The sequence below is a fragment of the Tasmannia lanceolata genome, unplaced genomic scaffold (assembly GCF_043159265.1).
Source record: "Tasmannia lanceolata isolate RefF3 unplaced genomic scaffold, GAP_Taslan_0.1 ptg000002l, whole genome shotgun sequence".
Lineage (NCBI taxonomy): Eukaryota > Viridiplantae > Streptophyta > Magnoliopsida > Canellales > Winteraceae > Tasmannia > Tasmannia lanceolata.
The window spans coordinates 56,755,521-56,814,371 of NW_027518679.1; the positions used below are offsets into that span (position 1 = coordinate 56,755,521).

The 58,851-nt window shown below is 39.2% G+C and overlaps 1 protein-coding gene and 1 long non-coding RNA gene across 4 annotated transcripts; both read left to right on the forward strand.

The window, feature by feature from the left end:
- The first annotated feature begins 272 nt into the window (after positions 1 to 272).
- LOC143880402 (agamous-like MADS-box protein MADS3) lies at positions 273 to 32,074 on the forward strand. 3 transcript variants are annotated; one of them, XM_077383390.1, is made up of 9 exons: positions 273 to 491; positions 610 to 815; positions 15,377 to 15,455; positions 16,718 to 16,779; positions 16,933 to 17,032; positions 26,909 to 26,950; positions 30,033 to 30,074; positions 30,195 to 30,331; positions 31,737 to 32,074. In XM_077383390.1, the coding sequence occupies exons 2-9, from the start codon at positions 634 to 636 to the stop codon at positions 31,819 to 31,821; spliced, it is 729 nt and encodes a 242-aa protein (XP_077239505.1). In that variant the 5' UTR covers positions 273 to 491; positions 610 to 633; the 3' UTR covers positions 31,822 to 32,074. The 3 variants fall into 3 exon arrangements, with proteins under 3 accessions (XP_077239505.1, XP_077239495.1, XP_077239486.1); XM_077383380.1 differs by having other exon boundaries at positions 273 to 487; positions 605 to 815; XM_077383371.1 differs by having other exon boundaries at positions 274 to 491; positions 605 to 815.
- Positions 32,075 to 42,699: 10,625 nt separating this feature from the next.
- Positions 42,700 to 43,688, forward strand: LOC143887399 (uncharacterized). The gene is made up of 3 exons (XR_013254157.1): positions 42,700 to 43,028; positions 43,138 to 43,206; positions 43,324 to 43,688. It is a non-coding gene; the product is annotated as an uncharacterized LOC143887399 (long non-coding RNA).
- The last annotated feature ends 15,163 nt before the right edge of the window (positions 43,689 to 58,851 follow it).

Here is a 58,851-nt window from a genome sequence, read left to right on the forward strand (position 1 = left end):
TATGGCCCATTAACACCATACACGTGGAATAAGTATACGGTGGAAATTGTTCTCGTTATGCAGTCATGTGCATGAGCATGCTGATTATTTAATTAAAAGCTATGGGCAGTATTGTAATTGTGATCTCAGTTACCACTTAGCACTAGACAAGAGATGGGAAGTTAGAGAGGGAGATAGAGGGATGGATCATTTAACAAGGAGATAGTGCGTACAACGTTCGACACGTACCCTACTCTAACCACACTACATTTATTATGAACAGTGCTCCCAGTGGGGCTCGAAAAGACAGAAAAAAAAGAGGGAGTAAAAAAAGAGAGGAAGAGAATGAAAAATGAAAACACATCTCTTTCGTGCTCTCTTTCCCTCTCTTAATGGGATGAGAAGAGAATAATTTAGAAAAAGAGAGATGGGTAATCTGTTATATTTGTGCTAAGTGGGGATAAGGAATTTCTCAGCTACATCCTATTATAGCCATCTTCCTTTTTCAGTAGGTAGAATTTTCAGAAATCCAAAAAAAAAAGAGTATGATTTTATGTTAACCAAAGAGATCTATCTTTGGAGCTCACTTTCTCACCTTTATTCTCTTCTTTTACTTCTCAAACAGAACAGATTCTCCTCATTTTGTTGGGAGAGATGGGAAGAGGTAGAGTTGAACTGAAGAGGATTGAGAACAAAATCAACCGTCAAGTTACCTTCTCTAAGCGAAGGAATGGTTTGCTTAAGAAGGCTTATGAGCTCTCCGTTTTATGCGATGCAGAGGTGGCTCTCATCATCTTCTCCACCCGTGGCAAGCTCTTTGAATTTGGAAGTTCTGGGTACAATCTCTCTCTCTCTCTCTCTCGCTCTCTCTCTCTCTCTCAACTCTTCTTCTTTCTGTTTTACTTTCTGTTAGGGTTCCACGCAAAAGCAATAGTCCCACATCGGACATGTGAAATGAATGTTGATGGGTTATAAGGGAATGAGCACCCTCTCTCTAACAGCTAGCTTTTAGGGGTGAGTTCTACCCGGTTTGAATCATAGACAAATGGTATCACAGCCCAGGGTGTGGTAACCCCGGTTTGCCTCTGAGGGCAGGAATGTCCCTTCTTGTTTTAGGATAAATGCTCTCACCTGAAACTTTTATCCTGCATAGCAAAATAGTCTTTTTACATTGACATAATTTTAATTCATTTTCATTTCTTTTATTTTTTGGGGTTTTCAAAGCCTCTATTCTACATTCTATATAAAATTATAAATGAACTTCTCTTATTAAATTTTACACACACACACATACACACACATATATATATATATATATATATATATATATATATATATATATATATATTCGAGTAATTAAACGTTTCACAATTAGTGAACTGAATTTATTGTCATAATCGAAAATTTCCATGGGTTTGTAAAGAATCAATCTATTTAAACCATGATCATGAGCAAGTGCATAGATATACTCCTGTAAGAGAAGCGGATATAGGAAACATTGTTGTCGAGATCTGTCTATTTCTAAATATCCTTGTAATTCCTCCATTTGAAATGATACTTCAATCAAAAGCATAGAGATTTCTTGGGTTATCACCGTCGACAAAAGGATCACCCTAAGATGATCATCTCATGGCTATTGAGAACGAATCAAATCAGATGGTTCTATTTCTCAATCTTTCTGACTTGCTCTTACGGAACCAAGGTCGAAAAGATTGAAAAAGTCAGTCATTCACAACCACTGATGAAGGATTCCTAGAAAAGTTAAGGATTAGTAATCCTTTTTCGAAATCGAATGGATTCGATCTTATAAGCATTTCAGTATTTAAATGAATGAATTTTTTTTGTTATTTTCTCTTTTCATCATTTAGGGACCATTTCTATTTACATGCTCTCATGATGAATCATTCATGATTGGCCAGGTCATTGATACGGATAATATCCAAATACCAAATCCGTTCGCTATGTGACCACAACGACGCAATTATCAGGGGCGCGCTCTACCACTGAGCTAATAGCCCTGCGGGCCTCCCACGGGAAGGCCCACTATGCCAAAAGTGAGAGAAAGCCCATCCCTCTCTTTCCTTTTTGCGCCCCGGTATATGATAGCACCCAATTTTTTCGATTCTGTAGTTCGACCTATGATTTATCATTCATGGACATTGATAAGACCCTTCCATTTAGCAGCACCTTAGGATGGCATAGCATTAACGTGAATGGCGAGGTTCAAACGAGGAAAGGCTTAAGAAATTTTTCCATCTGACGTACTCCCCCCTTGATCCGGGAATAGCGACATGAAGTAAATGTCCTGTCCAAGCTAGGGAACTTACTCCGAAGAGTCCTGACAAATGATGATTGAGACGAGATTCGGCATTTTTGAACCACGAAACGCTTGGTTTCCATTTGGGTTGTAGGTGTAACCAACCCGCTATTAAGGAAACTTATTACTCTTGCAGAATATATAGCTCTACAATTAAATAATAGAGTTTCGTTTCGAAAGGCAATGAAAAAAGCTATTGAATTATGAGAAAAGTGTTGGTGCGCTCAAGTCGTTATGATGCCTCCCATTGGTTCCTGTATGTGGGACCCAAACATTTAAACCAATGGGAGGCGTTATAACGACTTGAGTGCACCATTTTTTTGGTGTGCTCAAGCGTACCAACACTTTTCTGTATATATATATATATGAGGAAATGGTTTGTGTGCAACTGCACAGATAAGCTATCTGTGCATGGCTACACAAACCATTGGGGGGGGGGGGGGGGGCACATTTTTGGGGGATCCAAAGCATTCATTTGGAAGGCCCTTCCATGGATAAGGTGTATACCAAAAATCAGCCCTATAGGATCATCCTAACCCAATCAAAGTTGGAGGGGAAAAAATGGACAGAAACAGTGTCTGTCCATTTTCCCCTCCAACTTTGATGGGGTTAGGATGATCCTATAGGGCTGATTTTTTGGTAGGTAATTGTAGCCTACTGCAAGTTTGAATAGTAGTAGTCCTTACTTTCTGTTGGGACAGAAAGCTGGTCTTGTTCCTACTTCTCTCAGAAAGGTGGTCTTGTCTTTGCTATTAATATGTAAGTAATTTGCTATTAATATGTAAGTAATGCAACAAAAGTTTGGATTACAACTACAATGGCCACGAGTGATAGTCCAAGTGCTAAACATTAGAAAAACATTTGGCTCCAATACAATAGATCGAAATGAAAAATGTGCAATTTTGTAATACATAAAACTATACAAAGGAGCTACAGAGATAGACGACCAAGGGGCCCATGTGGAGCTCCAGAAAACACAAGAAGAGTCACTAAAATATAGACTTATATATCAGATGACATACAATTATTCCTCTCTTCTTCTTACGGCTTACGATTCAAATCAAATCTTACGGATTACTATTTGAATCCCATGATTGAATCTTAATTTGTATCAATCTTGCGATTTTTTATTGAATCTTGTGATTCGATCGTAAATAATACGATTCGTATGATTCACACAATTTATCCTGATTAAGTTTTATATAAAAAAATATGATTTCCTTCAATAGTAGAAGCCCTTAAACATCTTACCATTGCCTGATCAAGTACTGAAAATGAATACAAAGATGACCTTGCAAATATTGAGGCTGAAGTTACGGGGTTACATGATCTTCGTTGGGAAGTTGGTTGTTATCTTAATCGGCTACCCGTTCTCCATTGTGACAACATTGGTGTCATCTATCTCATGGCCATCTTATTTTTCATGCCCATAAAAAGTATGCGGCAGTTGATTATCACTTTGTTCAGGTCAAAGCTGCTCGTCTCGAGCTCAACGTTTGCTTCATTCCAAGTTTTGATAAACTAGCAGATAGACTTACGAGGCTGTTTGTCATAGTCGCAGAAATTCTTAGCAGGTCGATAGACAAAGGAAGAGCTAGTGGGCTGCTTTAAGGCTTCAAAATTAGTCACTCTGAAAGAGGGATTTCTCATTTACAGTTCGCAGATGACACTCTTCTCTTCAGCTCCCTTGAATTTATGAAGGTAGTGAACCTCAAAGCAATTCTAAGGTGCTACAAGGTGGTGACTGGGCAAAGGACGAATTTCCGTAAGACTAAAATATTCGCTATACACATGGATTTGGAAGAGACGGTAGGGCTTGTTGGAATTGGGTTGTCAAGTGGATGTTTTTCCTTCAATGTATTTAGGGATACCCTTGGGGGGGGGGGGGCAGACCAAAGAAACCAAAATGGGATCCCATAGTGGAAAGAGAGGAAGAGGCTCGACACTTAGAAGATAAATCTAGTGTCAAGGGGGGAAGAATAACTCTTACAAAGGAGGTATTAGTAAATATTCCAATTTATCAGCTGTCTCTAATCAAATGCCCCATAAGCATAATTAATAGATAGAGGAAGATTCAAAGAAGATTTTTTTTTGCGGGCGGGGGGAGGGGGTCTGAGGAGGAACAATGAATCTCTTGGTTAGCTAGAGGGAGGTATGCAAACCCCTAAAGGCAGGAGGATTAGGAATAAGAAAGATTATGGAAGTGAACCAATTGCTTCTGGGCAAGTGGCTCTAGAGATTTGGTGAAGAGAAATTGCAGCATTGGGTCAAAGTAATATAAAGTAAATACGGGTCTGTTGTGGGGCACTAAGAAGCAGTGGATCGCTTTAAACAAACTGGAGTTACAATGTGGAAAGATATCATGCGGTTCAGGCATCTATTTCTAGCGGAAATGAGATTCAAAGTCCATTATGAAAATCGAGTAAGATCTAGTATGATAGTGGTGCTCCAATCTTCCTTCGAAGGATTTATTCCCTTATTTGTTTATTGTGGCTACATCTAAGGAAGCCCTAATAAAGGACTGCTTTGAGAGAAAGGGAGGACAAGATAGTGAGGATACCTGTTTTTAGAAGGAATTTTTTTTTACAGAGAACTTCAATCCGTGGCTAGGCTTTTTGAATTTCTTGATAGACGTTACATAAAGAGAGATGGATCAAATAAAAGGGTATGGGTCTGGAATACTTAGGGGGAGTTCTTCGTTAAATCATTATATCATCACATTGTGTCATGTCCCACTTCCTCCATATTAGCTAGAGTCTAGTCCTTCTAAGCTTCACCTCATATATGCGTATTCGGTTGGGAAGCTCTTCTGGAGCGGATTCAAACGATAGGTTTCTTGCGAGGGCTGAATATGTTAATTGTAGATCATTGTGCTTTATGCATAGAGGCCGAGGAATCAATAGATCTATTCATTCATTGCAAGCTTGCTCGGAAAATATGGAGTGGTATCCTGGGCAGATTTAGCATATCTTGGGTGTTTATGAGAGAAACTCAGATCTATCGGACTATTGGCAGTCGGTACCATGGAGAAAGAAAGAACAAATTTTGTGGAACATATTTTTCATAGCATTAATTTGGGTTCTTTAGAAAAAGAGGAATGCTAGGGTATTTAAGGGGCATGCTAAGAGCTTCTCTTTCCTATTCTTCAAGATGGTTGTATTAGGGGCAAAGACTATTCCATGCTTTAAATTTGTGTTAGCCTTTGATCCATGGAATGGTTGGAGGGAGATTTGCTATAGCTCGGAGTCGAGGCCCATGATTGTGCAGGAATGGGAGCCTCCTGCTCCAGGCTTTTTAAAGCTTAATTTTGATGGGTCTAGTTTTAGAAATCCAGAACCGACAAGGATTGGGGCAGTTTTAAGTAATGAGGGGGGATCTGTGAGATGGACATTTGCAGGCCCCATAGGGGGTGGCCGCTCCTGGTGACGCGGAGGTTCATGCAGCCCACCAAGGTATTTAGTGGCCGGGGAAAATATGGACAAAGTGGCGATAGAAGGAGATTATCTCAATGTGATCTTATGGTTGAGAGGTTCCCAAGCATTCCCTTGGAGATTCATCCAGTTCTTTGACGATAATCAAGATATAGTGGGCAGGTCGATAATAATATTTCGCCATTTTAGAAGATCCACTAATGGGGGTAGCCAATCGGCTAGCCAGGGATGGGATCCGATTGGAGGTTTTGGAGCACTTTGATTTCCTCCCTCCTTGATATTATTCTTCTCTTTTCTGCTTCGCCTGACATTGTATCCATTTGATGCGCTTTTTGTTTGTGATCTCTTTTTTTTACTTTCATCATATATGTAAGTGACCATCTCAGTCTTTCTTATTAATGGAATCTTTCACCATTAAAAAAAAAAAAGAAACTTACAAGACTGTTGAGCTCCTCGGATTTCGTCTGTTAGGGGACAAGCTTACAGTTGGCTCTTGCCCATTACACTTGGGGAGAGTATGCAAGCAACGAAGTATATATAGTTATTCACAACGTTAGGCAGTGGGGGTGAAACTTGGGCTGGGCTCACTCGACACCTGATGGGTTCAACCCGATTTCGGCTTGGGTTGGTTTGGCATTTCCTCGGCTTGGGTTGGGTTAGGGTTTGGAAAAGGCAACCCAATTTAATTTCTGGGTGGGTGAATCACATGGTCTGTCTCCATCCTAAACGAACGTTCCATGAGAAATGTCTAAGAACTAAAATAAAGGAACAACTTGGGGCTCTTGGCAAAACCCTAAGATGGATTATAAGCCTAGGATCATGAGATCATCGGATCATGGTGATCTCAATGCCATTTGGCCGGTCTTATGGTTTTTCTGGTCAATGGATTGGATAACACATACGAGACATAAGTAGGACCCAATGTGTTGTTTTGGAAGGAGTCTAAAAGTCACTTTCTTAACTTCATTAAAACACGTGGTCTCCATGATCGGATGATCATAAGCCCTTGATCCTTTAGATTCGATCTCACCGTCCTTTGTCAGGTTATCTTACACATAGGATGTCTATTCTAGAGTACAATTGTTGGATCAGAACATTTGATTCTTACTCAGCTCCAAACAAGCTAAAACCTTCTGGATTTTAAAATATTGAAAATGTACAATCCAGATTTTAGCTTATAAAATCCAAGTTTTAGCTTGTAAAAGGTTCATTATTGTACAGAACAACTGAAAAGCTTATCACCCACCAAAGTCAGGGCCTCTTATGAATGCACATAAATATTTGCCAAAAGTACAAGTGGAGGCCTGTTGCTCCATGGTCCAAACCATTTATGTGCTGAGATTTTCTTGTGGTAGACCGCGGTGCAGCCCAAGAAATTACACTGACCCCTCATTTTTTTGGGTGATCCAAACCATTCATTGGTTGGGCCCTGATGTAGATAGGGCGTGCCCCGAGAATCTTCTCTATAGGATGATCCTAAACCTCGGATCTGTGGAGATTTCTATATAGTGCCATCATTTTTAAAACTCCACAAATCGAAGGGTTAGGATCATCCTATGAAGAATATTTTCGGGGCACACACAAGTACTCTATGCCAGGGCCCAACAGATGAATTGTCTGATCAATGATCACCCAAACGGCGTGGGGCCCACTGTATTTTTGGGCTGCACGTGCATGCACGGCCATCCACCATATAATTTCTCTCATTTCCTAGGCTTTGATAGATGAGTTTTTATATGGAGCAAAACCCACACATTGGACGATTCTATCCCTCAGAATTTGTACAGATTTTCTTGACCTTCAATATGCAGACTTTCTTGATGAATACGAACACTTGGTTTTTTATTTTCTAGAGAGGGGAACTATCATTCACTATTGAACCTCACTAACAGGGGGCACATCATTTACCATCTCTCTTTCACATTTGCCTATTTCTTCATTGTGCCCAAATCGTTACAAAGGATTCATGGGTTGGGTGTGTGTAAGTGTGTAACCCAGAAAAGAGGAAAAACAGGGCAATGGACCCATGCAATGTCTATGGATCAAAACAAATGAATGCATTGTTGGGTCTGTTCCAAAGCCAAAAAATGATCTATAGATCAAATGGGTTGCAGTCAATTGGGGAAAATAAAGAACTGAGGAAGATTTAATACTCAGGGTCTTGGATCGTTGTGGGCTTTTCAGAAGGAGATTGAGGATAGAAGGCTTGTGGAGGGAATGCAAAAGTGGGAGTCTTCAAGTTGGTAGAGATGAGGTTCAGCTACTAAATCCAAGTAAGTCTAGCCTTATACTAATAAAAGCCATTTTCTACCTGGCTCATTGGATGTTTAGGATTGTCTGATTTGTGTGTTTTTGTCAAGCCTATGGTAAGTGTTTCAGTGGCCACAAGAAAGCTGGAGATGTTACATTAGATAGAAAATAGCCTCTTTTTTAGAATATGTTGCCTTCTTGATCCAGTAGTAGATTTGGTGCAAACCCATGTGATTACACAGAACCTTATGAGCTCAATGGGTTAGCCTTGTAGTCCAAACCATACCAAAAATCAGATTAGAACATTCAGAAATAGTCAAGCGCCAAACCAGCCTAGAATGCTTACGTTAAAGTTGATTGACAAGATGGTTCAACAATGAGTTTAAACCGTTCTCAAGTATGCATTGGCAATATCGATTCTCACCAAATATAGACCATGTATCTATATATATGTATGTGCATGGCTGTATTGAATATAGGTCTAAAGACAATAAACGTCGAATAAAATGTATCACTAGGGCCCAACAAATCATCTAGCAAATGGTGAAAATGTATCGGTAGCCAGGCTAGTGTAGGTAACTCAAGATAGGGGGTAAAAAGGTTGAAAAGAAAAAATACTATTAAATTTTTTTTAAAAAAAATAATAGAGATGATTTCATATGGTAAAAGTCAGCACCTCAGTCTGAGTCACGAGTGTAGGAGGTCCAAGAGGATGGCGGAAAAGCCCAAAAGCCCGATCAGTCCAAGAGGATGGCGGAAGATAATCCACATCAATGTGTTTGGTTCGCTCATGGAAGACCTGGATGGTAGTGATATGAATGGCAGATTTGTTGTAACAATACAACCGTGCTGACCCTGAAGACGGAAAACCAATTTTGATAGAAAAAACCTCCACCAAATCATTTCTCCACTCGTATATGACATAGCCCTGTATTTTGCTTCATCACGTGATTTAGACACAATGTCTTGCTTCTTACTTCTCCAAGACACCATATTACCTCCAACAAGGGGAATATGGAAATACGAGAAAGAGAGAAGGGAAAACTCACAATGGGACCGAAGGGATGAGCAGTTGTGATGAGTAGGGGGAGAAAATCATTTGAAAGATAACGGAAGTGAGATAAAGAAAGAGAAGAGAAGAAAGAAGAAAGAAGAAAGAAGAAAGAAGAAAGGGGATAGGAGAGAAAAGATGGGAAGAAGAGAAAGGAAAAAGGGAGAAGAGAGAAAGGTAGAGGGGAAGGAAGAGAGAGGAAAGAGGGGGAGAAGCACCTTTGCATCAAGGGTTTCTCCTCTTGCAACATTGGGGAAAAATCCACCCTATGGCTGGACGTGAGAAGAGGGGTTGTTGCACCTTTTTCTTTTCTCCAAATGATTTGGGGCTTTTTTTTCTCGTCTTGACCTCATTTATATGACGTAGTCAAGAATGGAATGGGCTCTCCCTAACAACCAATGAGACATAAAGGCATTTAAGTCATTAATGAATGACTTAAATGCCCCTACTTAAGGATAAAAGAGAGACTACTCTAAGGGGTATTATGGTCAAGTATGTGATAGGACATGATAAGATAATGTGGAACTCAGGTGATGTAGACAACCCCCACATCTAGGCTTATAAAAATCTAACAACGCAAAATAAAAATGTTAACACAAAAAATAGAAACTTAATAAATGAAATGTGGACCGGACGACATGTCATTGATGCTGAATCACATCTGTACTCACCCGTGGGAATAACTCGACTTTGTAGAGCAAACATCCTTAATGGGCCAGAATAAGCCGTCTCGGGATTGGCACAACTCAACCTCGTTAATCCCGGTGCAATATGTCAACGAATGGTCTCGCCAACGAACAAGATGCCGTCGATATGATCCGCTGCGACTGTCCATCATCCTTTCGTGTATAATATCCTTGATCTGGTCCTAGGTAGATGAGCACGCTTGGAATGGTAATGTGGCCATATTAGTGGGCTCTGGTGGGTCTCTATGGTATAGGTATAGATTGGCAAAGTTGAAGACGGAAGAATTCGAGACATCCTCGGGGAGGTTAAATAGGTAAGCGTTAGGACCCAACTGCTTTAGGATCTGATAAGGGCCGAACTTCTTCCTCTTCAAGTTGTCATAGGCTCCAACTGAAAATCACTCACGTCTTAAGCCATTACAAGTCTCCCACACTGAATGTCTACTCTCTCCAGTGCTGATCTGTAGCTGCCTTTACTTTTTGTTGCATGCACACAACTTCTCCAACACCTCTTGTTGTACCTCTTTCATATGATGAAGGAGATCTTTGTCCTCGCCGGCCAATCAACAAAGATCTGAAGAATGACCAACACTTCTTCGATCGGGGTAAGTTATAGCGATAGAGTCTATCAAATGGGGTTTGAGAAATTCATAAATGGTTTCAAAGGGTGACTTTCCAATGGACCTATTGATGGAATTGTTATAGGCAAATTCTGCTCGAGGAAGAATCAAGTCCCATTGGTGAGGTCTTTCGCCAACTAAACATCTCGATAAATTTCCCAATCTACGATTGACCACCCGCCCATCTGTCTAGGGATGGTAAGCCCTACTAAATTGAAGTATAGTCTCCATTTGCTTCATACAATTCTCCAAAAAATGGCCCGGAACTTAGAGTCTCTATCAAAAGTGAGCGACCTAGGAACTCTAGGTAGACGGATGACCTCTTTAAATAATAATTCTACTATGTGTGACGGATCATACGCTTTTGAGATGGAATAAAGTGAGATATTTTGGAGAATCTATCCACTACCACAAAGACATAATCGAATTTCTTAGCAGTCCGGGGTAAATCTATAACAAAGTCTAACGATGTCCTCACAAAGTCTTCTAAGAATCAACAACGGAGAATACAAACCTGTGCAAACCTGTGTTTTAGGCCGGTCCTTGAAAGATTGACATGTCTTCCATTGGCGCACATAACAGATCATGTCACGGTTTAACCGTGGCCAAAAGTACCTCTGCTGGACCAAAGCAAGCGTCTTTGGTTGCCCAAAATGGCCCTCCAAGCCTCCACCATGGAGCTCCTGAATAAGGTTCTCGCGTAATGACCCTGTAGGAATGCACAAGCAAGTACTGTGAAATACAAAATTTTTCTGGATAATAAAAGTCGAGTTGCGATCAATACCTATTGAATGACATGACTCCAAAATAGGACTGTAAAGTGGATCAATCGGATACTGGTCCCTAGGGGAGTCAAATGAGACAACCACTGGTCTTAAGGTATCGTGCAGATATGTCCTCCTGCTTAACACATCAGCTGCCCAATTTTGAACCCATGCTTTGTGCCTAAGGTTGAATGTGGACTCCTGCAGGAAGGTGACTCATTTAGCAAGACGCTTGTTTGAAGTACGTTGCAAGTTTATATAGCCATGCTTCATGGTCAGAGTGTAGCACGAAGTCTCCTTAAATCAAGTAGTACCCTCCAATGCTTGAGAGCTTGAATGACAGCTTAAAATTCGACGTCGTACGTCGAGTACCTCAACCAAGTGTCATTCAACTTCTCGCTGATGAAGGCTAATGGGTGTGCCTCCTGACTAAGGGCAGCCCTGACTAAGGACAGCTCCAATGCCTACTTGATAGGCACAGTCAACCTTAAAGACCTTATTAAATCCGAAAGCGCTAAAATGGGAGAGCTCCTCATCTTGGCCTTGACGAGCTTAAAACTCATGTTAGCATCTGGAGTCAAGTGGAATACACCACAGTTTAGGTACTCAGTGAGCGGTGCGATCACGAAGCTAATGTTATGACCATGGTTTTAAATTTCGGTTTCGGTTAAAATTTCGGACTTATCCGAAACTGAAATTTCGGCCGAAATTACCAAAATTTCGGCAATTCCGTACAAAATTCTGTAAACGGAATAAAAAATTAATATTTTATTGCAAATTTCACTGAAATTCCTGAAATTTTCGAAATTTCGCCGGTTTTGGAACGTTTCGGCGTCGGCCCTCACCGACATTTCGGATTTCGGTCGAAATTTAAAACCATGGTTATGACGAAATCGTCGATAAAATGATGCAAGCCCATGGCCTAAAATCATTATGGCCTGAACTTTAATAGGGTCATCTATCATGCTTCAATAGGGTCATCTATCATGCCCTCTACTAACGCAATACACCCTATGATTTGTGGACATGGACACGGGTGTCGTGTGTCGACACAGACCCGGAGTGTCGGACATGGTAACCCCCAAAAATTTAGAAACGGGGACACAGCTAAAATAGAAAGTATATATATATATATATATATATATATATATATATATATATATATATATATATATATATAGAGGAAAGTGAAGCTACACCACCGGTGTAGCTAACTTAGCTACACCGCCGGCTTAAAGTACAATGGGCCCACATTGTTTTGGTGATCCAAAGAACTCATTTGATTGGCCCTCACATAGATAGGGTGTCCACCAAAAATCAGCTCCATAGGATCATCCCAACCCTACGATTTGTGGAGGCAAAAATGAACGTGTAAAAACCTTCACAAATTTGTCCATTTTTGCCTCCACAGTTTGAAGGGTTGGGATGATCCTATGGAGCTGATTTTTGGTGGACACCCTATCTATGTGAGGGCCAATCAAATGAATGTTTTGGATCACCAAAACAATGTGGGCCCATTGTATTTTAAGCCGGCGGTGTAGCTAAGTTAGCTACACCGGTGGTGTAGCTTCACTTTCCTCATATATATATATATATATATATATATATATATATATATATAGAGGAAACTGTCCAAACTTATGGTGAGCTAGCTTGCCCAATCACATGGGGGCCCACTTTGTTAGGATGATCCAAACCATTCATTTGAAAGTCCCTTACATAGATGGGGGGTGTACCAAAAATCAGCTCCATAGGATCATCCTAACCCCTCCATTTGTGGATGACAAAAATGGACAGACTTGTACACACCCTATCTATGATAAGGCCTTGCAAATGAATGGTCTGGATCACTCCCCAAAATGTGGGACCCATGTGATTGGGCAAGCTAGCTCACCATAAGTTTGGTGAGCTTAAGCTCACCAACAGTTTCCTCATATATATATATATATATATATATATATATATATATATATATATATATATATATATATATATATAACAACAAATATTAGTTAAAGAAGAGCTAAAAAGAGTTTATAATAAAAGAAGAGTTACTAATAACAGAGGTAAACACGATAGGCAATAATAAAACAGAATGCCACACTTGACACGGCACAAAAACGTATCCACACCCCCACATTAAGCCTAACAGTAACACTAATAGCAGTACATTTGAAAGTGTCCAAAGGAGTGTCGATACGGCTGGACTCGCGTGTCGTGTCGGACACAGCGGGACACGTATGTCAGCAATAACTTCAAAGTGTCGGCTAAATCATAGAATATACCCCAAGAAGGTTAGCATATCTTTCATGAATACACACTTCTTGAGATTAACAAACAATTTATTCTCCTTTAAGACTTTCAAACTTACACATGTGGAGAATATGCTCGCTGGGGTCCTTACGATATATGGGGATATCATTGAATTATACGATGACGAATTTCCCTATGAATGGTGGAGCACCGGTTCATCACACGCATAAACTTACTGGGTGAGGTAGATAAACCAAAGGGCATGACCAACCACTCGTATCCTATGTGACAAATATCTCTCTCGGGAATTTCTTGGCAAGGGAAAATATCCGGATATATTATTCTTTTTTATATTTTTTGGGTTTATATCGGAAAAAATGATAAAGTAAACTTATTTAAAAATATATAAATTAAGAAAAAGTATAAAATAAAAAAATTCTATGAAAATATCGTAAAACTTTTGTGATATTATCTCATTAAATGAAAATATCGCTATATTTTTTGACTTGGGATTATTTCTGGATTTTGTCATTTTATGAAAATATATCAATAAAATTGCTATATTTTGAAAATATCAGAGATGTCATAGCTCATATCGACCTCCATGTGTCATGTTAGATGCGTTGTATCTAAAACTTAGTAACTTTCATACTAGAATGAACTCTAGTTTTGTCTGCAAACAAATGCTTTAATTCTAAGGTCCTCAGATCAATTTGCCGCATGTAAGGACTGTTGACCCCATATTGTGTCTACAGTTCAACTCTATAAAAAACAAAAAAGTATAAAATTTCTAAGTAAAAGAAAAGCATGTAAATAAGCAACTATTGTTAATTCGCAACTTCTTATCCTTTTTTTTTTCTAAACAACAGTTTATTTTTTGAATATCCCTGTTGACTGCAAGTACAACTCTAGTTGTGATGAATCACTATCCTAAACATCTTTCTCCAATCATCCCAAACTCTCATACTTTATGCAGGTATGAAAATTAGGTGATGACAATATCTCCATGGTCCTTGATGCAAAGCGCATGCTTGAGTTAAGCAAGAAACCTACTGCATTTACAGGTGGCTTTAGTTGACTATTCTACTCCTAAGGATATCCCCAATCAGATTGTATTCTCCTTCAATGTTATTACAATTGTTTGATCCCTCATCTTCTATTGAGTATTGACCAATTTCCTTTTAGATGTGCCCCATGGCAGGTTTCTCACTGTTGTCAACCAGTCTTAAGTATGTTCACAAGAGGCTGGAGTCTGGTTTTTTGTCTGCATTTCACCAAAATTCTCTCACCAATAATGATTTTTGCTGCCATTGCCTGCTGTGCTTTCTTTGCATATGGACTTTTGATTCACTCCTTTGAAAGAAGCAATGACTTCATAGTGTTCTGATGCTTGAGTAAGCTCTTAACTATCAAGAGGATGGTTGCAAACTTGTCAACACTGACCTACACCCAATTTATATCTTCAGATTGGTTCATTGTTATATTAAGGAGGAGCATATGCTTGTGCGTGACAAGTTTCATATTTCTCCCTTGATCATCACAGATTCTGTGTAGCTTGACTAACCAATCTATTCAACCATCAATTCCATGCAAAACACTATGCATGACTTCCAAAATAAAAGCCTCTTGTTCTCCATGAGGGGTCTGACTGCTATATATATGATGGTTGATTGTCTGGTACAACTACTCTGTTCTAATTGAATAGTAGGTATACGATACTCTTCATGACTGGGTTATATTGTAAAGCATGATGTCCTTGTTGCAGGTTGATATTTCTCATTCATATTTTAGACCAATATACCACATTCTAGTATTGTCACCTTATCCTTTCTATGGGCTTTCTAGATGCATAATTTTAATTAATTGTAAGGGGTGTCTTATTAATTTTAATCTAGCCCTCCCCAGACCCCGCAATGGCGGGAGCCTCGTGCACTGGGCCGCCCTTATTAAGTGGGTGTCTCAGCATCAAACTGCCACATGTTATCAGTAGTTTAACAGTTCAATAATGATTTTTTTTGTTATCAGCATGAACAAAACCCTTGAGCGATACCAACAATGCTGTTACAATCCTCACGAGACTAATATCTGTGATCGTAATACACAGGTTTGTTCTTAATATATATATATCCGTTCTTATATTTATGTTCCATTTATGGTTTACAAGAAGAATTAACCCTTCCAAATTATGTAGTGTTCACTTTTCCATATGCTGTATTACAATGGTACATTATCCTGTTCTGTTTCATGTTTTGTTCTTTAAATGAATCAACTTTCCAATTCACTTAAAGTAGAACACAACAAAAGTTTTGTTAAGTACCTTATCATGGTTAAATAACTTGGAGCTTTTAAAAAGATGAGAACTTCATTAAATTTGTAACTAGAACACCACTGATTAGTATAACTGATAGATCATATTCATTGAATCCAGATGAACCTGACCATTAAATTTATCAAATACACAAGTGTACAATTGAATAAGGTTTAGCACTTTAGCTTTTCAACATGGAACATCAAAGTTGCTATTGGAAAATGAACCCAATTGAATGACCTAGGACGAAATGGTCACACTGTAACTATGTTATGTTTAGTGTCTTATGCGGAGAATCTGTAGTGCTTTTCATGACTGTATTCTGTAACTCCCATCTGTCATGTTATGCTAGACCATTTTCAGCGACTGTAGAGGGACATAAATTCAAGCATTATCATTTAAAAACTCTAGCTCTTGTTCAAATTGAAAAGATAGTTATTGAATCGAGAGAAAATGGGTAATTTTAATGGTGTCAGTAAATATTCCAAATATGCTGTACATAACAACATGAATGGTCAGTGGAATCTGCGCTCAATTCTTTCCCACAACATTATACCTGCTATATACGTGCATTATGTGCATAGTTTTCCATGAAGGAACCAATGAACACCTGATTGGATACAATGATTACATTAATGACCTAATTACATATGACTTGCGGGTAGAACTCACTCTTGCTGTTGATTTTTAACTTGAGGGTAGAACTCAATCTTGCTTTTGATTATTTTTTTAAATAATGAAGAACGAATTGGAAAACGAAAAACATTATTTGAAGCTAATGTTTCATGTATTGGCTTCAATTAAGCTATGAAAACTTTCTAGGAACTGTAATAGCCTTTGACTGCTTAATGTAAAACAAGGTGAGTTCATCCCATTATCAAGACATGGCTGTGCCGATATCAGTTCCCTATAAATAATATGTATATATAATTCTTGTCTTGATTACTATATCATCAGTTTACTCATTAATGGCGGTGCTAGAGACCTGAACATAAATACTGCGGTGAAACATGCTGATCAGCCTTTTCATTTGATTTCTATTTGATTTTGAAATGCAGGGCTGGTGCCATGAGGTATCCAAGTTAAAGGCAAAATATGATTCTCTACAACGCTCACAAAGGTTTTACTTCAAAATTCCATGACAATCTAACACGTGTGTTATTTGTACTCTTGTGTTGCAATTAGCGCTATTTACTAACATTACTATAATCAAAATAGTATACAACCACTACCATTCTTATTTGAAAAATACTAATCGGTAATTCATGTCAAGGCATCTGCTTGGAGAAGATTTAGGACCTTTAAGTGTGAAAGAACTGCAGCAACTTGAAAAACAACTTGATGTAGCTCTCTCTCAAGCAAGGCAAAGAAAGGTATTTTAATTATTTTCTTTACTTCAGATGTATTGATAAATGGCGAGAGTGTATAGAAATCAGCTCAGCTAATTTCCCTTTTTTCGTGTTGACTTCGATTAAATTCCATAAGTTTATTTTTCTCTCAGTTAACAATATATTGTTTCTAATATTCTCACACAGATGAACATTCTTATATTTTCCTATATTTGATGATCGAAAGAAAATAGAAGGCACTTCGGATATATTGTTTCATCTTCAGTTCAATACTTTCTGGCGGTATTGCAATAAAGTAGAATGCTTTAATCTCACCCAAAACCTCTCTTACATTATTTTTTTCACCTATCTTCCACCCAAAACTCCTGAAATATTCACAAAAAGTTATCCAACCTTAGAATCACAATTCAAACCCACCCATGCCTTGAGCTCCTCTCATTTCGTCCAAAAACTAATTTTACCCCTTTCCGGCATCCTCCGACAACTTCTTGGCATGTGTTTGCACCTCTCTAAACCTATCAAAAACCTTGTAGGAATATTTCCCCAACCTAATCACCTATTTTAGGACCCAAGCCCTTAATTTTCAGACATCTGTTTCACTCACATTCCCCACCACTATAGTCTACACCATCCCGACATCCTTTGATAACTTCCCTGCTTGTGTCTGTATACCTCTAAACCTATCCAAAAGTCCTCTTTGAGGTCAAGAATCTTCCTCATAGGCATTGGTCCTACATCAGATTTGGTATTAGAGCAAAATATTAGTTCTTTTGTTCGTTCTGCATCAGATTTGGTATAAGAGCCAAGTATTAGTTCAACCTTCGATCGTCTTGCATCATATTTGGTATCAGAGCTCAGGGTGGAAACATGTCATTTAGATGCAGTCATGATTGAATAGTTGAGTTATTAGAAGGCTTAAACTCAAATTTGACAGGTTGTTGTTCCACTCGGATCACACAGATCGTACTTAGCAAAACTTCCGTGCCCTTCATCTAGCCTTGGAGACTCCACATGCTGCCAAGTGTCAAGAGTTTGTGCTGACAAAATCATTGTTTTTACCGTCTATGGAGAGCTTGTAAATAAAACAATGGACCAGAGCCACTATCGTCATCGAAAACCGGTTTCAACGATACATAGCTCATATGCATTACACAAGGATATGTATGGAGATGATCTTTATTTAACAAGCCTAGAAAAGAAGACTACCTCGACAGTCTACAAGAGCTTCAACTAGTGCCAAAGCAAACACGTGATGGTGAAAGCAAACACGCCGCCATTTGTTCCACCAATGGTTGTAAAGTTTAAAGACTATATTGAAATTGTGATACAACTATTTGACATGCTTACTACGATGGAAATATTTAGTTCGTTGGCAAGGACAACCATATCCGACACGTGTGAAGATCAAAGCTGACAAACTCCCAATAATGAAACTGCCAATTATACTTGACAGCGTCGAGTTCTCAAAAGTGGGGGAGTATATGGGGGACCATCCAAGATGACATGAAGAATCAAGGAGTTAAGAAGATGGGTCCCATCATTAGTGCTAAAAGAGTTTTGTTTGGGTTTTAGAGTGTTATTTTATTCTTTTTAAGTCATAAGAAGTATTAGTGTCCTTTTACATCAAAATAGCTTAAGTTCTTTGTGTTATGTGTATTTTAAATAGGCCCCATAGATGTCTTACATGATATTTAAGTAGGAAGCAAGTCTTTAAGTCATTAGAGGGATTTTTGTCTGAAGGTGTTAGATTTTTTTAGGCTTTTAAAACTTTCTAGTTTTCTTCTTTCTCTTATATGCTGTAAGCCCCATGACACTCTTCTATTATTCTATGTTATGCTACTGATGAGGGGATGAAAAACAATTTTCTCATGCTTTCTTGAAAAGAAAATCATGGATGTGAAATTTGCTTTCCCTATAGTGTTATGCCTAGGAACCCCTTGGTGCGATGCCTTGGGTTTTGGTTGGTGAGATTCCAACCTTCCTATCTATCTCTTTCATGTTTTTTCCCCCCACAAACCACCTTCCTGGGAGCCCTAAACCCCATTAATCTCACCCAAAACCTCTTTTACATTATTTTTTCACTTATCTTCTATCCAAAACTCCTAAAATACCCATAAAAAAAATTTCTCCAACCTTAGAATCACAATTCAAACCCATTCATGCCTTGTGCTCCTCTCATTTTGTCCAAAAAGTAATTTTATCCCTTCCCAGCATCCTTCGACAATTTCCTGACATATGTCTGCACCCTTCCAAACCTCTATCATAAACCTCGTAGGAATATTTCCTCAACCTAATTACCTATTTTAGGACCCAATCCCTCAATTTTCATACATCATTTTCACTCACATTCCCTACCACATAGTTCACACCATCCCGATATCCTTCGACAGCTTCCTGGTTTGGGTCTGCATACCTCTAAACCTATCCAAAAGTCCTCTTTGAGGTCAAGAATCTTCCTCATAGGCATTGGTCTTACATTAGATTTGGTATCGGAGCAAAATATTAATTCTTCATTTGATTGTCCTGAATCAAATTGGTATCAAAGCTTAGTATTAGTTCAACCTTCGATTGTCTTGCATCAGATTTATGATGGGGACCATTCTAAGGTCTAAAATTTCATTTTAGGTGTCTTTTAAGTCCTTTAAATTATAGTAGGGGTGCCATAGTCTTTTCCTATCAAAATCACTCAAATGTTTTGAGTCATGAGTGTTTTAAATAGGCTCCACACATGCATTACGGGATTTTTAAGTAGGAAGCCGGTCTTTAAGCATTAGAGGGTATTTTGGTCCAAAGGTGTTTGGTTTTTTTAGCGTTTCAAAACTCTCTTCTTTCTTCTTATATATTGTAAGCCTTATGACACTTTTCTATGATTCTATTTTATGCTATGGATGAACGAATGAAAAAACAGTTTTCTCTTGCTTTCTTACAAATCATGGATGTGAAGTCTTTCTTCTGTAAGATGTGATGCCTAGGAACCTCTTGATGCGATACCTTGAATTTTAGTTGGTGAGATTCCAGCCTTGCTATCTATCTCTTTTACGTATCTTTTTTTCATAAACTAGCCTCTTGGGAACCCCAAACCTCCTTTAATCTCACCCAAAACCTTTCTTGCCTTACTTTTCCACCCATCTTTTTCAACCCAACATCCCTTTCAAAGAATCTTCTTGCATCAGATTTTGTAATAGAGCGAAATATTACCTCAACCTCGATCATCCAACAACTCTTGCTATTGGCATCACAACAAAGTTTGAGCATTAAAAAGATATTCATTCAATCATATGAAAACTTGCCATAGGCCTTACATCACATAGGGAGAAAACCCCACGAAAATGAGGGAGTAACCCTTGTCTCTATGCAATTGCTAAATCAAAACTTAATAAAACCTAATAAACAGTCTTGAGCTTTGTGGTTTTTGAGAGAGAATATTCTTGGGTTTTGAGGAAATTCATCACCTGGTAATTTAAATTTTATGAAAACAGCCTTACAAACAGCGGCAACCTCATTTTTATGCAGTTTATTCCATGTAAGAATGTTCTTCTGATCCAATCAACCGCATTATGACGTAAAGGTGTTGCTAATCCTGTTTTGTATGCACAAATTTGATGGGTGCTGCATCACTGATTATTGTTTGTCAGATCCTCGAGGTTCTATGCGAATGCCTCACTGACTTTGACATGGTAGAATCTGACATATTAGGAGAATTTCAAATATTGATTACATGCTTCTCTTCCTTCTAATATTATGTATTTCCATCATATGCTTACAAATTTTTATATAATACATATTATGTCATCTGTGGACATGTCTTAGAGTGCAATTGGTTATTTTAATGAATAATGTCATATTGCATGTATGAGTAGCGTCAAAAGAAATTGAATGACGGCTAGGCATTCAACAAAGTTTCTGTATCTGCGTAATAACACCGGTGAAGTAAAGTTAAGGTGCAAAAGCCAGTAATTATAACCAGAAAGGAAGATGAATAATTTAGATGACAATGCGTGTTTTTTTGAACTCTTCTATCATGCCAATTGATTGTTCATTACCCTTGTGCTTAACATAGTTACTTTACCAGTTGCTTGGCCTTTCCCCTACTCATATAAGTTGGAGAAACACATTTCCTAAATGCTTAATTGGTTAGATTTTAAATTCAGTTGAATATATATATATTTTTTTTTTTTTTTTTTTTTTTTTTGAAAAAAATTTAGTTGAATATATAAGTGTAGTATATGTCTCTCTCTCTCTATATATATATATATATATATTGAATATCTAAGTGTAATATTTGTATATGGGATTTGCTAGGGACCATCGCAGAAGGCATTTCGTAGTCCGGCTGTTGCATGAGAGATATGTATATATGTATGTGCACATATGTAATTGTAGACACCTTCATTTTGCTACACTTCAACCAACAATAACCTAATATATTGATCCATCAAATTTCACTGGTAAAATATGCATCCTCACATTCCCTGAAAACGAAAATGATAAAGAGATGTACCTGGTAAGACGAGTAGATCCGAAAAATTGGAAAAAATGTCCTGATTGGTGACTTAGAATGTTAAATCCATGTAAGAGTCCCTCTATCATGGATTTATATGTTTTAAGGCATTAATATCTCGATCTGACTTTATGGATCATCAATCGGGAAAAAAATAAGCTAGGGTCACTTCACAACTTGGACCCTGATTCCATTATGAGACCCGATTTCCGTAAATCGTTAGATCAAGGGCTGATTTTTTACCTGGGTATCTTTCTTTACTAAGAATTTGTGATCATATCAATCAAGGTCGATCTCAAATTTGGATTAAACATTGGGCCACTTTAATTAAGCAAAAATCAAGTGAAAAGTTACGTATCAAGGCAGGATAAGCGAGATCCGTTGAAATCGTCCCATTAAATCATCGATATCAAAACTTTCTAATGACTCAACTATTGTCAATATCATGGTTTAATAGTTTTAATCGTTGGCCCGAAGTTGATCGAATTAGTTGGTTCGTTCGGACCACCGATTTGCTCGATCTTTGGAAAAACAATCTACCGACGGAGATCGGAGGCTCGCATTGGTCGAAAATTCTGAAAATAGTATTTCTACGGCAATATTTGGCTTAAATGAAAGAGAAAAAATCAACGATTCCAACGGCGAAAGAATTATCGAAATCGGACTTCAAAATCTCCTGAAAACCGCGTTTTTCGATTTTCACATTCAAAATATTTGAAAAATCTTTTACAGAGATTCTAGGAGATTTGGAGGCATCATCTCGTCCATTCTTTCGATCGAAATTGATCTCAACCACCCAATCTTATTCCATATCTTTGCAAAGATTTCAGGATATTTGAAGACCTGATCTCGCCCGTTCTTTCGATCACATGGAGATTGCAGTTAATCGCAACCATCCAAATTGTTGCCATTCTCTACAAAAGCAACCAAATTGGACATTTCCCTTGTCTTGAAATTTGCTTCCAAATCTACAAAGATTCCAAGGACAAGTGGCATCATCTTAGACCTTGAATTGTTCCTAAATCTTTAGTGCTTGATCCTGGCCGCATAAGTGCCTGCCATTTTGAACATGGCCATGACTAAAATGGAAGATGCCAAAGAAGAGGGAGAATATTGTAGAAAAAATTGATCTCGATCATTCATTCCCCTTCCTTTTTCCATCACTCAATCTCCACCCTACACCTCTAGAACCTAAAGATGGCAACTCAGCTCCTCCCTCACCTATAAATACCCATGCTCTCTTCTCCTCTAGACAACTCAATATTCCAAGAGAGCCGACACGAAAAAAAAAACCTCAACTCTCTCTCCCTTTAGAATTCGCCCCACCCTTTCCTCTCTCTCTCTCTCTCTATCTCTCCCCACCTTGGCCAATACTCCATTCCCACCGCCAATTTTGGCCAAATTTCATCCAAGGATCAAGGCGCGGCGAATTTCGTCAAAAGCAAGGACTTGGCAGCAAGCATCGAAAAGAGGTTGGCCTTTTATTACTTTCGAATTAGAAAATATGTTAGGATTAAATTGCATGTTAGATTAGAGTGCATACTATGAGTAGAATTCATATTGATGTCTAATTCATTTAATTTTGCGTGCATGTCTCTCATCTCCCTTTTCTTTTTTCTTTTTTATTCTTTTTAATCTTCAAACCCAATTAGCAAAACCCGCACCCCGAACCCAAAACCAGTGGCCTACTTGGCCTTGACTCCAACCCACACCCTAAGCTGCACCTCACCCCAACCCCACTCAGCTCACCCAACGCAACCCTCCTAGCCGAACCCAATATCCTACTTCCCTTAGCTATTTTGCTATGCCACCACACCCACATCACCAAAATTAATCCCAATCGCCCATAGCTATATCCCGTGGCCCAAAACTAACCGAACCATGTACTTCCATCTCCATAGCCCTCCTCCCCATACCATCATAAGCCAGATCTCACATCACACATCACCCATTCCCATTACATTCTTCCCCAGCAGCCAATAACCCATCACATCCCCATAATTTCAAATACATATACCATGTCCCCACAAGGCCATAAATCATGTCCATACCCATCCCATCTAAATTCCATCTACCTCAACCGAACTCACATCTAAATGGCTTGGTCGAACCTCCTAATCCGATTTACATGGTCGAGCCATCCTACCCTACCCACTTGGCTAACCCACCTTTCCCACTCCACCTAAACCGAGTCGAACCCAACCGGATTCAATCCAGCTCCACACGAGTTGGACCCACACAAGACCCGTAATCCGAACCGCGCTCCAGCCCGATTCCTATCCTGAATTAGTAACCCGAACCAACCCGGGTTCAGCCCCAACCCAACCCGGTACAACCCATTCCAACCCGGTTCAGCCACAACCCAACTTGGTTCAACCTGTCCCGACCCGGTTCAGCCTCGACCCAACCCGATTCACACTGTCCCGACCCGATTCAACCTCGTCCGAACCCGGTTCAGCGCCAACCCAACCCGGTTCAGCCCCGTCCCAACCCGGTTCAGCCCCGACCCAACCCGGTTCACCTTGTCCCAACCCGGTTCAGCCCCGTCCCAACCTGGTTCAGCCCCAACCCAACTTGGTTGAACCTGTCCCAACCCGTTGCAACCCATTCCAACCAGCGATCAGCCCCACAACTCGCCCGCAACCCGACGCTGTATCAGCCCCGCAACTCACCCTAACCTGCACCCTAAGCCGCACCCCAATGCCGCACTCCTTAAGCCGCCCCTTACGCCGGACCCTAAGCCGCACCCCTAACCCGGACCCCAAGCCGCACCCGTAACCTCTGCCCGAGCCGCAAACCCGCAACCCGCAAGTCCAATTCAACCGAACACAATCTTCCCAATAGTTCCATGCATTGCATATGCTAGGTCTGTGAAGGAGTAAGAATTCATGCATTGTGTACACACTGTACATTTGTGTATGCACTTGAATAATTAAGCCGTGGACTATGTATGCACTGTAATCGGATTCATACACTGTGCATGTGAAGGATATACTTGAACTCATCATATCCAATCACTGTGTATTTAATTGTATCACCCAAGTCATGTATGACCATACCCAACCGAAAACTCCCATTAGTATAGCCATATCATCCAATTGGCCATGGACCATATCCTCATATATTCGGTTAGAAAATTAAACCCATATGGTCATGTACCTTGTTGAAAGCCATTATATCCTTTGAGGGCCATGAGTCATATCCCCATGCATTTCGTCAGAATCTAGAGTGGGGACCGAAATATCCAACTGTGGCAAAATCACATGGCCGAGAACCATCTACCCGAAGCTCAATCCAAACCACACCATCCTAACTTGACTCAACCAACCCGGTCCAACATGGACCCAACGCGAGTCTGGACCGAACCGGATTCAACCCGAGTCACCCCGAGTCAGCCCAAGCCAACCCGAACCTAGCGTGACCCCACTTGAGTCATGCATTTATACCCAACCCAAGTTACACCCTCTTGTTCCAAACCGAATCTCACCCCTAGACCGAACCGAATTGCATTACCCAATCCTTAACCAAGTGATGCTCCCGTCAAGTTGCACCTCACCTCACCACAGCCCAAACCCCATTCACTTGGCCGAATTTCCTAAGCTCATCCGTCGAACCCTCAAATCTAATTCCTCGAATATAGGAGATTCCTTGTCCAATTCTTTGGAGCCCAATTCCAAGTTCCAATCCCAAATCCAAGCTTATGATCCAAAGTACCAGTTTAAGTACCGATCCCAACCCCCAATTCCATCTTCAAGATCCAACCCCATTCCAATGGAACTACGTGTGGCTTGATCCCCATCACGGGGTACGTAGGCAACTTAGCACTCTCAAGTTCAGTCGCACCTTTCTCCATCCTTCTCGTTCCCCTACACCCTTCTTCATCCCTTCCATTCCCCTATTCACCCTTTTCTTTTCCTTAAACTCTTTTTGCATGTTAGATGTTTTCTTTTGCTTAGTTGCATGATTAGTTGCATGTTTAGATCTCTTTAATTGTTCTTATCGTAAGCTTAGAATCACATGCTAGTTGTTTTGCGTTTTAGTGTGCTAGTTGCTTTCTTTGCATGATTAGTTGTGTTTGTTAAATTTGGAACTCAAAAAAATTCAAAAATCTTAAAGAATCTAAGAACTCATAATCATCTAAGATGAAAAATCTCAATCTCCAAAACATAAAGTTCTAGGCTCTAAACTTAGAGATCACACTCTAGGTTTTCAAAATAGAATTCTTAGAATCCAAAGTTCACAAATATACTAAAAATGTAACTTAGGTCCATTGCATTAAATCTAGGTTCATATAGCATAGGTCACTTCACCTCAAATCAATTAATCAAATTCAACTCAAATCAAATCTCATCAATCTCAAAACAATCACATAGGCACATAGGCATGTAGTTGCATGTAGGATGCACTCCTGGCTCGTATGAGTCTAAACTGTGAACGGCTAAAAAAATTAGAATGCATCTAGGTTAATAAAGTTCACATTCACCCCATTTGTTAAACCTAAATAATTAAAGCTTTCAAAAGTTAGGCAAGGTCGGTGCTGTACACTTCGTGCGGTACACCTTCCGACTTCGTAACCAGGTAACTTACCCAGAACTCAAAGCGTAGACCAAATTAACAGAGTTAATCATGGGTCCTAGATCCCTAATCTAGGTGGCGACTCTGGTCAGTTGCTTCTTTCGTGAAGTTAGGATTTTTATCTTAAATTTATGGAAAAAGCAGTCATATTCAAATCCAATGGACAAAAGCGCTATCATCATAAAAAAACACACCCTTGTGGGACCCCCCTCGGGACGGGATCCACAGTAATATATATATTTCTATGTGTATATGTGTGCGCTTGTGTGTATGCATTAACACATGATCTTTAAATATGTATTGATAGTTTCTTTTTGCTTTGATTGTCCGATATTGTTACTCCTTGCTTCCGCAAAGCTTTTAACCTCTATGGATTGTTTTTGATGAAATATTTGCATAATCTAACACAGATCAATTTTCATCTGTGGATAAATGGATGAAAGCATGCTACAAATTTGAACATTATATGTTAGTTTTGTATCTGAATTGCAAGTTAGCTCTACCATGGTGATCTTCTTCAGTTAGACTTAGTAAACCTATCTTCAACTTGTTTGCCAATAGAGGAGCCCTAATTACACAAGCATGCTGGTTTTGCATATGGCGATCACCATATGCCTGAAGCTGCTGTCTGAAAGGAGCTTTCTGCATTTGTAATTTGCATTCCTTATGTTTGAAATTATTTATAGTTTTGGGTTTTTCGTAAGCTTTTTACCGGCAATGTTAAGAACAATACAATTTCTATGAAGAATCATTCATAAAAGATTTCTCAAATACTTAAAAAATGTGGGCAAGATGATAATATGTTTATATTGTTCTATGTGCAGACACAAATAATGATAGAGAAGATGGAAGAGCTCCGTATAAAGGTATATATTTTATGTTTGAAACTGAATCTGCAGATTTTGGCTTTCCATTAAAAATCTTTAACATGCAAGTTCAAACCATTTATGCCAGTTATGTTGTGATCCATCAATTCCACTCTATTTTTACATAATTTGTAATTAGGATTCTTATTCGAATATTTATAACTATTCCTTGTGGATTCTTAAATGCCTATGAGATGATTATAAATAATGTATGTGGGATTTACATGTTCGCATGATGTTTTCATGCAGATGAATTGACTGTTCCGTATTCAATTGAACTAATATAAAAATTCGCAAGAGCGTGCCAACATCCCAGCTTACCCATAAAAAAAAAAAGACTCCTTAGAGCCTTAGAGAATTGAGACTCCACTTTTCACTGAAAATGACAAAAAAAAAAAAAAAAAAAAAAAAGGTTGGATCCACTAGTCCAATGATCAATCGTTGCTCGAGGATGAAAAAAAATTAAATAAATCCAAGTTATATTTGACAATTTTACATATAAATTCAAACAATATGAAAATCTCATGAATAAATCCGGATAATATTGTGTTGTTATAAAGAATATTGATCTTGTTCTTAAAAATATTAGTATATAATATTTGTTTTTAGAATAGTGCAAAATCATAAAGATTTCTAAAATGGATGTGATATTTGCACTCCTTTGTTTTGATAATAGAACTTGTCGCTTTATTACATAGTTTTCTTATTGGCCGTTGATAGCTTCTGGATTGTAACATAAAACAAAGAGGTTGTGCCATTATTAATCAGTAGGAATGTGGATATTATTTTCCTTTTTAAAAATCCTTGAGATATTTTCACTAAGGTTGAAAATGAAAAGAACTGCGGTCTTTGGAAAATTCTTTTCTAAACAGCCATCTAGGGAAACTAGAAAAGAACTGTTTAGGTGTTCATGGGGAAAACGGTTGAGTGTTCGAGATTATTAGGGACATCATAACTGAAGTTTCTAAGATGCCTTTTCAATAAGTTTATCATTATGGAACTTCTGTGGAACAGTTATCTAAAGAATCGATTGCTCTATGTAGGGTGTCCTTGATACCTTTGAGACGACGTGACACAGGGTTGCCTTAACAAATAGTGGTTTCATGCTTAACATTGATGGTATGTATCCATCCCAGAGGGTTTGGTGTAGAGCTAGATATGGCAGTAGTTTGGCAAGTGATGAAGGCAGTCTTACTACCATATGCAAGCCCAGCGAGCTGTGTTCATGCTATTGACACCTAATTAGCCTAGAAACAAAGAGGTGTCCCTTGTTTCGATAATGACACTTGTTGCTTTGTTACATACTTCTCTGTTTGGCTGGTGATACCTTTAGGATTTATATCATCCTCCTATAGCTAATTAGAAAAGCGTATAACAAAGAAGGTGTGCCATTATTAAAAAGTCTTAGAGTGTGGATATTATTTACTTTTTGAAAATCTCATAGATATTTTTCATGAAGGTTGGAAATGAAAAGATAAGTTGCCTTTAGAAAAATTCTTTCTTATCAGCCATCTTTAGAAACTAGCAAGGCAAATGTTAAGATGTTCACAAGGCGAATAATTGGGCATCAGAGATTATTAGGGGCATCATAAATTCATAATTGAAGTGTCTATGATGCATTTTCTACAAGTTTATCATAACAAATCTTTGGTGGAGCATTTATATCAAGACTTGATTGCTCTATGTACGGTGTTTTCTATTCCTTTTGATACCAATTGACACCCCGACTGCCTCCCCAAATAGAGGTTTCAAGCTTAAAACTGACAATTGCAACAAATAAGTCCATCACAGATGATTTGTGTATGACTAAATATGGAAGTACTTTGGCAAGTAATGAAGATGCATCTATCCTATCTTGTGCAAGCCTAGCAGCCTCAACTCATGCTATTGAGCCATAGTTAGCCCTACAAAATTGATGTAAACTTCTGACGCAACAATTCAGGATCAGAGAGAAAATGAAAATCTATTCTCAGATCAGGAATTTTATGGTCAGACCAGGAATTTTCTTGAAAATCTGTAGAATTTCAGGAAAATATGCTAGAATTCAAGAAAGCTCAGCTCTGATACCAAATTTGATGTAAACTTTTGCTGCAAAACAATTCAGGATTAGAGAGAAAATGGAAATTCCTTCTCAGAACTGTAATTTTATGGTCAGACATTGAATTTTCTTGGAAATGTGCAAAAATTCAGGAAAATATGCTGGAATTAGGTGGATCTACATAGGAATTACAAAATTTCAACGAGCAATAATCAAGAACAGTTTAGAACAGTAATGGAATGACAAATTTGCTCAAAAACAGTCCCAAAATAACAAATAACAGTCAAGAAACGTGGTACGAACAGTAAAATGCTGAGAATGGATGAAAACAGCAAGAAAGATGGTCAAGAACAAAAACAAATGGATATAAACTTAATTTTATTGAACCTGTTAAAGTATAAAAGATAAATAACGCCTTTCTCCCACATCTTAAGCTTTTGGAGAAGTTGGTAAGTTAACATGGTATCAAAGCCAAAGGTCTCGACTTCAAACCTCCCGGACCAAAGTGGGACCACATGTGCCACGTGTTTGCCAAGTGGGCCACACATGCGGGGGAGTGTTAAAGTATAAAAGATAAATAGCGCCTTTCTCCAATATCTTAAGCTTTTGGAGAAGTTGGTAAGTTAACAGAACCTTTGATAGAAAACAGCAAGGTCTTCCCGTTTTGTGTTTCCTGTACATGCTTGCAGAAGAATGCATAAGGTTTTGAAGATGCAAAAATTTCTCAGTTCTGAATAATATTGGCCCATCTTAAACATAGGAAATGGATATCTCACATAGCTGACTTGGAAAATATAAAATGCTCGGTTATTTCTTGTGTGTTTTCAGCTTTACTACATATTTGACTAGGATAGATTGGATATATTAAAACGTCCTAGTTGTATGGTATGCATTGATTGCAATGGTCTGTGTTTTTAACAATATATTTATTTCATATGTTTCTTCTTCTCTTTCTTCCTTATTTTTTCTCTGATTCTGTAATGTCTTCCTGTTTTGTTTCTTGTTCCTAATGAAATTTATACGTTCTTTTGGGTTTACTTGCAGGAGCGTGAGCTTGGAGATATAAACAAGCTGCTCAAAAATAAGGTTCTACTTGATTCGTTTGCAAGTATACATAAAACATATAACTTGTCTTACTAATAATGATGACATTCCCGCTACCTAAAAAATAATGATATTCCCACTTAACTCCTGTTTGTAATTCAGATCGAAGCAGAAGGTCAAGGCACATTTAGAGGCATCCAAGGCTCATGGGACTCTCGATCAATAGTTGAAAACAACACATTTTCTCTGCATGCTTCTCAATCCAACGCCATGGAGTGTGAACCCACCTTACAAATTGGGTAAAGTTCTTTGTTTCTCTTCTCATATTGTTTTTCATGGTTCAGAATTAGGTAAAGGCAGACCAGACAATGATGCAAGATGAGACCAACGAGTGTGAGTGTTCAACCAAGTTTGATGGCATATCATAGCTCAATAATAAACGACTACGTCATGGAAATGATCTGTATTCTATTTATATATACAAGAAACAGAAACATGCATGGACACTTTTTTAACCCATAATTTATCTAGGAATCCGTAGCATGAGTAAATGCTAAGTTAGAGTTATAGAGAATTACTTTGGAATCCCAAGGTTTTAGACTGAGTAGAACTAAGACTGAGTATATAGAGTGCAACTTTAGTAATGTAAGGAGGCGGGACGAGGATGTAGAAAATATGACTGGACAGGAGGTACCTAAGAGGGATATCTTTCGCTATCTTGGTTCAATTCTACATAAGGAGAGATTGAAGAGGATGTTAACCATAGAATAAGAGCAGGTTGGTTGAAGTGGAAGCTTGCCTTATGAGTTCTATGCGACCGTAAAATCCCTACCAAGTTGAAGGGAAAGTTTTATAAGACCACTATGAGGCCAACCATGCTGTACGCTCAGAATGTTGGGCCACTAAGATGCAGCATGTGCATAAGATGAGTGTAGCGGAGATGTGAATGCTTAGATGGATGTGCGGCCACACAATGTTAGATAGAATTAAAAATGAAGACATTCGTAAAAAGGTGGGGGTGGCACTAATTGAGGAGAAGATGAGAGAGCACCGCTTAAGATGGTTTGGACATATCCAAGGTAGGCCTTTGGAGGCTCCGGTGAGAAGAGGCGACTCGTGCCAAATTGATGGAGTAAAAAGAGGTAGGGGCAGACCAAAAACAACTAGGGTAGAAATAGTGAGGAAAGACTTGATAGCTAGGAACATAACAGAGAACATGACCTTGGATAGATTAGAATGGAAGAAAATGATCCGCGTAGAAGAACCCAACTAGAGCCAAGATTAGAGCCGGGTAGATTCCTATCACCTTTTTCATGAAAATTTTCTAAAGGATTCATTTAGCCAACCCCAACTAGTTTGGGACAAAGGCTTTGTTGAGTTGAGTTGAGTAGAATTTATCTAGGAATCCGTGCTGGCACCATAAATTGTATTGATGAATGAAAAGGTACAAGAGGGGGGCATACCACCTTACCTCGGGCCCAACAAAAAAAAAGAAAAATACCTACTTCATCCAAATGCTAGGAATACCAAGAAAGTCACATCTCATGTCACCCTTAGCCTATCTATGGAGATCTTTCCATTGGTAGAACGTGTTATTACCTTAACTCTCACTAGCAAAATTTGCAAGAGCCAGCTACCTGTTTGTTTATATATAAAAGAAATTTTTTTGCATGGGCACTTCTAATATGATAGCTGTTGAAACAGGTACCCCCACGCTGTTCCTCTGGAAGCAGCCATTCCTCTGAGCGCAGCTGGTGAGAGTAACTTTATTCAGGGTTGGGTCCTCTGAACCATTTAAACAGACACTAATTATATGATCGGTTTCAAGGTAAACAATAAAATATATCAAGTTATTTGCATACTATGTATAATTTCTATGCTTTACTGAGTTGTGGCTACCATACTCTTGAAAACCTTTCTCATAAAATTATCAGTTACTGTTGGTGTAAAGTTACATGTAACACCAGAACAGAGTCCCTCTGCTAATGATAGCAGTTGAGATAGATTCTCAATGGCACAGTTGAAATTACTTTGTCGTTGTTCATGGGTGTTTGTGTGACTATTGTGGCCTGCTTTGCTGTATCGGATTAGCACGGTGATGCTTGTTTAAGGCCCTGCTTGTTTTGGATTTTGAGAACTGATATGAAGTCCATAACTGATTATTGGGCTCGAAATTAAGGCCCTGTTAGTTTTGGATTTTGATAACCGATTTGAGTCAAAAACTGATTATTCTTCACAAAGTTACTTTTAGGCCCTGTTTGGTTTGGATTTTGAGAACCTATTGTCAGTCTTTTCAATCGGTTCTCAAATTCCAAAACAACCGGCCTTAATTTTCAGTCCAATAATCAGTTTTGAACTTGCAATCGGTTCTCAAAACTCCAAAATGAACGGACCTAAAATTTGAGTCCGATAATCAGTTTTGGACTCGTAATTGGTTCTCAAAATCCAAAATAAACTGGGCCTAAGTGTGACATGATATGCTGGGTAAAGTATAGCTCAGTCAAGGAACTTGTATTGTTAGCTCATGTGTTCTTGACAGGAGCTAACTGAGCTAAAAAAATGTCTTTTGAATCTATAATTCAAGTTTTGAGTAAAAAACCCCAAAGAAACATTGGCAAAACGTGATGGCACAAGATGACTACTTTTTACTAAAGCTTAGGTTATCAAGAACTTGGTTTCAGTCAACATGAACAAACTAACATATTTTTTTCTCCAATCCATGCAGAGCTAGCCCAACATTTCACTCCTAACTTAGAATGCTGGCTCCAAAGTTAGAAATTAGCATTTCTTTTTTGGTTCCTCACAAATGCATTTTACTAATCTGCCTCTAGTAAACCTAGACATGGCTGAGCTGCCTTTTTTGAAAATTCTAATTATGCATGTAGTGTGTTCATGTATCTTTCATGGGCTCACTAGAGCATAATTAGTCTCTATATATGGATTGCACTCACTCTGTTGATGCAAAGCGTATCTGCTCCCTACAAATTTTGAACGCTGAAGGGTGTGACCTCATTGTTACGTTGGGGTGAAACTTGGTTCGGTCCCAACACGGACCTGACGGGTTCAACCCAATTTTGGCTCGGGTTGGGTTGGCCTCTGGGCTGGGTTGGTTAGGGTTTCCAACCCAATTTAATTCTGGGTTGGGTTAGGGTTTACGGCTTGGGCCATCTGACCCCATCTCCTTAATTTTATAGTGATTTTATTGTGAACCAAACTCGAACCCAACCCTAGCCGATTTCGAAAATCAGGTTAGACAAGTTGGGTTATGCATGTTCTTCTCGTGTAAAGGAAGAACTCGGATAAAGATGAACAAGAAGAATTCAGTGTTCTCCTCGATGAAAATTAAGGCAGGCTTTTACTTGCCTCTTCTGAAAACTAAAGGCGAGCCACTCCGAGAAATTTCTGGAGAGGACAAGTGTAGCCGGGATGTGAATACAAGGAACTCTAGAGTAGAAATATTTCTTAATGAGATGGTTTAGGGAGGATATGTTCTATGATCATAGATTTCATTTTTTTGAACATATTTTTGAATAAACTATAGGCTTTGTAGGGGGTTTGTGTAATTCTGGACCGTCAAGTGTTCGGTTGCTAGTAGATTTTCCAAGTACCAAGAGACTAGCTTGTCTTCTTCTTGTCTCCGAAGTAATGAAAAGGGGAGCATTCATCATTTCCCTAAAAAAATCCCTTCTATATGACGTTAGGCCAGGGAAATGTTTTGCGTTTTCTTTGATATTGAAATAAGAGGAATGCTAGGGTCAAGCGGTAAAAGAGGCGCTTGAACCTACTCAGATTGCTATTGGATAAGAATCCTCCATGTTGGCGCTCATTTATATCCAAAATCCATCTATTAACTACGGTTAGACGAGAATTCCTAATTAGTCAGCTGCATTACTTTTTCTCTTTCTTTGGTTTGGTTAGAAGGAATTCTCTTCTTTTATCCAATAGCAACCCGAGTAGGTTTGAGCGGCTATTTTACCGATTGACCCTAGCATTCATCTTGAAGTAATTCCCATCTGTTGGGCTTATGACAGCCGTTGGATCTTAGTCTTTTCAGGGGAAGATAGTGACGTTAAGGTGTAGGTGTATAAATTGATATAAAAAAACAAAAAGCATGAAAGAGAAAGGACGGTCCCCACAAAAGAAGAAGGATACCTATGAAGTGTACATAAATGGAAAAATATAGATATGTGTGGTATCGATGTGAAACACGTAGACACTGACATTTGGAGAATTTCTCTCTTTTGTTTACTTTTTCCGTGCAGAGAAAAGGGAAGGAGGGTGGCGGGTGGAGGTCGGACTCGTACGTGTCCAGTTTTTATACGTCGCTGATGCAATGAATGAATCATACGGAAGATATTTACGTCGTAAATAAAGGGAAAAGATATGTTCTTCCCTTTTGTTACCTGGGACACACCGCCTAGGGTAAAATAGTAGTCATAAAATACACACTAGGTGAGGCTGTCCTGAGTAAATAAAGAGGGGTTGAAAATATCACTCTCCTAATCCTCCTTAAGGCTTTGTTATGTGTGAAACGACACGCCAAATGGCTTTCCGTCAGATTTTGGCTAGCAAGCCCCTAAAAATTTGATACAAATTTTAGGATGTACCCTAGCCCTATGGAGGAATTGCATCCTCTATAGATAGGAGGGCTACATCCTATGGAAATGGTTTTTTGGGCACAACATATTTACGTAGTGTTCCATCATATGGATGGTTATAGGATCATACTATAGTGTGGAAAAAAAAAAAAAAAACCCTTAACTGAGTCACCCGCGGGTCCACCCGGCCCAAATGGGTGGGGTTTGGGTTCACAAAATAGTGACCCGTAAGATCCAATTTTTAACCGAGTTCCGTACAACTCGGACCCGTACGGGTTGGATGAAACCAGGCCCGGCCCCACCCGCTTGCCAGGTCTACAGGTGAAGATAGTTGCAGAGGTGAGGGTAAAAGGCTAGTTTTGTCATTAATTCAAGGGAGATGATTTTTTCGCCCCACTATCGTTTAACATGAATTGTGGGCAGCTTTTTGACGTCAAATCACGTTACAAGGGGTGTATTATCCTAGAGTGCGGCGATAAAATTATTAAAAAGCTAAAGCCTCAGAGCAGAGGGTGGTCCCACCAAGAAGGAAAACTCTGAGGAGCGCATAAATGAAAAAATCGTGGAACTCGAACGCAGTGACAGATGGCGAAACTTTCCAAGTTTGGCTAATTGATGTTTCTGTCTCTGCGCTGGTCCGTTTACATTTTGCTGCAATGGAAACAAAAAGGGGGTGGCAATATAAAAACAAGGGGGAGGAGAAAGTCCCGGACCCGGCCAATTAAAAAGGACGAACCACGTGAAGCGGTCTGCAATCTAATGGGGATGGCGAAGAATGTGATGACGGACTGCTAATTTACGTGTCGAGTTTTCATACGTTGCTTGCATACGAACGATGTTGACGTCGGAAAATAAAAGTCCGGAAAATATATCTGAGAAAAGATCCTGAAATTGCCTCAAATTTCTCTAGTTGTAACTTGTAGATTGTGGTTGAACTTTGGTTCACCAACTTGTACAGGTTGTGAGTGGATAGCAGTTGAACTTCCGTCAGCCTAACAGTCCAGAAGGCTTTTTTGGCCCTTAAGCATATACCAGCAAAAAACCCCTTGTCGTGAATTGCATGGGCCGTGAAAGAATTGTACAGACCACATCGTAGGTTGATCTAAACCGTCCATGTGATGGAACACAATATAAATAGGTTGTGCCCGCAAAATAATTTCCATAGGCTGATCCTAGCCCTCCAAATTGTTGTTCCTCTTAAGGTGCCCAGAATTCGTTAATATTTTTACAGGTGTCTTGCATTTGTAATATCAAACTTTCTGTAATTTGACCCGCACATAGTGAATAAGAAAAAGTAGTTCCCGATTTCCAACCTGACTGGGTTCAACCCGACCGGGTTCAACCCGATTTGCAATTTCCTCATCCCGACCCAACCTGATTTCCAATTCGGGTTGGGTTGGGTCGGGTTGACCCGATTTGATATAGTACCAATTATTGACCACCTCAACTGAAGCCGGGTTGTCTTGGATTTTGAGAACCAATAGTGAGTTACCAATAATCAGTTTTTAACTCACAATCAGTTCTCAAAATCCAAACCAAACGGGGACTAACAATTAACAAAGGGAAATGTTATCTGCACTACTATATTTTGATGATCACACTCCTCACTTTATTAAAGTATGGTATGGCCCACACCATAGGATTGTCCAAACCGTCCATTGTGGACTGTGGAGACTATTTCAATGTTGAAAAAGAAAAACACATATACAGAACTTCTTCAGATGGAACCCAAATTCGGGTTTCGGGTTAGGTCAGGTTGTCCGACAGCCCAACCCGACCTGACCTGATTTCCAATTCGGGTTGATTTTTCCCAACCCAACCCGATTTGCGAAAAAGCTTTTAACCCGACCCAACCCAAATTCGAGTTGAACCCGACCCGCGTGGGAACATCCAAGTAACAACGGTGGTTTCAAATTATATATAGTGCTAATGTCCTCACTACTATATTTTATAATGGCACTACTCACCGTATTTTGATGATCGCACTCCTCACTTTATTAAAATGTACGGTATTGCCCGTACCATAGGATGATCCAAACCGTCCATTAGATGGGCCACTGCCTACATAGGTTGTGTCCCAAAAATAATTTCATAGGTTGATCTGAACCCTCCGATCTATAGCGGGTTATAGGCTTATCCAAACCGTCAATGTGATGGAACACAACATCAATCGGTTGTGCCCGTAAAATCATTTCCGTAGGTTGATCCTAGCCCTCCAATCGATATAGGCCGATCCTCGCCCTCTAATCGATAGAGGTTTCCATAATCGGTTTTTTTCGTAATTGTCATAGACAGGTACCCTGGGTTGGTACTTTTTGTATGTAGATTACGATTTTACCCTCAAATAATTTCTCATAGAGATAGATGTTAGATATCAGCAAAGGGGTTAATGGTAAAAGAGTAATGCTGATGTGTAAATCTCACAGGAAAAATAAAAGAAATTCCTTTTTTCTCTAGCTATATAGTAGTAGATAAAGTATAGAAATATACCATCTTCTAGTTATCTGATTTTTTTTTTTTGGTTTATCATCTCTCTACCCGACCCCACATTCTAGCTCAGAAGAGGAGGAAGAAGAAGAGGGACAAGAGGAAGAAACAGAGGAGGAACAAGAAAAAAGAAGATTCGACGATAGAAAAATGAAAGGGTTGAAAAAGAAGAATCAATGCCCGAAAAAATAGAAAGTGCCAGAAAAATGGAAAAGAAGAATAAGAAGAAGGAAAAAAGAATCGATGCCGGAAAAAGTAGAAGGTATGTTAGAAAAATTCATATATTAAGAAGCCCAAATATGATTTTTAAGAGTGTTGGATAAAATAGACGGATCAGATTTCTACAGATCTTATAAACAAATAATGAAAGAATGATACATGGCTTAGTTGAATCCAAAACACGTTACTTGAAACGAAAACATGTTACTCGTCATCAAAACAGTGCAAGTTGAAGCAAAAAATCCATGTATTGTAAATCAACCCATAATTGAAATAAAACATGAAAAACATATTACACTGATCTCTTTTGATGGAAGAATGTTTGAAAAAAATCATATTCGAAGAGAGAAGGCTGAGTCGTGCCACTGGTTACTCTCCTTATGAATCGTATTCGCCCCCTACCGGTGCAACCGGGATCCGCGAATCGACGCTCCAAGATAAAAACAACCAAATATGGCTCCAGTCCACATGCAGTCGCTGACTGGTCCACCCAGAACCACCTTAGAATTGTGCTCAGACACGGAAGGAAGGAAATGATGGAAACCAGAAAACAGAACCCTTTTTCTTGTTGGCAAAAGCCACCCCAAAACGTCTGTCTAGATTCCTAAGCCTCTACCCAAACTGTGTTCTCTTCTCCCTTTTATAAACACCAAAGTGTCTGTTGGAAGGAGCCACCATTTATGGGTATTAATGTTGAGAAAAGCCACCATTAAGAGCCTTGAACGTTTCTCTTCCAACGGTCACAAATGTGACCGTTGGAGATGAAACAGTTTTGCTACTTTAATGGGTGTTATTATCACAGCCATTTAGCAATTAATGGGGTAAAATGAAAACCGTTTTGGGCATTAAAAAGAATCTTTTCATTTAAAAAAGCACTCAAAAGTCACTAGCTTTTGAAATAAGAGGGAAACCAAATTTTGAATCTTTTCCTCTAAATTTTAAAGACGAAGCAAAAATCACTTTTGGCTTTTCAAATTCTTTAAAATTTCCAACAAGGTATCTGAAAAAAAGAAGAGCAAGAAGAAAAAGAAGAATTGATGCCGGAAAAAATGAAAAATAAGAGAGAGAAAAAGAAGGGAAAGTGAAATATCCTAATTACCCCCAATGAAAATTCGCCCCCCTCTCATTATTGAGGGGCATTTTTGTCTAAGAAGTAAATTTATGATTAGGGCTTCTTAAGAAAGCCTAAAAATACATCTTTTGTGGGTTTTGTGGAAAAAACTAATTAAAACCTAAACTGTTTCATTTAAGCCAAAGAGGTGATATGCGTGTGGGAGGAGAAGATGATCAAGTTCGAGGGTCGAAGAAAATGAACTGAGGTATGATCCACATCCTAAGATGACTTTTAAGTAATTGGAAACCCTAAAAGTGGGAAGTTGTTGATTTAAAGATTTATTTTGAATGTTTGGTTGTGATCGGATGATCTCCATGTTTGGTCTTGGATTCCTTGGGATTCATCTTGCCCTTGGACATGAATCCAAAATCAATCCTTTTGGCCTCTAAAATTTGGATTTTTAAGATTTTGACCTAGATCTTAGATTCCCTTTCGAATGCCGTTCAGTGAGATCCGGTGCTTGGATTTTGATTTAATGGAATCCAATCCTCTTGTCATAAGGAGTCCATCGGATCCACCCTCACGTGAATAAGAGGCCAAACATAAAAGTTATGACTCCCCAAAGTTATGGTGAAATTGGGTAAAAATTAGTAATCTCGTGGCCACTCGGTGAAAACCAAGTTCGCGACTTGGGACGCTCGAAGGAGGGTTCGGATGCCCGAACAACCTAAGTTGGGAACCCGAACATGTGGCATCAAAGAAACCCGAGAGCTCAATTTTTGAAATATTCTGCAGGGGAGCCTCTCGGTGCCCGAAGGTGGGGTTCGGACGCTTGAATGGTTGGGGTCGTGCGCCCGAACCGTTTGGAATTTTGATTTTTTTTTTGGCATTTCTGATTTTTGGATTATTTGTTTCGGCTTACATCCTAGGGCCCTTAAGTGATAACTATGATTGTTCGGATTAGGTAACTGATTCCCAAAGCTAGTTCGTGGGAAATACATCCAATATTGAGGTACGTAATAAACGAGAGTGTGTGTGTGCAAAACGTTCAAGAGTTGTGTTTTCTTTCTCTCCTTTTTTCCTTATAGATATGAATTGGAGAGTTGTACGTCCAAGTAGGGGTGGACATGGTTCCGGTTTTAACCGAAGAACCGAACCGAACCGGCTGCTTCGGTTCGGTTCGGTCCGGTTCTGCGAAATGATGGTTCGGTTCTGGTTCCCAGAACTGGAAACCGATGGATTTCGGTTCGGTTCTGGGTCTGGGGACCGGGAACCGAGAACCGAACCGAACCGGCACTTCATTATATCATTTTGTAATATTAACAAAAAGGGGGGTGTTGATATCATTTTTTAATTAAGAATTTGTTAATTCTTTAACAAAAAAGGGGGTTGTTGATATCAATTTTGAGGCTAATATCATTCAAAAGAAATTAAGTTAGACAAAAGAAAACCCTAGATTTGTTTTTTTGCAAAACCCATCCCTTTCCTGTTTCGACTTACTGCTGCGCCTCCACCCACCTCCGTCCGTCCGTCCGACCGGCGTGGTGAAGACGAAAAAGAAGAAGAAGAAGAAGAGGAAGGTATGTGTCGATTTCTTCATTTTTCTTTCTTCTTGGTGTAATTTTTATTTATAAGCTATTTATCTGAGACATTAATAAGCTATTTCTAATATAAGGAGAGTGTGGTTTATCACCTCCGTTACCCTTTTCCCTTTGCCCTCTTGCACCGATTATTGCTTATTCTAGATTCTACTTTTAAGGTTTTGTAATGCAATGCTTGGACACTGTTAGTCACGACGTGTTGACAAGGCTTTCATCCCCAAGAGTCATAGTCTGTGGTTTATTTTTGTGTTTTAATCATAGTCAACATGACCCATCTTGAAGATTCAGAGGCTTTTTTTATTGAAGAATCATGCCCTAAGGTGTATGATTCTCTTTTGCCTTGTTTCAGTACATCAATAAATATATGTCTTGGGTTGGGATCGTGCATATACCATTATATAGGTTTATCAGACACATCTTCCAGGAAGGTGGTTTATAGGGAAAAACCAAGAAAAAAAGAAAAAAATAGATGTTGATAACCGATTGAAACCCTATTTGTTTTCTTTGAATTTTGAGAACCGATTGATGATACTACCTTTAATTTTTGTTTTGATTTTGAGAACTGATTGAAATCCCCCTTTTTTTCTTTGATTTTTAAAACATTGAAGCCCTTTTATTTCTTAGGCCCTGTTCGTGTCAGATTTTTGCAGCCGTTTGTGGACCACAAAGGCATAAACCGATTAATGGACTCCAAATTAAACGTAATTTGGAGTCCAATAATCAGTTTTGGGGCAACACTCAGTTGCAAAAATCTGAAACAAACAGGGCCTTTTGGAATATGAGACATCTCTATTTTCATCAATCTGAAACAAACAGGGCCTTTTGCAAACCCTTTTGCATCTAATCTAAAACGGTTTTGTGTTGAGGTCACACCATTATTAATCCTAGTTTAGGGTTTTATAAGTGATGCTTGCAGAAAAAAATGTGCACATATTGGTAAATTGATCATACACCGACTGTCTAGCATTGTATGTACTATGTAGTACCCATGTATGGGATATTAATTTTTTTATTGTTTTTATTTCTTATTAGATGTCAAAAGTATGGGAGACACCTACAATCCTAATGCCGAAGTTGGTGGAGGTTCAAATCCTACTGAGGAAGTCAGCTCTCAATCTACAAAGGTATGCCCCACTAAAAAAAAGGCTATTATATCTGAGGTGTGGGTGCACTTTACTAAAGTCCTGAATACGGAAGAGGGGAAACCTAAAAAGGCAATATGTAATTATTGCAAAAGTGCTTATACATATAGTAGTAGTTATGGGACTAGTACATTATAGAAGCATTTTAGAAATTGTCCTAAGTATCCCAATTTTCAAGACAAGAGGCAAAAGCTTCTTTCCTCATATCAATCAGTGTCACAAGAGGGAGGAGATAGTAGTCTTGTTGCATGGAAATTCGATCAAGAATTGTGTAGAGAGGCACTCACTAGGATGATCATAATTGATGAATTACCTTTTAGGTTTGTGGAACGAGAGGGTTTCCGGTATTTTTGTAGTGTCATGCAACCTAGATTTAAGTTAGTTGGCCGTCGAACAGTGGCTAGAGATTATTTGGCATTGTATGCCAGTGAGAAAAAAAATGAAGGACTTGTTGCATAAAACAAACCAAAGAGTTTCCCTGACAACAGATGCATGGACTTCTTTACAAAATCTTCCCTATATGTGCCTTACAGCCCATTTCATTGATCATGATTGGAAATTGCATAAGAGAATAATAAACTTTTGTATCATTTCTAGTCATAAGGGTGAGGCAATAGGACAAGCTGTCGAGTCATGCATGATACAATGGGGTATAGAAAATGTGTGCACAATTACAGTAGATAATGCAAGTTCAAACGATACAGCTGTTGGATATTTGAAGAAAATTTTTTTTAATAGAAATGGTTTCATTTTAGATGGTGAGTTCTTTCACATGAGATGTTGTGCACACATATTAAATTTGATTGTCAAAGATGGGATAAATGAGGTCATCGAATCGATTTCTCGAATTCGTGGGGCAGTAAGGTACATTAGGAGTTCTCCATCTAGATTGGGAAGATTCAAGTCTTGTGTGGAGAAAGAGAGAATCACATGTAAGAGTTCTCTTTGCCTAGATGTCCCAACTAGATGGAACTCTACTTATCTTATGTTGGAAACTGCATTGAAATTTAGAAAAGCTTTTGAAAGGCTTGAAGATGAAGATGTACTTTTTGTGACAGAGTTGAAAGATGGGTCTCCTACTTTTGAAGATTGGGATAATGCTCGAGTGTTGACTCATTTTTTGGAAACTTTCTACGAGGCTACTCTACGATTATCTGGATCTTTGCATGTTACATCTAACTCATACTTTCATGAAGTTTTTAAAATTGAACGTCAGTTGTATGAGTTGTTGAAAAGTGAAGATATTTTTTTGAGCAATATGGCTTTCAAAATGAAGGAAAAATTTGATAAGTATTGGGGAAACATTGATAAAGTAAACATGATGTTATTGCTTGCTGTGGTGTTGGATCCTCGATTTAAATTGAAGTATGTTAAATTTTGTTATTCTAAACTTTATACTTCGGATAAGGTTAGTGCACTCACTAATAGAGTAGGTGGAGCATTACATCATCTCTTTGTGCATTACAAATCTATTTCCTCACCGCCCACTACTAGTACAGTTCATAATGTAAATGACATGGAGGTTGTTGAATCGGAGTTTGTTGCATTCTTAAAAGAAGAGGAGAGTGAGGATGCTAAGTCTGAGGTGGATAGATACTTAGAGGAAGGATGTGAAACTCAAGACCCAAAATTTGAAATATTGAATTGGTGGAAAGTGAATAGTTCTAGATACAAAATTCTTTCCCAAATAGCAAGAGATGTTCTAGCTATTCCCGTATCCACTGTTGCCTCAGAGTCTGCTTTCGGCACCGGAGGTCGTATTCTTGATCAGTTTCGCAGTTCTCTAACCCCTAAGTTAGTGGAGTGCTTGATTTGTGGACAGGATTGGTTACGGGCTTCGCCACTCCCTATTGAAATAGAAGAACAGCTAGATGAACTTGAAGAATTTGAATTAGGTAACATTTTTTTTTAATGTTAACTCAATTATTATGTTATAATTAATTGTAGGAAGCTCACAAAAATTTTCATTTTCATCAAAATTTGATTTATATTATACCTTCGCAGTTGATAGTACGGAATTTTCTTTGGATTGACCTTGAAAGTCGAAATGCCACTTCACTCATGTTTTTTATGGTAAATGGCTTCAACATAACTAAATTTAAATAATTTTATTGCTTCAGAAAGTTTATCTTGCAATATTTAATTTATTATTCAGATACTAATATACTAAATTTATGTTATTTTTTTCAGAATATCTATGGATCCGAGGAAAAAATGATGCAAAGAAGTGTGAGCTTGGACATTGGAGGATTGGATGGAATTTCTTTTTATTTTTCCCTCTTTTCGATTTGGATCATGTGCATGTTATATCTTTTTGTGGTTTCAAGTTTCAACTTTGAAGTTTGAAGTTTGATGGCTTGGGATGCTTAGACTTTAGATGCTATGTTGGGTTGTGACTATATCTTGAGTCTTGACTATTCTTTTAGGTGGAGAAGAGGTGGTGGTGTTGTATCTTGTTTTATTTTTGGGTCTTAAGTGGTTTGGAAATTGGATGGTTTGGATTTTGTTGTACTTCTCACAGGTTTGTATTTGTATGGTTGGTCTCTTGAATTCTAACAGGTTTGTATTTGTATAAAGGTGGCCTTTGGTTGGTCATTGACTCTTTTACATGGTTGGTTTCTATTCTTTAACAGGTTTGTACATTAATCAAACCTGAAGGTGGTTTAGATATACATGGCTTATCTCTTGAATTCTAATAGGTTTGTATTTGTATAAATGTGGCATTTGACATGGTTGGTCTCTTTTAACCTTTTTAACCTTTCAATGACATGGTCTCTTTCAATATGTCTAAGTGTTTAGTATGAGCCATGAGGATGTATTTCAGGTTAATTTGGTTTCAATATGTCTAACTAAACAACACGGATTTTGTTCCTTTGGTTTTGGGGGCCGTTTCAAATGATGCCGCACACACTTATTCTGATAATGGCACTTCCGACACTATTAAATTGCAGATAAATTATATGGTGCAGGCACATGCAGCCCCAAAAACAATTGGGCCCCATTTTTAGGTGATCCAAACCATTCATTTGTTAGGCCATGATGTAGATAGGGTGTGCCCAAAAAATCTTCTCCACAGGATGTTCCTAGCCCTTCGATCTGTGGGGTTTTAAAATTGACGAAAGAGTATAAAAACCTGCACGGATCAATGGTTACTATCATCCTACGGGGGGCACATATAAACTGTGAAGTGTGAACTGCTAAAACAACTCAATAGAATCTTTAAAAAAAGATATTCTGGGCACAGTGGCACACCCTATCTAGTATCTACATCATGGTCCAACAAATGAACAGTTTAGATCACCCAAATAATGTGTGCCCCACTATTTATTTTGCCTAGCACGTGCTTGTGCTGCCATACACAGTATAAAATCTCTAAATTTTATTACTATTACAAATGATAACCGCAGCAAGACTACAAGTCTTCATTGTCTAAGTGACATGGTCTCTTTTTGTTACTGTTGCAGAACCAGAACCGAACCAAACCAAACCGATTAAATTCGGTTCTGGTTCGGTTCGGTTCCAGGTTCACCTGGTTCGGTTCTGGTTCCAGAACCTGGGAACCGACCGTTGGTGGTTCGGTTCTGGGTTTATCCCAGAACCGAACCGAACCGAACCATGTCCACCCCTACGTCCAAGAGTCCTTGGGCGTTTTTCTCTCCTATTTTTTCTCTCTTTTATTTTATTTCTTAAACAGAGTTTAAAGTAAAACTGCTTCCTTTCTTGTAATTCTTCTCTCGAAATCTTCAACCAATAGAACTAAAATTTCCTCTAAATCCAAAATTAATTAATTAATCTAATCTAATTAATTAATTAACACACATACACCACTACTATGGTATATGCACTTAAGTGTATACACCGGCCAATACTAGTGTGTATAACCTCTTCTTATACACGTATATAAGATATAACTGTCCATTCAATCAATGAATCTGGGACCTGAATTCTCCAACAATTTCAACTGGTCAAGCGAGTTATGAGTGGGATCTTCGCAAGGGTTTGACGGCCAACCTATTGGACTCAAAGAGCCTCACTACGATCACGCTTTATAGTCCATCTACGATCGCACTTAGGCAAGTGACTCCCACTAGGGCATTGCCCTGAAGACGAGTCTCAAATTACCAAAATAGCCCTAATCACATCTCCATATGTATATCCTTCCTCAAATCCTCATTTACTAGTCTGGGCCCAATGGAGGGTGGACACTTACTACCCCCTAGGTTGCCACAAGGTATACCTTCTGTTAGCTCCCGTGGTGACCCAAGAGGGAAAAACTTTTGCTCTTTTAAAAAAATAATTAAGAAATTAAAACAAAGAACAAACGCAATTAAACTAAGGAAGATAAAAATCAAGGAACAAATAAAACAGGAGAGAAATAAGAAAGAAGGCACCCATATCCACTCCAGGAAAATCCCATTCATGACTTCAATAACCCAGTCTTCTTACATGTAAAGACCAAACCGTTTACAAGCTTTTTCCTTAAGCTCTGTCTTTGAGAGGTTGAATCCGTGCCTTGTATACTCATCCAAGCTTCAACTCCAAGCTCACTTCATAGGGGTTGACAAGGTGCCCTCTACCATAATACAAAGATGATGAAATAAAGCCTTCACAAAGGCAATCACACAAGGAAGCTCACTACAAATCAGTCACAAAGATTTACAAGTGTAATCCTACTCTAATCCCCCAAATTATATCCAACTAGAGGCACAAGACTTAATCTTACTCAAAAATATGTTCAAGGAAGGCTTATGAATGTGTCTTAAAGAGTTATGGGGGTTAGACCCTGAGGGGTTTTCTAATTTGAGGGATTAGAGTAGGATTGATTACACTTTCTTGGACGGCTATCTTGTGCCTCTAATAAAACACTACTTTAGAGTAGGCTACCATGTGCCTTTAATAAACCCCTCGGTCGGTTGAGGGGCTTTATAAAAAAAAAACCCCAAAAAGAACTGCTCGGACGGCTATCTCTTTCTAGGTCAGCTGAGTAGGGGTCAGTCAGCTGTCCAGTATATTTTTAGTTTTGCATAATTATCTTCTAAATTCATATCTCTCTCGTTCCTTATCGGATTTTGATGATCATGTGCTCCTAGAAAAAAAAAAAAGGGAGTATAATTTATGTTAAAAATAACTTCAAAATTATTTAAAAATTTCCTAGAGACTTTATCAATAAGAAAATGGCCTTTGGTCGACCGACCAAGTGCCAATTTGGTTCTTTTCACTTTTATCATTTCCTTTCGCTTAAGGATTTTGATCTATTTGATTTCCTTAATATATTTAACTTACTTTGGACCTTCTTTAGTGCCTCTATTTGAAGATTATACGAGGGATTAGATTTTTACAATCTAATTCTTAGACTTGATTGAAATTTTCAACCTGGATCCTCTTCATCAAGTCTTGGTCTTTATCTTCATGGACCTTCTATTCTTCTACTTGGCTCCAAAGATCCTCAAATTGATCCATGCCTTGATCCATGCTCCTTGACATTGTACTTTGATGAAATCTTCAACTTAAACACAGAACAATTAGTACAAATAGATTACTTAGCTTAATCAACTTGTGATTAGAATCATCAAAACATCACTTAGAAGATTGCCAAGGTTAAACACTTAGGCTAAGAACCATTACCAGGCAGACCCAAATATGATCCCCTATCGAGAACCATTATGAGGTAGACCAAATACTATAGAGCGGGCCCACAGAAAAATATGACCCCTTAGGTTAAAAGATGTATAAAGGGTGTTGTTTGAATAGAATAACCTTATCCTTATTACTTGTCCACAGGTTATTCTAGGATATTGTGATCCCGTTCAGTGCGTAAACTATTTATTGCACCCATGCTGCCTATTTATGGTCCACTAGAAATTGCCAAGAGAAGCCACCCCAATGCATGTATGGAGGCCAGGCCTGATTCTAGTTGTGTATAAGAAGAGATGTCTAGTCTCAACCTCAACTAAAACCGTTTTACACCTCTAAAGGGATGGAATATAATATCTCTCTGTCCCTTATGAATCCATGGGCATGATATTCCTACTTTGCTATTTAAGGAAAAAATGTGTTCAATATAAAAGCATGTTACACATTCCTTCAATATTTCCAATAAATGTCATAAAATTCATTAATTATCAAAGATTACTACATAATAACTGGCTTTTAGGGCATTTGCACTAATAATCTCCCACTTGCACTCAAAGCGAGTTATGCATATATCTATGACCCATTCCCTCTAAGTGTTTGTCAAATACTTTAACTCAAGGACTTGGTCAAGGGATTGGTCAGCAATCTTCATAATGGCCACATCTCCTCTATTGATGATCTCACGTATCAAATGACACTTCTAAAAAATGAGCTTTGACTTCTGGTGAGATCTCGATTTCTTTGCTTGAGCTATTGCCCCGCTGTTGTCACAGTACAGCATAATGGACCTCTCAATAAAGGGAACAACCCTAAGTACATCCATGAACTTCCCCACCCATACATCGTCCTTTGTAGCATCACATGTAGCAGTGTATTCTGCCTTAGTCATGAAGTCTGTTTGTGGTGTCTTGCTCTCAACTTCTCCAACTCACCGCTCCATTAGCCAGAGAAAACACAAAATTGTATGACGATTACATGTCATCGACGTAAGACTGGAAGTCCTAGATTGTATAACCTAAGACGATCAAATCATCACCTCCATAAACTAAGCCATAATGCTTCATCCTTCTGAGGTACTTGAAGATGTGTTTCATGCTGTCCAGTGCTCAAGACCTGGGCCAGATTGATACCTATTGACCATGCTCACAGAGTAATAGATATTTGGCCTGGCACACAACTTGTCATACATTAGACTACGCTCAACTGACACATAGGGAGTGATGCTCATCCTTAGCTTTTCCTCGAACGTCTTTGGAGACATCTTCTTTGAGAGCTTTATTCCATGGCTAAAGGGAATCAAGCCTTTCTTGGAATCCTCCATATTAAACCTATATAATATCTTATCAATGTTCTCTTGTGACAACCCTAATAGTCTATTTTTCTGGTCTCTAAACGCTTTAAGACCAAGAATGTAGGACGCCTCTCCCAAGGCCTTCACTGCAAAATGACTGGATAGCCATATCATTGTAGTAGACAACATTCCTACATCATTCCTAATGAGCAGGATGTCATCGACATACAAAATAAAAAAAATATCACAGTACTCCCACTAGCTTTTTCATAAACACATGCCTCATCCATGTTTTGTGAGAAACGAAACCCTTTGATTGCTTCATCAAAACAGAGGTTCCAACAGTGCGACGCCTGCTTCAATCCATAAGTGGACCTTAGTAACTTACACACTTTCTAACTATCTTTTTTAGCAGCCTCAAAACCTTCAGGCTGGACCATTCGGATTGCTTCATAAATATTTTCATTCAAGAAGGTGATTTTGACATCCATCTTCCAGATCTCGTAATTATAGTGCGCTGCTATTACCAATAGAATTATAATTGACTTTAACATGACATAGGCGAAAAGGTTTCCTCATATTCAATACCAGTCTTCTGACTATAGCCCTTTGCCACTATCCTAGCTTTATAGGTCTCCACCTTTACATCGGGTCTGGATACTAGTAGATCCATTAGAGGGTTTTAAGCCCATTGGATGTGGATATAATTCTTCTTCTTCTTTTCTAGAAGAAAAGAAGAAGAAGTGGAAGAAGAGAATGAACGAGAAGAAGAGGAAGAACAAAGAATAGACAAGAAGTGAAGGATGGAAAAGAGGAAATAGGAAGATGGAAGGAGAAAATGAAGAGAGAGAGAGAGAGGGGGGGGGGGGGGGGTAAAAAGCTATCGTCTTGGAAAAACTGAATGTCTGGAATATTCCTTGGCATTGTGTAGAGGCGTAATTTAGTCCTTTTGCTAGTACGAAAAACCTCAGTCGTCAATAAGTTTTAAATCGAATTTGACATGTAATTTAAGCATTTTCTCAAATTTATGTTTAGTAAAAAATTCTTAAGAAACAAGTGTGGGCATTTCTGTCATTTCTGAAAAATACTGACAATAGTCACCACAAGGTGGTGGAATGGCTGAAACAGGGTGAAAATAACATTGCTCTACATATATTTATAGAGTGGGAAAATTATATCCGCAGATATCATTTTGTTAATTTCAACCTGCACATTATTAAACACATAATAGCTTTCTTGGAATTGTAACAACCTTTAAATGATAGAAAAGCAAAAAACAAAGAAATTAAGGAATATCATTATTAACGCAAAGGAGTGGATATCAATTCCTTGCAGAATTTTCCTTATATGGTGACCCCATGTCATCCTCACTCCACCCCAGTCCAGCCTTTTCAACCCACAAAGCTAATCAATTATATTAAGCTTTGAACGGTCTAGTTCCTGTCCCCATCTACTTGGATTGGCATATTGCATATAGATATTTCTTAGTCCGACTTTTCCCTCTTCCCATTTATAGCTCTTAGTCTCTTTTCTTGGCCTTATACCTAGTTCAATGTTTCTATAATTGAAAGGTATAGTTTATATGGACATGGATAACTCTACTTTGAGAAGATCGATGTCCTAATGTACCGTGTCGTTTACTCTCCATCTCTCTCATTGTCTTAAAGCTTACGTACGGTTGGTTTGAGAGACTTGTTTTAGATAGAATAATATTGGTTAGTCGTGCATCTCTTCACAGGATGAGTTCTACCAAGTAAAAACTATCACATAACCAGATAGTGACATATATCAGATTATCAGGCCAGATATAGCCTATGAAACTCAAAAGGTGTTATCTCTTTTGTCAACTGGGCATTTTTTATGTACGGTATTGGATCCCTCTAAGAATCCCGTTTCACACTGATCAGTTGGTTTTTCTCTTTTTGCTCCTCCCCATCTTTTTCAAGGGATTTGCTAGAGACAATCCTAGAAGGCATTTCACTGAACAGCTGTTGCATGAGAGATCAGCCACCCGAAATGAATTAAATGAATACGACAAAATCTGTGCTTATGTGGCTGCTCTCTCATGCAACAACCGGTCCGCGAAATGGCTTCGGCAATGGTCCCTAGCCAAATCCCCTCTTTCACACACACACATATATAAATTAAATAAATAAGACAAAATCTGTTAAAAGTGAGCCTATGTGCTGCTCTCTCATGCAACAGCTGGCCCGCAGAATGCCTTATGCGATGGCCCCTAACCCTCCTTTACTTTGTTTTGTATTTTTTTCTCTTAAAAATAAATCAAGTGGCATAAGAGTAGAGATCCTTGGGACATTCTCAACAAATTTTTGGTGTTTGCAAGAAAAGGCAGCAAGCAAGATTTTGGTAATTTTCGATAATTACAAGTAATACTAATTCTATGATGAATTCTTAGAAAAGTGTTCCTTTGTTTAAAGGTCATAATTGTCAGTTTTGTTCTATCAAAATGAATACCTTGTTGATCTCTTTTGAGTTGTAGGAATTTGTAGAGAATGCATATGGTGATTATTTAGAATATGAAAGATTGACCATAGTAAAAAGAACATTAATTGAACGAGAAATAAAAGAAGGACGTAAAGGCTCTTTGTCCCATCCAGCAAGCCATAAATGAACCGATATTTTCAAGGATTATAGCTCCAACAACATCGAAAGAATCATGGAATTTGCTCCGATGAGAGTATCAAGGTACGCCAAAGATAATCTTGGTGAAGTTACAACACTTTGTCATAATTTTGAGAATTTGTTTATAAACAACTTTGAGACAATTTAAGATTTTTTTCTCAGGAGTTAGTTCTGTTGCAAGTCAAATAAGAACATATGGAGAGAATCTAGTTGATCAAAAATTGTTAGAAGGTGTTAAGGAGTCATCCTCCTAAGTATGGTCATGTAGTTACTGCCATAAAAGAGTTTAATGATTTATCTAAATATTCTAAAAATGAACTAATGGGTTCTCTGCAAGCAGATGAGCAGAGATTGAATACGGCATAGAAAATTCAATAGCGCAAGCATTTCAATCAAATATGGGTTCGTAGAAAAGATCAGTGGATGCAAATAGTAGTGGATGAGGAGGAAGAGGTCCCGAACGCATTGAATTTAAAGGAATATGCTGAGGAAAAGGCCAATTTAATTATTATCAAAGAAACTAAAAATGAGGTAACGATGACTCTACTTCATTAGCATACCTAATGCAAAAGAACAAATCATATTGATAAGGATTGTTTGTTTAACGATAGGAGCAATCAAAATAGAAACTTACTGAAATGTTATTATGACAAAAATTATGGATGTGTTGAAAAAATATATCATCAAAAGGTAAGGGAACAAACAAACTTTCATGAACAAAATAGTGTTATTCTAGGATATTGTGATCCTAACCCTCTATAGATCGGAGGGTTAGGATCAACCTATGGAACCATCGGATCTGAATGTTAGAGGGTTAGGAGTTAGAGGGTTGATCCTAACCCTCTATAGATCGGAGGGTTAGGATCAACCTATGGAAATAATTTTTGGGGCACAACCTATTTAGGCTGTGTCCCATCTAATGGACGGTTTGGATCATCCTATGGTGAGGGCCATACCGTACTTTTAATAAACTGAGGAGTGCCCTCACCAAAATACAGTAGTGCTGATAACATTTCCCTTTTTATATCATGCCTTATTGTTAATTTTGAAATATGGAATTTAGTATTTAGATAGTCGATATAGTAATCACATGACGGCAAATAAGAGTTTTTTTTTAAAATTGATGATATTGTCAAACCACAAGTAAAAGTGGTTGATAGCAATCATGATAAAGCCTATAGAATTAGTTCCATTGTGATTTCTGTAATTATGTGTGTACTCGGAATGACTCACTAAATTTGCTAAATTGATAAAAAAAAAGAGGTATCTTGTAATATTTGTTATTGAAGAGTGCAAGCTCTATGATAAAAAGAGCATGGAATTAGTGTTTACTATTAAGATGATATAAAACAAGATGTTCTCACTTGTGTTTTCAAAATTTGAAATCAATGGTTTTATGGATATGATGAAGGCTCAATTTCTGGCGTAGAATATACATGTGTGTCTGCGCGGGCGTGTGAACATCTAAATTTTGTTGGGCTATCCTTAGTACACAAATTGAACATTACAATTGGTTTTTCTTCTTTTGAGCATGATGGTAAAGTGAGTGAGGCATGTGTTCTAGGAAAACATTACGTGATCAATTTCAGTTGATAATCTTAGATTGCATAGAAACCTTTGATGCTTGTGCATGCTGATATATGTGGTGCTATGCAAACTCTATCCTTAAGTTGAAACAAGTATTTCATTCTATCTGTTGATAACTGTATAATAATGACATGGGTGTGTTTTGTAAAATAAAAATAAAAATGTGAGGCTCTCTCTATTTTCAAACAATTCAAGGTTCATATTGAAAATCAATGTGGTCGTGTTATTGTAACTTAGCATACTGACTGTGATGATTGGTTTATTTCCGAAAAACTTTAGGATTTTTACAAGGAAAGAGGAGTCAAAAAGGAGATTTTATATGGTGTAAGGGCTTACAACAATACGGTAGGGGTACCGCCCTTGATATTTGATCCAATAGCAGCTCACTTTTTGAGCTTTTTGAGGAGCTGCTGTTGGATCAAATGTCAAGGGTGGTACTTCCACCGTACAAAGGCCTTATTGTTGTAAGCCCTTACACCATATAATTTCTCGTCAAAAAGACACTAGACAACTAGCTATATCTAACATCACAAATAGAGTAGTAGAGCAGAAGATTATATTCATTATTAAGGCGCGCGGCAAAGATCATGTTAAAGGACTTGGGGCTATCAAATAATTATTGGGCTGAAGCAGTAGCAACAACACTATATTTATGCAATCGCTCATCTTTAAAAGTAGTTAAAAGACAAACTATAGTAGAAGATAACCCAATGTTAGTCATTTTAAGTTTTTTGGTCCCATTGCAAATGCATTTTCTGCTAGTTGGAAAAAAAAGAGTATATATAAAAGCTAGATGCAATTGCTCACCAACAAAATTTATCTAAAATAAATTTTAACTCATGCATCTTACACGTATATATGGGATATGCTACGGACCATCCCAAAAGGCATTTCACACGTTGGTGTGGACCCCCGATCCGGGACGGGCGTGGAGGGACGTGCCCCCGCGCGAGTCTCTAGATCGTCCACGTGAAGGAGAGCCCCACCAAGGAACTCTCGAAAGAGTGCCCCTCACAGCATGAGCGGCGATGTAAAGTGAGATACCTCTCGATTCGGGGACTAGCCCGGATTCGAGACGCACCTTAAGCAAAGAAAGAGTCGCCATCCAAGGAAGTGGGCCCTGGATCCCATGCTGTGCTCTGTTGCAACAGATAACCAGAGATATAAAATAGGGTTCGTGCCTGATGACGAATGGGGAAGGGATTAGGCGCCCCCAATTCGCCCAAGTGCTAGCACCTGGTCTCTTATGCCATTTATTATTAATTTTGAAGAGTTTTGGGAGAAAATCATGCGAAATGGGAACGAATATCCCCGAGATAACGTCTAGCTAATCATGCACGTCTCGGAGATGAATAAGAAACACACATAAAAGAAGTGAAAGAAGTGTCACCTAAAATATCTAGGTTATGAGTGACATGCCTGATTGGTGTCTAAGTTCTGGTGGGCAAACACATGCATGCTACAGCTAAAGGTATAGGATCTGTACATAAAAATAAGAAAACACAGCAAAACACACAACACAACACGACTCGACACATGACCCGACACGACAAGCCCTAGACTCTAATGCAATACTTGACTCGGACCAGGATGGCCATCCATCCTAGCTGCACTACGTATCCCGGCCTCGGGAAGAATCAGAGCCAACGTAGTTCGGTGCCCTATTCTAAACTACGATGCCTAAAACTCTAGGACCGCTATCCTAGACTCGATCCACTAGACTCGACTGATGTTTAAAGCTTTTTGTGCGATTGCTTAAATTCAAGTGGATTGTAATTTTTAGGACTCTATATGCCCTAACTAATGCAAGTTGATTAGCCTTAAGCTAATGCAGGTGAGCCCTATATCCTATGTGTATCTAGGCTGTGCATTCTAAGGAAAACCATGGGTTGACTATATGCTTCCTAGTCTAGCCATCGGTTCGACTAAATGTCTAACCGATCGACTTGAGGCCTCCTAACTCTAGGGACACTCACACGACAGGACACACCATATCAATACAAATCAGGACCGACTCCTAACTCTAAAACACCCCCAAACGCCTAGGACTGACTCCTAACTCTATGGGAGGATCTTTTGAAAATTGTTGATAAAGTTATTTTGAAGAATTTTTGTAGTTTTGGAAGGTTTTGAAGTTGTGAAAGTTATGAAGTTGTGGGAAATATTTGCAAAATGGTGACTGCACTCAGGGTGCCAGCAGCACGCCTGAGCTGCCTACGTACCCCTCAGCTAGGGATCAAGCCATCCGTAGTTCGGACGGAAATGTGAGAAATAATGGTAAAGTGGTATAAAAAAGAGTGACTGAACTCAGGGTGCCAGCAGCACGCCTGAGCTGCCTACGTACCCCTCAGCTAGGGATCAAGCCATCCGTAGTTCGGACCTGATTTTCCTAGTAACTTGAGATTTTTGGGATTTTTGATTTTTAGATGTTTTTTGAACCTTTAAGTATTTTGAAATGTTTTTTTGTTGGAATTTTTGACACGAGAGGACACAACCCTATCATCATAAGGGTACGACAGACCCCTGATATCCCGCAAAGGTTGGACAGCATCCTATGCTTTGCGGGGGTACGAACATGAAAACCACTCGGCAAGGGTTGGACATCATCCTATACCTTGCAAGAGCGGGTAAAGATCACGACTTAATGAGAGGATGGGCAGAATCCTAACCCCTACGATGACAGGACTGACTCCTGAAAGACTGAAGGACTAACTCGTATGCTGAAGACGGACTCTGGAAGATGAAAAGGCGGAATCCCAAACTTTATGAAGGGATAGGACAGAATCCTAAACTCTACAAGGGTAGGGCCGACTCCCAAACCCTAGGACGGTGGGACAGACCCCTAAACTCTCTACGACTGACTCTATAGAGGAAGAAATCGCTCAACCTGCGAAAACTCTAAGGCGGGAAGGGAAGGGGTTGGCTCAAGAAGTATTCCGTCATAGCCTGATCCCTATGGAAATATGATAATAAAGGGGAACCAGAAAACAAAAGGGACACCGAACTCTATAAGGATCCTAGAAGTGGGAAGAGACAAGAAATGGGGTCCAATTATGAATGAAACTGCGGGACTCATACGATACATATTCTCAAAAGAGACAGAATAGGACAAAATGCCGACCCCATAGACGTCCCCACGATGATATCAACTGTTGGGTAGGGATGAACTATTAGAGGTTTGATCCTATACACAAAGGGCGCTCGAATTGCCACTCCTAACGAGCTAGATTGAACATCTCCAACATCTGCTTATTTATTCGACCTATTAGGAATTTTTCATTTAATGGACATTACTTCCCCCTTGATTGGCTGAAAAGAGGATTGAATAGCACCTAGCACATGCAAATACAAGAATAGAAGCATCTTTTACTAGACCTACCCCTCTTGACTAAAGTCAATATGCTGGGAGTTCAACTAACAAGCAAATGAAATTGGGTTAGCTGGCATGCAAACAAGATTGAGCACATATTTAAGATAACTTGCTCTAACATTAATCCACGGAGCTCTCGTAGCCCTCACGAGACATTCAAATCTCATTCAAACACGGGAGATACATTTCTTAGGATAAATCACCTCAACATGTATTTGAGTAAACCTCTACTTTTCATGCATTGGCCAACTTAGCACGGTTCTCATTTCCAAACTGAAGAACACACGGAATCTCAAACCCCATCTATAATGATTTCTGTCACAGATACCAAAACTTTTAACAGACCAAAGGAATTAATCAGAAGACAAAAATCATGAACCTTTTACATTCTTAGGGTGATAACCAATAGGAAAACCCAAGATGAGATCGAACGATGCATCCTTAGGGTAATAACCTAATAGGAAAACCCAAGATGAGATCGAACGATAGGGGTACAGATATACCATGCTTTTTAAGACCAGAAATACTCCAGGAGTTAAAACAAGGTTAGCAATGTTCAGGTAAATTGAATTTCCACGATAATCAAACCACCCACATTATAAACAACTAGTAAAAGAAAGAGAGTAGCAATTACCTCAGATTGAAGATGGTCGGCACGGCTCGAATGATTTGCTGGAGTCGGTTGCGCTTGGGATTCGACAGATCGAAGCTTGGGGATGGCGAAAACGAAAAAGGGATCAGCTTGGGTTCTCAAGTGAGGATGAGGTGGTTTTGGGCATGGCAATGGTGGTGCTAATCGGCAGCGATGGGGAGGCCGCGGATGGGGAGGCCGCGGGTCGAGGGTGGGGCTCGAGTCCACCTCCGCAATTTCTTTCCCTCACTCTGATTTTTCTAACAAAAAATAAAATAAAATAAAACAAAATCGAGAAAACCCTCCTCTTCTCTCCTTCAACTCTCTCTCTCTCACTCTCTCTCTCTCTCTCACTCTCTCTCTCTCTCTCTCTCTTTTCCTTTTTATTTTTTAAAAAAAAAAAATGCCGAAAACAGAGAGGGAGGTAGCGGTGGTGGAGGGGAGGATCGGCCGATGGGGGAGGCACGGCGGTGGAGCTCGAGCTCTCTCCCTCCCTCTCTCTCTCTCTCTCTCTTTCTCTCCCTTTCTTTCTCTCTCTCTCTCCTGTTAAATAAAACGAAAAGAAAAGGAGGTGGGATGGGTTTTCGAAATGGGTAGAGATGGGGGGGAGGATTTGGGTTTAATGAGGGTTGGGAGAAACCACGAGGTGGGGGAGAGGATTTCGGCGGGTTTCGGTGGCTGGAGGAGGTGAAAGGGGGTCGGCGATGGAGTTGCAGGTGGTGGGGAACGGTGGCCGAGGGTGGAGGTAAGGAGATGATGGGCGGCTGTGTTGGGGGAGGAGGGTGGTTTGGGTGGCAGAGGAGGTGGAAGAAGGTGGATGGATGGGCGGCGGCGTTGGGTTTGAAGAGGGTAATGGTCCGGTGGTGGCTTTTTTGGGTTTTTTTTTTTTTTGAAATGGGTTTCAGTTTTGTTGGGGTGTAGAGAAAGGGGATTTCGGTTTTGGGTTTGGAGGGAGGTGAGGATGGAGATGGAGGGGATTTTCGAAGGGTTTGGAGGTGGTGGTGCTGGAGGTGGAGGATGGTGGAGGTGGGTGGAGGGCAAATGGGTGGGTTGCGGTGGAGGTGGAGTTGCAGAGGTGGCGGTTTGGGGTGGTTTATGGTGGTGGTAATGTTGCAGAGGTGGCGGTTTGGGGTGGTTTATGGTGGTGGTGGTTGTGGGGGAGGCTCGGCCGGAGATGGCTATGGTGGAGGAGGAGATGGTGGAGGTTGCGGGCTTGCCGGATTCCGGCAAGCTTGCCGGAGAAGAAGGTGGCGGCTGTGGGGGGTTTGGGCAGGATGGGTTTTTGGTAGTGGTGGTTGGCTAGGGTTTTGCCGGATTTTGACCGGAGGAAGAGGAAGGTGATGGTGGCAGAGCTCCTCCCTCTGTTCTTGATTTTTTTTTTTGGGTTTTGGGTGGGTTTTGATGGTGGCTCAGATTTGCAGAGATGGAGGTTGTGGCTGCGGAAGTGGAGGTAGAAAGGAATGGAAGAGGAAGAGGAAGATGGGGAGGTTGCAGGCTTGCCGGATTCCGGCAAGCTCGCCGGAGAAGAAGGTGGTGGCTGTGGTTTGCTTTTTTTCTTTGTTTTTTTTTTTTGAAAATGGATGAGCTCCTCTCCCTCCCTCATGCAAGAACTCCCCTTTGTTTTATACTTAGGGTTGAATCCCTAACTCTAATCCTAACCCTCTATGTGGCATCTTCCTCTTCTTGGGTGATCTCCACCCTTGATCTCCTCCATTGCCTTTACAAACCCTAGAAAATCTCTTCCTCACCTCATCCTACCCACACATTTTCTTTGATTGATCCTATGGCTTGGAATTATTGCTTCTCAAGCAAGCAATGTGAACATCCAAGAATACCCTTAAGGATGGGTTGATTTCCTCTTTGCCCAAGCCCCTATTTTGAAGAGTGATATACTTGCCCCCCCCCCTTTTTGCTCTAGACAACCCCATCTAGTGTATTTTAACTACTCTTATCCTTACAGGGGGGTGGCTCGGGTAGAAACAGGGGGCGGAATAAAAATCTTTTTTTTTTTCTTTTTTTTTTTATTTGCCTATGGTAAGCCAGTATTGGCACACCCATGCCCTGCTAATTCATACTCCCTTTTATATTTCTTTAAACTACGCCCGGCTCGAGCTCGAGACACGGGTTGGGGTGCGACCTGGGTTGATTCGTGAAATTCGGGTTGAGATTTCCAACTGCCAATCGGGTTAGGCTCAGATTAATTCCATTCATTTTCCGCCTGACCTCGGGATTTCATTCGGATACACGGGTTTAGGGCGCTGTCAAAATGGGGTGTCTACAGATGCCCCTCTTTGGCAGAGGGCGCTTGTCGCGCGAATGCCAAAGCCGAACAGACAACACATTTTGACTGGCCCAAGATTTCAAACGGAAGGAACGAGATGGATCGACGAGACAGATTCTCATCGAGAAGGAATGATAAGATGAATTGGCGAGACAGACTGTCACAAATTGCAGAATGGAATAATTAGACAGCCTCTAATTAAGCCACTCAGAGATTTGGAGATTATAAAGCGGAATGATTAGACATCATCTTGATCAAACCTAAATTGGGATCTGAGAAGA

Coding starts and splice junctions, on each gene's coding strand:
- LOC143880402 (XM_077383390.1), top strand. CDS start 634: ATGGGAAGAGGTAGAGTTGAACTGAAGAGGATTGAGAACAAAATCAAC. Junction 816..15,376: donor TTTGAATTTGGAAGTTCTGG/GTACAATCTCTC, acceptor TTTTGTTATCAG/CATGAACAAAACCCTTGAGC. Junction 30,075..30,194: donor ACAAGCTGCTCAAAAATAAG/GTTCTACTTGAT, acceptor TTTGTAATTCAG/ATCGAAGCAGAAGGTCAAGG.